A 72,089-nucleotide genomic window follows, 5' to 3' on the forward strand; every position below is an offset into this window, starting at 1 on the left:
TTCGCCACACAAATCGCTCCATAAAATTATATGAGCACACCCTTCCCAGCCATTCCTTCTATCCAAACAAAACACCCACTTGAGTTGGTTTTTGCCGAATAAATACCCATATTATACAGCCAAAGCTGTCGTTTATAGTAAATAATTCCAGTAGGTATCTTAGGCATTGGAAGCGTTTTTGTAGATCAAACGTGAGACATTCTATTTCCTTACATTGAGTAGCCAGAACAAAATCAGCCTTCATTTTATGCCGCGCTTGTTCCCTTTTTTCCTTGAACTAGAAGATTTGTGCTTTACGATGATGTATAAATATCACAGTTTTAGCCGATAAATCTAGTCGTAATTTTAACTTCAAACGATGTTGTTTCGAAAAAAATGGCCGGTAAGGACACCTTACGACCGGCCATTTTTTTAGTTTTGTTTATACATAATTTGCATTAAAATAGTATACATATAAAATATCGAAATACATTTCGTAATAAGCATAATAATACATTTTTTAAAGAGAAATATACTAAATTCACTGAAGATTCCATGATAATGTCAATGTGTTCCTCAGGTTTTTTGATGTGGACTGTTTGGTATCCACGGACGTTACATGAAACGTGATAAATAAGGTTCGCTATACACGGCAAAATATATTTGCATTATTTTTGTTTTGCTAGTGGTGGTATAATATTTTGCTTGAGACGATACTAATATTGAATATAAAATTGCACTTTTGGGTTTTGTACTAATATTCTTCATTTATTTTTCGCTTGGTTTCCGTTGGATATGTATAAATGTTCTAATGTTTTTTTTTTGAGACATTAATTATATGTTTGTTCGTGTTGATTAATTTCCGCTAAATGTAAAAAAATGCACTTATGGATTTGACTACCTTTCTTTTTTACTGTTGCCCTTGCACGTGCAAGGTAGCATATATTTTAATGCTTTGTCGCCAAATTTTATTTTATTATTTGAATAATACTAATGTTTTGAATTATTCATACATGAATTACAGATCACCAAATGAAAGCTTTTGTGTTGAGTGAAACGGGAGAACCAGAGGACGTGGGGGAAACAAGGGACGTGGGGTCGGTCAGGCCATGGCAGTCGCGGTGACCGTGGCAGTCGTGGAGGTGGTGAGACACGCGGGAACCGTGGCGGGCCTGGCAGCCGGGGTGGCTGCAGGGGCGCGGACACGATAGTTTGCCCTCTCAAACAGGGAGGCAAGTAAATTTTGCATGGATTTATTACGTATATAAATGTCTTTTATTTTTAATGCTGTAGCATTTTTTCTAACAGTGAGCTAGACGTCGTCCGCGCCCAGCGCCAAATAACGCAGAGGCGCGCTGCAGCCCTGTCTGTAGAGGTTAGGCAGGAGCTTCTGTCTCGGAAGCGCGAAGCCGAAACCTCGCGATGATTGCGGCGGCCGATAGACGCGCCCGGTACGTTTGTTTATTACATATTTACAACTTAACATTGCATCAAGCCTTGGTAACGTTTTTTTTTTAGATTACCTTCTCCGGAGCGCGAGGCATGTATCTTTGAAGAGCCGCAACCGCAACCGGAGCCGCAGCCACAACCGGAACTGCAAACCAGTTGAGTCATAATTCTAGGTAATGATTGATCCGAAAGTTAATTCTTATTTTTTGTTATCCGTTTTGTTGTATTGAAGTGAAATTATTTGTTTTAGAGAATATTCAATTGGTGCCCCCCCGGCCGGTCGAAATCCGTAAGTAAATGCTTTACAAGATCTATAAATAATCTTTTTTTATTTATTACTTATTGCTGTTACAGAGGAGCTAGAAGCTGGCGGACAAGGAGGAGCTGGATCCAGTGTATCGGTACGCCAGATTTGGATACCGCCCCCAATTCTCCTAGTTCTCTAGATCCAGGCCGTCTTAATACAGAGGCTAATGCCTTGATGGCAAAAACTCCCCAGAAAAAGGGCTTTGTCGGTTATATGTATACGGATGAAGAGTAAGAGAAGCGTCCCCTTAATGTTTTTTTTTATTTTCCCCGACACACACACACAGTTGTTGTTTTTTATGAATTATGAATCTACATTACCAATAACATACAGATACATTTGCACACTATACATATACACCAAAATGTATAAAACTAAAAAAAAAGGTCAGGATTCTTTGTTTTTATTCTTTGCAGTCATTTTTATTCATGTTTTGGTTACTTTGAGACATACACTATATAATTTAGTAGAATTTTATTTCTGGAAACAATATGGCTGCGAACGGAGAAGGAATTTCTGTTGCGTCTTCCACAAGTACACAACGTAATTCGATTGGTACGCATATTGGTATTTATTCAACTAGAAGTCATGTTGCGCCGACCCCAAATGACTTGGGAACAGGGCAGGAAGATGATATGATTCAACTAGAAGTCAAATTTTAAAGACCGCAAAATAGTAACGGTATATGTTTGTTTTAGGGGTTAACGACAAAGAATTTGATGAAATAATTGACGAGTGGATGAAACTCAATGACGACCTAAGCGACTGCGACATGGACATAGAAAACGAGGAACACATCATACCACAGATTACCTCACGCAATGCTTCGGCCGAGCCTGCAGTTCTCGCCGACATAACTCCTCGCGAGACCCAAGTACTTGACGTAGAAGACAGACAAAATGACCTGGCAATTAGGGAGCTTGTATCGACTGACTGTTACAACTTTAAATGGACAAGAGACCGACAGATTTTTACAGGACGACGTGAGACTATTACTGGAAGTCCAGGACCTACATTTAAAATGATAGACATAGACTTTGTTGACAGAATTTGCACAGAGAATAACCAGGTACGCTGACCAAAAAATTAAAATTTTAAAAGACCAAAATAAGTTCCTACCGACAATACGACTTTACAGATGGACACCGACTGACAGGAACGAAATGATCAGTTTCTTTGCCATTTTACAGGGGCCCCTGCCGGAAGAGGAGTCCTATTTTTGTTTTAATGGTTTCGGCACTATGCCTTATTTTTCTAATATTATGTAGTATAATAGGTTTGTATTAATTAAATCTCTGATACATTTCGTTGACAATGAGACTATAACTGACCCTACGACAAATTTTCCAGCATGTATAATCCTTCCCAAGATATTGTCACAGACGAATCCCTTCTGAAGTGGCATGGGAGATGGGAGGCTTCGCTCAGAAGATTTTGTCGAAGGCTGCACAAGTCGGAGTGGTGACATACGAGTTGTGTGAGTCTTCCTCGGGGTATCTTTGGAAGTTCTTTGTATATGCTGGAAAAGACAAGACCAAGACTGCGACCGCAACTACGACTGACGACATTGATGATACAGACGACAGACCTGCGGAGACGGAAACGACTGAACAACTTTTACCTGGCAGTAGCAATGCACGTCCCAGCAACGCTACTGCCAAAATTGTGTATGACTTCGTAGAGCCGTTACTTCACCGTGGACATACGTTAATAATGGTAATTTTTTATAATAGACCATTATAGCGCGATGTCTAAAACGGCAAGGCACAGATACGAGCTACGAGACGTTAAGACCGAATCGGGAATTCGTTCCCGATTCACTGAAGACAGTATCAAAGACGGATCTTCGACAAGGTGAAGTAATGGCACGCTACTGTGCCGATTTGTCGATTATTATATAGCGAGATTCTAACCTAGTTAGCATGATCTCGACTTACCGTAACCTACAAATCGGTAAAAAACAAAAACATAACCGACTGACTTATAAGCCAAGTGTAGTCCTGATTTACAACAAATCCATGGGAGGTGTGGACCGGAAAGACCAGTTCTTATCTGCTCAGCCCTTGGAGCGAACAAAAAACAAAATATGGTACAAAAAACTGTTCTGCCGCTTGTTTAAAGGTAGGACCGCACTTAAGCGACACTCCGCGGCAGTGGAGCGATGCGACACGTAACGACACTATAGGTATACCGCACTTGAACTGCAGTGCTGCGACAGTTTGCAGCAAATTTTGTCTGTCACTCGCTTGGCAATCTAAAGAAGATGGATGAAACTGATTTGAATGTTATTTTGAGTAAGGCGGACGAAAGTGACTTGGATATTGTAATAGTATCTTTGCTTTATGAAGAAGAAGAAAGAATGGAAAAACAGCAAACAAAAAAGAATAGATGGGTTCATGACACTCCGTATTCACGATATGAAGAAGGGGAATATCATACACTTTTGCCGCGGCTTAAAAATGATCAGAAAAGGTTTCACACATACTTTAGAATGTCTCAAAATAGATTTGATGACTTGTTACAAATTATGAAGCCCCTTATAGAAAAACAGGATACATTTTTCCGAAAAGCGATAAATGTGGAAGAAAGACTCATGGTTACAATCAGGTATGTTTTATTTATTTCTTATTTATATTTATTTCTTAGTAGGTATTAGGTAACTAATTATTCATTAATTATTGTTCCTCATACTCGCTGATAACGTTTTCCGAAATCAGATAGCCATCAGGTGTTAATATGAATCTGTTTTGTGAATTGTCCAAAACAATTTGGGATTCGTTGTTGGCAACAATAACAAAAGTTTACTGACTTAAAACATCAGTAGGCTGAACATGAAAATCTTGTGTTTTTGGTTTTAATACAGAAAATAGTTGCTTTGGCTTCGATGAGGATGGAGTTGGAGAATTCTGTAGTGTTTTAGCCTCAGATGAAGTTATTTTATTTAACCCTGAAACTAAACTAGACGGAGGTTCTACAAGTTCTTTACTGAAATCATCAGATGGATATTTTCTTGCTACTGTTTTTGTTTGGTGCATGAATGATGTCGAGTTTCTTGTTAGGTGTTCATATTCTAAATCTGATACAATCTGTCAGCATTTTCAAAGTTATCTTTTGCTGTCCTCTCATGCAAATATGGTATTAAAAACTCCATTTGACGATCGAACTTCCATTTTTTATTTTTTGTGGCACCAGCTCCACTCTTTGATTTTCGATTTTTAATATTTCGATGATAACTGTCTCTCAAAGATTTCCATTTTTCTTTGCACACAATATCTGAAAATGAAAATGTAACATTTTTGTAATTATTTCAGGTTCCTTGCTACTGGAGATTCGTTCAAGACCATCGCAGAATCTTTTCGTTTGGGTTATACAACCGTGCAAGAAATTGTACATACTACTTGTGTAGCTTTGTGGGAAGGGTTGTCCAAAATAGTCATGCCCATTCCAGATGAACAGAAATGGATGGACATTGCAAAAGAATTTTACGAAAAATGGAACTATCCTAACTGTATTGGTGCACTAGATGGGAAGCACATAGAAATTTTCGCGCCACCGAATAGTGGCTCACTATTTTTTAATTACAAGAAGTTCTTTTCAATTGTACTACTTGCTCCAGTGGACGCAAATTACAAATTTATATACATATGTGAATGTTGGTGATCTGGGTAAAAATAGTGATGCAGGGATATATTCGCGATCAAAACTAGCATTATCATTAGAATCCAATACTTTGAATATACCAGGCCCTAAAGAATTACCTGGATCGCCAAATAAACTACCTCACGTGATAGTTGGGGATGAAGCTTTCCCACTAAAAATTATTTAATGAGACCTTACCCTGGGACATAGTTAAATGATCAATCAAAACAAGTATACAATTACAGACATAGTAGAGCACGAAGAGTTTCAGAAAACGCATTCGGCATATTATGCCAAAAAATCAGAATTTATTATCGCAATATCTGTCTTAGTGCGGAACACGTAGACTACGTAATTCTTGCTACTACTGTGTTACAAAATTTTCTTAGACACGACAACGTGTCGTTTGATAATGAAGACACTGAAGAGACACAATTACGAGGCCTTCCTCGTATTGGGGGTAACTTCGTATATAACGCTATGCACGTACGGGATAGATTTAAATATTATTTCAATTCTCCTCAAGGTAGTTTGGCCTGGAAAAATGAAACTGTAAACAGGGGATGTCGTCAACGATAATACGTTCAGATACCTACCTACCTATAAAGAATAATAATGCATAGTCACAACGTGTGTCTACTTCATTTTATTTGTGTGTATTAGCCGAATGTGTCTACTTTCTTTACATGCACGCAAATATAAATTCTAATAAGCATATTTAATTCTAAATAAATTCAAATAATACAAGGTTTCTAGCGTTTTTATTCTAAGCCTACCCACATAGAATTAAGAAATCACATTGGCTTTCCCATACTAAAAAGTTGATGAAAATAAATACAATCTTGTACCAACTCAGAAAGATGTATGAAATTTACTTCCTCGATACTCCCATTTCCTCGCCAATTTCCCTCCAAATGTTGTTTTTCCTAAGAGAATTCATATAATGTTCATTTTGAGGATCATATATCTCAGGATACTGACTGACTAACATAATTAATTTCTCTTCGTCGAAAGCCATTTCAAACACGAACCGTTACCGTTACCGTTATGCTACGGCCGCACTCATCGCGATAACCCGAATATTCACGTTATCGCGATATGTGTAGCCAAGTATTCGCGAACCCTTCGGCACTTCGGGCGAAGCTTCGGGCTTATCGCTTCGCTGTCGGTAAACTCTCGCAGATCAAAGGGTTTTATTGCGATGAACTTCGCGGTGCGCGGCCACACTTCAGTCGGCCCGTACGCATCGGCCAAGCGGACGTGTTTTCAACGCTAGTATTTTCTCTATAGTTTTCACTACAGTGCTGAACGAACATGGATTGGAGCAACGAAAAAATTTTAGAATTCATTGCGAATTATGAGACTGAGCCGATATTGTGGAACCCATTAGAAACTGGCCATAAAAGAAAAGATCTCTGCTATGACGCTTGGTTGAGGATTAAAAACAACTTAAGCTGGGCATGTACGGTGGAAGATTTGAAGAAAAAACGCGACTCCCTCATGGCATACTATAGGCAACACCTAAACAAGAAAAAAAAATCTTTCAAATCTGCTGGAATGGAGCTGGGAGAGACGAAGTTTACCAAGTTAACTGGTTTGCTTTTGATGCCCTTAACAGCTTTCTGCAGCCTATCTATGATTGTAAACAAACGATCCATACACAGGTAGGAAATAACAACTACTTTATGCATGCTTAGATTATTTATTATTAAGTTTAAAGACATAAATACCTCACCTCGCTATTTTTCAAATTACCAAGTTAACATTAAAACAGTGAATTAATTATAACACGGAATAAAAAAAAAAACATTTTCAACGGTTGGCGAGAACTTGAGCAAATTTGTCCCGTATATTTGTTGGTGTAGAAGCATTTTTTCTGGCTATAGCTGTAAAAGAGCGCAAGGCACCGTCAACTGGCTGTTCTTTCCTCCAAGCGCCGGGGATTACCTCATTATTGTCAATCCTATCGAAGAAGTCTGGTGGAGCATAAAAATTATTGGATGTTTCGCTATTCTTTAGGAAGTTATGTAGTAATATGCATGTCATCACAATGTTAGAGGCATGATCCGGTTGTAGTGGTATTGGTTTTCTTAATACTCTAAAAATAGCAGACATTACCCCAAATACATTTTCCACTACAATTCTAGCTTGTGATAATTTCTTATTAAAATTTCTTTTTAAACTTCCTTCTGGGTGTTCACCTGGAAAGGGTTTCATTATATTTGTATGAAGTGGGAATGCATTATCGGCTACAAATACATATGGTATTGCATCGTCGCAACCAGGTAGTGGTGAAGGAGGTGGTAATTTAAGATCATTTCTGTTTAATTTTCGGAATAATACACTATTTTGAAATACCCCTCCATCACTAATTCGTCCCTGACATCCAACGTCTGCAAATATGAATTTGTATTTTTTATCAACTAAAGCTAACAGTACAATGCTGTATGTATGTTTGTAGTTGTAAAATTCACTCCCGCTGTGATGCGGTGCCAATATGACTACATGTTTCCCATCCATTGCTGCTACACAATGTGGAAACACACTATGGAAATCGGCTTCTTTTTCCAACCACTCTTGTTCATTTGTAGGCATCTGAAACAAATGATTATATTATTTTTTGGTTCAACAGGTTACTGAAGGTGAGGAACAGGCTTCAGCTTCTACAACTTCTGCAGCAGCTGAAGAAAATACAAATGGGGCCAGCAGTGATGTAAATATTCAACAAACAAAAAGAGCACGATATGATTTATCTTCTGAAATAAAGACTGCCAGGCAACAAATGAACGAAGCATTTAAATATATAAAAAATACTGAAAATGATGAATATGAATTGTTTGGAAAGTTAATAGCAAGTAAAATAAGGAAAATTCAGAATCCTCATGCAAAGGAAATTTTGATGAATGATATTCATAACATTGTTTTCAAAGCATGCATGGTAGATAGACTTAATGAACCGACTGCAGGATTACCTCAATCATTCCTACAAACGAATAATTTACCACATCAGACATCCGAGTCACCTTACAGCCAACAACACCAATCGCCACAGTCCCCATACAGCCAACAACACCAATCGCCACAGTCCTCATACAGCCAGCAACATCAATCGCCCCAGTCTCCATACATCCAGCAACACCAATCGCCACAGTCCCCATACAGCCAACAACACCAATCGCCCCAGTCCCCATACAGCCAACAACACCAATCGCCCCAGTCCCCATACAGCCAACAACACCAATCGCCCCAGTCCCCATACACTCAGCAGCACCAATCATCTTCATCCGTTCAGAACACCGGAGTACTGCCACCGAGAAAAGCTGCACAAATTATAATTTCCGAAACAGGGGAAATAATGTTAGCTGATTCTTAAATTATTTATAAAATCACTCACTTAGATATAAAATAACTTTAATTGAAATAAAACTGAAATATGATCGAACCTAAGGAGTTTTATTTACGTACCTTAACTTGGTCCTCTAAAACCTTTAGGATAGCGTTGCACGTCTCGTGCACTATTTCGGAAATAATTTGGTGAGACATTTTGAATAGAAAATGCAGGCTTCGAAAGCTGTCTCCTGTTGCTAAATACCGAAGTGTTACCGCTAAGCGGACTTTTGCTGGAATTGCTTCTCTAAAATTTGTATTTTTTTTTATGATTATTGGTGCCACTTTCTGTAGCAATATTTCAAAATCGGTTGTAGACATGCGTAGGAAGTTGAAAAATTGGGCTGGCTCAGCAGTAAGATCAGAAAAAAATTTGCGTATGAAGTCTCTGTGAACAAATTAAAAAAAAATGTTATGATTTCTTTCTATGCAATTACGTATGCATTGACTAACACTTTTTACTCACGGAGTTCTTGATTTGTGAATATTTATCACCCACTTTCTTCTTTTTCTTGCTTTAGATTTGTTTTTTATTTGATATAGATGTAAAAAATAATTATTTGCTGCCATAAAATACAGAGCAACCGCGGCGTCCATGTTGTTTTTGCGTTTGTACATCGCGATAACATTTGAGCGATAAACTTCGTCTATTATATGTGGCCACCAAGATTCGCCGTAGCCCGAAGACGAAGTTTATCGCCCGAATGTTATCGCGATGAGTGCGGCCGTAGCATTACAGCCTTTTTATCGTCCGACTGCTGGGCACAGGCCTCCTCTCACTCGGAGAAGGATTGAGCATTAATCACCACGCTTGCTCAATGCGGGTTGGTGATTTCAGACTATATAGTCCAGGTTTCCTCAAGATGTTTTCCTTCACCTTTTTATCAGCCATTGGTGTCTAAGATATACTTAGAAAGTACATACAAACTTAGAAAAGTTGCATTGGTACTTGCCTGACCTGGAATCGAACCTACGCCCTCATACTCGAGAGGTTGGTTCTTTACCCACTAGGTTAACTGATTGCAGACCCCCAAGACTCAACACCGTCATGGAAACTTTACCGATTAATAATGCTTCTGGATCTACGAGAGGTAGACCAAAACAGTCACGCGGACGCCGCTTATATCAAAGAGGCAGAGTCGCCACTATGCGACAAGAAAAAGGCGCAGTGACAATGTTCAATCTTCAGGAGGAAATCAAAAAGAAGATGTTTGTTGGCACGTCTGAGGACGATGCCTTAGCCCGTCTTAGTGAGCAACAGACGTTGAAAGCCATCACTCTGTCAATCACCACACGTGGTATAGGATTGGGAGTTTGTCATCTTACCTTCATATCAATATCTTACCATGAAAATATTAGAGTCCCATCCTGCTATTCAATGTACAGGGTATTCCTTGGCCTATTTGAAGCTAAGCTTGAGGCCATCAAATCTGATCTTCCTGTTGTTCCACGTTTAGTGGACCATATAAAACAACCTGGTGTCACCAGTGATATGTTACGAGCAGCACAATCTATCACCATCGTACCAGAAACTATCCGTCGCATTATTAATGCTGTTGGATACGTAAAATTTGAAGAGAAGATTTACGTTCCTGCTGTCGCAAGCGATCCCATTTCAAACACGACTTCTCGTTTAAACCAAAACTTTATTTTATTTTCAGGTTCAAGTAGTGAAAAATATAAAATTGAGTAAAAAGGAACATAATTTATATAAAAAATTAATAAAAATGCGAGTAAAACTCTCAAAATGCCTAAATAGAGCGCAGAAGCAATCAATGCAGTTAAAAGCAGCCAAAAACTTGATGAACAGTAGCAACTTTATAACTACTGTAAACAATGAAAATATTTTGTAGTGCTGCTAAAATTTTGACAATGTTGCAATTCAGAGAACATAAAAAAAAAACAAAAAGGCTTTGATTTTTGATCGAAGAAAAAATATTAACTTTGGCAATGTTGAAACAAAGTCCCAAAGGCTATCGCTTTCTGCGAAGAATGTTAGTTTTGCCTTCTCAGCAAATAGTGACAATTTTTTTAAATCAAGCCAATATAAAACCTGTCATTAATACAAATATATTTGGCCAGTTAAAAGAAAGGGCAAAAAAAATTAAGCCAGCAGACAAACTCTGCGTATTAATGTTTGACAAAATGTCTTTAAAACCCAATATTTCATATAATGAAAGAAAAGACTTAGTGATAGGTTTTGTCAATAATAGTCTTGAGACAAAACCCGACTTTGCAGACCATGCACAAGTCTTCATGATCAGGGGTCTAATAAGAAAATATAAGCAACCTGTTGCATATACTTTTTCAGAAGCGGCCACTAAAGGTCCAGAGTTGGCTGTGCAAATTAAAACCATTATTGAACATTTGCAGGAAACTGGTTTTAGTGTTGTGGCTGCAGTATGTGACCAAGGCACTAATAATAGACATGCCCTAAATCTTCTCCTTAATGAAACCAGGGGACATATGCTGAGAAGTGGACAAGAAGTCAGAGAAGATGCAAAAATAAGATTAATTAATGACAAGAAAATTGTCCCACTATATCAGTGTTTCCCAAAGTGGGCGATAACGCCCCCTTGTGGGCGCTGCAGGTCAGGTCAAGGTGCAGGGTCAAGGGGGGCGGTAAGAGACCCAGAAAGAAAATGGGGGCGTTGTGTCGAGACCTGGGGGGTGATTTGTAATTTTATTTAGCTAGGAGGCCTCTTAGACAACGACTGCATGAACATCAACTAATTGTGGTCGATTGTTCAACGATTCTTGATAGCATTCTCATCGTCATATTTGTGTGAACGTGGATTTAGTGCTGTGACAACCTTGCTTATTAAAAAGAGAAATCATTTGTTTGTTACCAAACGTGGTGACTTGCAACTGTTCTTGAGTAAATTGAAACCTGATATCAAGAAACTTATTAAACAGCATCAGATTCATCCTTCACATTAGTTTTTATATAAGGATCGATTATTTTAGTTTTATTTTGAATAAAATAATACCATGTTTTAATACTATAAAGTTGCGTTTCAATAATCATTCTTATTGGCAGGTAGAGCCCGTAATAGCTAACTTGAGACCTAAGCGCCCGCCGTTGTATGTTACCTACTGCGCTTAGGTTTCAAGTTGCGGGTTATAGTAATAGTGTTTCGTTTAGAATTTTCCGTTAATATAGATATATAGGTCACAATAATTAATTAATTTTATTTGAAGTTTTGATAGTGGTTTTTAAATAGGTGAAAAAATGGGGGCGCTAAAAAAATATTTATTCTCAAAGTGGGCAGTAGACAAAATAAGTTTGGGAACCACTGCACTATATGATCCCCCACATTTGTTAAAAGGTATTAGAAATAATCTTTTGGAGAAGAATTTAAGGTATACAAGTGAAAACAAAGAAAAAACAGCTAAGTGGGATCACATTAAATTATTACACAAAGAAAATCCTGCTTATAAAGGAATAAGATTAGTGCCTAAACTCAAACTCAAACTCAAAATCGTTTATTCAAATTAGGCTGATAAATCAGCACTTTTCGAACGTCAAAAACAAAAGACAGCCCCCAAAACGCCCGCCCTTCACCACTTCCTATGTGTTTTTGCTGGGAAGAAGAAGTGGCGCAACAAACTCCCCAGCAACACATGTCTGTCTGCAAGGTTTGAAGAACCAGAATGTATACAAGTCAAATAAAAATATCATTATCACATGATAACCATTATATAAAATTAAGAAAGGAAAAAACAATACAAACTTAACATAAGTTTAACACAAGTAGGCTAGCACACAGATTTACACCTGAACCCTCTTATTATAAAAACTGCCGCAAGTAGTGGTTTAAACCCGACTGAAGACGTCTTGGTTTGTTACGGTACTTACGATAGTCTTTACATCCTTATTACAAAACGTAGACTAAGAGAAGACTTTAGTACTTCGATTTGTCTATGGTTCAAATAATATCCACAGATTATAAGCAACAAATATTTAAATCATTCTTTCAATCGTTCCGAATTCTATGCACCGTTCCTAAGAGAAGACTGTTTAGTACTTCGATTTGTCTGTGTGTGTGTGTGGTTCAAATAATATCCACAGATTATAAGCAACAAATATTTAAATCATTCGCTCAATCGTTCCGAATTCTATGCGCCGTTCCTTTTTACATTATTTTAATAAGTCTATTTTGATGAAAAATAAATAACTATGATAATAAAAAAAATATCTCTGCAGTTGAAAATATTACTTTTTATTATTTAAAGGTAATTTTATATTTCTAGTATCTTTTAACGATATACATGATCCAATTATTCTCTTTTAAACAACTATCGAGTTTGCGCGTATAACGGAACGTCAGCGCGCGTATCCGAGTTGTTTTGTTTTTAGGTTAGAAATAATTTGGATTATTTTCATCCCGATTTAAATGATTAAATAAGACATTGTGCATCTAATTAGAACCTCTTCAAAATTAAGTGCACAATAACTTACCTACACACAGAATATCGTGTGCATTAAATTACCAAAAGAAAATGAAACATTTGAAACAACATAAAAGTAGAAAATTATATTTTATTCCGATGTCTATTTATACAGTCAAATGCACTGATACATGTTGGACACTGTTCTTCATCACACAATCTTGTTCCCTTTCTCATCTAGGCATTTTTGTACATTTTAGCAAGCTTCCAGTCTTTTACAAACATTGCATATTACTGGCAGAGATACGGCGTGCAAAACGCCAAAATAGTCTTGAATCTGTAAATAAACAATAGACTGTATGATAATCTGATATATTTTCGGAGTTTCATCAAAATCTATGTGGTAGTTTATGTGTGGAACATAAACAAACATCCATAATAAAAACTTTGACTCGTATACAATTAATTAGGATGTTTTGGCAAACTACTTGCACTGTAAAGGCTACTTACTGTATGGCGAGCCCAGTTGAGCATCATAGGATCATCCTGGATTATCATCATGCATTCAATTGACTATTATTTCGAAAAACGTAAATCGATATTTATATCGAAAATTGTCGTCAGGTAATTTGAAGAGATTTTGTCGATGACGCATTCTGTTGGGTCCCCGGACACTCTCAATAGTATTCTAACACATCCAAGTATTCCAAATCACACATATTTATATCCACTTTCGTTTTTTTCATCACAAAACAAATAACCTCAAAAGTAAATAATGTCGGAATTTGACGTTTGTCGACTAAGTACTGCAGTTAAACTAGGGGGCTCGATGGTTTATCTTTTGTACTACAGATAGTAATAGGACTTGCGATAAACTGCGTTTTGTAATAACGTTTTTTCAAGGTCGTACTTAAAGGTGGATTAAAGGTAGTACAAAAGCCGATACTTATTTGATACCGCGTTTTATAATAAGAGGGATAAAGACTAAGTACTCAAGCATTACTTACAGTCTATTAAGTGTATCTAAAGCCTCCTGTTAATAAAATAAGAATGTATTTTTAATATAAGCATAAAATCGGCGTGCCCACCCACATGCGCAGATGGATATGTTGTAGCTGTACAACACAAACAAGGTGTATACCTGCCAGGACTACAGTCTTATTATTTTTTCCAAAATAAGCTAATAGAAAACCATACTATTATTAATAGTGTCAATAGCCACCAACACGACCTGGTACCGCCAGCAGCACCCGTTCACGAGTATAACGCGAGGATCAGCCATCGCCCCCTTCGCACATTTTTGAGGGAAGGGGACAACCCGACCCCCAACGCTACCGCTGGCCATACCGTCTAAGGGAGCATGACGAGCTTGCAGCTATTCAACAAAAGTAGAACATGTAAGAAGTACTGCAGTACTAGCAAGCCATAAAGGCTCCAGCAGACCGGATGCGTATGCGTAACCACGCGCGTAGTCACGCGCGTAGTTACGGCGTAACCATGAGTTGTAATGTATGGAAATGTATGAGACAGGCCACACCGCTTGCGTAACGACGCGCGTGTCTACGTTACGCAAGCGGTGTGGCCTGTCTCATACATTTCCATACATTACAACTCATGGTTACGCCGTAACTACGCGCGTGACTACGCGCGTGGTTACGCATACGCATCCGGTCTGCTCGAGCCTTAAAGCAACAACGCTAAGCAAAATGTAACAAAAGTTCCCAAAGTAAATAATAAAAGAAAAAAACAGAATTAATGTCTGAATTAATGTCAATCAATGTAAAAAAATAATAATAATAAGTTAATAATTTAGTTACAGTGATAACAAGAATGAGCTGCCTTGCGTTCAACTTAGCGACCAACTATTCCTATCATTTAAATAATCATTAATGCTATAATAAGCCTTCTTTGAAAGAATTAACTTTACTTGTAATTTAAATGCATGAAACGGTAATTGTAGTAAAGTGAGAGGTAGTTTATTGTAAAAGCGGATACCGAGCCCCAAAAATGATCCATGAACCTTATGAAGTCTGTGAGTGGGTACACACAGTTTGTGCTTGTTTCTAGTGTTAATACTGTGAACATCGCTTTTTTTGGTGTACAAATGAATATTTTGCCTAATGTAAAGTATATTGGCATAGATAAATTGTGATGCCACAGTAAGAATGCCTATTTCTTTAAAGAGCTCTCTTAGCGAATGTCTACTACCTAACCGGTATATAGCACGAACAGCTCGTTTTTGTAATATAAATATGTTTTGAATATCAGCAGCTTTGCCCCACAGAAGAATACCGTAGGACATAACGCTGTGAAAGTAGCTAAAATAGACTACTCGAGCTGTTTCTACGTCAGTGATTTGTCTTACTTTTCTGACGGCGTACGCAGCTGAGCTAAGCCTTCCCGCGAGGCCAGCTATATGCGAGCCCCACTGAAGTCTGCTATCGACTGATATACCAAGAAATACTGTGAATTCGACAGTTTCTAGAACCTCGTTACTTAATATAATATTCGGGCCTAGGTTTTTCACGTTCGGTAGAGTAAATTTAAGGCATTTTGTTTTCTTCGCATTTAATACCAAGTTGTTAGTACTAAACCAGTGTGTAACCAACGAAAGTGCACTGTTTACGTCGTTAAATTGATCCCTATTTCTGTCGACTTTAAAAATAAGTGAAGTGTCATCTGCAAACAGTACAACGTCACAGATATTATAATAAGTTGTCTGATAGCCACGTTGATCCAACAAAAACAAAAATGAAAGTGAAATTCGCCAGCCAAGTATTCAGTAGAACTGTTTCTTCAACAATGGGATACCTTGCAGGTAAGGATGAGGAAGTTTTTGTGTTAAACAAAAAAAAAATGCCTATATTTAGCTAGATTGTATCATAATGATATTATATATTAATTAGTAATAATTAAATGATAATTTTCTGTGTTTTTCGCCACCATTGAATTTAAATAATTAAATCTAAATCATTGTATGAATTACAATCCACTGATTGTAGCTAATCAGTAATTTGAAATGACATCATAATATACCGTTGCACATTCAAGCGTGTATTCAAAAGTATAAAGGAATATGTATTTATAATTTTTATACACATAAAGTGTACACATATACTATAAATCTAATATTGAATAATTATTGTTTTACAGATAACGGAATCCTTCCAGCAGAATGCAACGAAACTGCAGATATCCTGCTATTTTTTGACAACCTATTTGATTCCGTCAATGGCAGTTTAAAAAAAAACAGGTTTACAAAACCTCTTTTAGGACCTGTAACACCAACCTCAAAACACCATGAGTTTTGAGCAGAATGCAAAAAAGTGCTAAAATCAATGAAAGTTATCACGGAAAAAAATAAAATTGCCTCTGTACCTAGCATTAATAATTGGGTATGGACACTGGAAGGTATAGAAATCTGTTTTTTAAACAAATATAAACAAATTCAAAAGAACGTATGTAAAAATCTACAGCTCTCTATGTAAGCGCTTTATATGAAAACTAGCTAATGACCAAACGTTCGCGTAGCGGAAACTTGAATTTCTCCGAAGTTTATGCATGCACTGATTTCATTCATACATAAATAATTATACACAAATACACACAAATTTTTGGACACATCTCTTTTCTTCTAAAGTCTATTGATTAAAAAAAGTTCCGCCAGGACAACGTTTGCCCAGCGGAATCTGTTTTTGGTGAATTTCTCCACAATGGCTGCGTACACAAATTTTTATTTACCATACACAATCATAGAAAGTCTTACACTAATTATCTGCATAATTAAAATCTTTAAATTCAACAACATTCCGCTGCGCGAACGCACACGACGAAGAGTCAATAGCCGCGTACCCACCTAGCGCACAGGCTCGCGCGGCAGCCTCGCGAGCCAAATGCCTCGGCTGGTGTGGACGTGCCTCGGCCTGCCTCGGGCGCGCGTTTGCTCGACCGAGCACGGCTCGGCCCCGAGCCATCTGTTGTCGGTAAACTTGACGCGCTCAAAGGTGCCTCAGTGAGCGCTGTGCGTTAGGTGGGGACGGATGTGTTTTGGCTCGCGCGCGAAGCTGCTTCAAGTTTTGTCTCTTGCCGTGTTTGTCTTCTGTTATTTTGATATCATGGGCAGTCAGGAGGAGTCCATTCGCTTAATACAACTGTACAGCACGTACAATGCGCTTTGGGACCCCAAAGATCCAAAATATTTAAACAAAAATCAGCGGGAAGACAGTTGGCGGCAAATATCTGCTCAAATTAATATGCCTGTCAAGGAAGTGAAAAACAAAATGGTGTCCTTGTGTGGTTCTTATCGTCGAGAGAAAAGCAGGGAGAAAAAAAGTCGTATAACAGGTTCAGGTATGCATTTTTATACTTAAAAATATGAACTTACAAATTATTTGATAAAATAATTACTTGTTATATACTACTAGCTTTTGCCCGCGACTTCGTTCGCGTGGAATAGTGACTGAATTGATTGAAATAAAATTTATTCCGGACATACAGCGCCATCTATTGGTCAAGAATCGGCACTCTTGACCAATAGATGTATGTCCGGAATAAATTTTATTTTATTTTTGTAATAAAAACTATCCTATGTCCTTTCTCAAGTTCCAAACTATGTCTGTACCAAATTTCACACAAATCGGTTCAGTTGTTTAGGCGTGAAGCAAAGACAGACAGACAGAGTTACTTTCGCATTTATAATATTAGTTTGGAAGTTTGGATTTAAATTTAAGGAAATGTATTTATACAATTAAAATATTTTAAATTTTGGAAATATAAATTTTATTTTTGTTCTGATTCAGGCGCTGCAGATGTTTATAATTCAAAGTGGTTTGGATATCCTTATTTCCATTTTCTTAAGGATAAATAAAACTGGTGACACTCGGGAAACGATGCCGAATGTAAGAATTTTTAACTATGCATAATGATTTTAAAATGGTATAGAACCATTAGTTATAAAATGTTCTGCCAAGTGCAACCGTATTTCTTTTGCGTTATTAGAACTACGCCTTGGACACGCTGCAATTGGTGCGAATGTAACTTCATTTATTTCATTTCTCCATTGGCCAGGAATCATTGCGCCATCAAGTTCTCTGTCAAACAATTCCGGTGAAATAAGATTAGTTGAAGTATTTTTTTGGATGTAGTTGTACAAATATACAGCTGCTAAGACTACCTTTGTTGCTTTATTTGGCTCTAGTAAGATAGGTTTTCTAAAAACGCGAAATATGGCACTTAATATTCCAAATGCATTCTCAACGACACGCCGAGCTCGGCTAAGGCGATAATTAAATATTCTTTCTTTAGAACCATTTTCTGGGTTCCCGCTCAGCCTTATCCAGGATCCGTCTACAATGGAAGCAGACTTTGTTCCCGACTGTTTCTGACGCTTGTCGGCCATTATTTCTTCGGAGCATATTTTGGAGTTTCCTGTGAGTATATTGTACGTGTTTCTGTTCCTCTCGGAATTCGTGTAGATTCATGCGTTTCATACAGGGTTGTTGTCTACAGGTCTGGTTTTTTAGGAGGGCCTTAATCTCAAGCTACTCTTGTGCACGTGGTCACCGCGTGGGTGATTGGTGTCGCCGTGGTCTTGCGACTGTTCGTCGGCCAGGTACGGTCCGACGGGTGAGCTGTGACAGCGTGGCTGACCCACAGTGGCGGCTACCGCCTCCACGCTCCTCGTTACATGAAGACGTCAGGTACCTTGTGTTCTGCGTGAGTGCTGTGTGATTATCTGTCCTGTACGACATACCCCGGAGGACACGATTTCCGTGTGGAGATAGACGGACCCCGTATATCACCGATGCCAAGGGGAGCTATTTGAGAGACTGAGGGAGAGACTTTCAGACTAGGGAGTTGTATGCAGAGAGAGAGTACTTTGTGAGCCTTGTCTAACAAGAGCTTTGTATTAATTTTATTATCTGGCTGCGTGTGTGCAGCATAGTAATTACTTTATTTAACGATTGAGCTACCAGTCACCAGTGTTCACCTCTCGAACTTGCAAAGCGGCCCTGAGGCCTTGTTTAGAGTCAATATACTCATGTTCAAAGGTATAGGATTTTGACAGAGGTTGCCACTTCAGATCACTGTGGAACCCGAGACATAGTGGTCTGGGGCGGTCAGCCCTGTACGGTGTGTGCAATTATTATTGTGTGTCTATTACAGCATTGTATTATAATAACGTAACTTTTGTCTGTAAAATACATGGAATTGAAATAGAATTGTGTTCTTTCATTGGTTTGCTATACCATTTAATTTTTACTGTAGAACGGTGGGAGTAAAAACCCCGTGCCGGGTTACAGTACCATAAATATTGCTACCGCGATGGTTATTTCTGTACATAAAAATATCAACTTGTTTTATAAATCTTCCCCGTGTCTGTATTGTGGGGGATTTGTATCTGCCGATTGTTGTTGTAATCTGTCATTGTAATCGAATTCTTCCAATTTGAATTCCAATCTGTTATATGTACATATATGCTTGTCTGTCGAAATCGCTTAACTGTATTTTTTTAAATTGATACCATACTTCGTATATTATATTGTTTACCGGTATTGTTTCTTGCAAATATGGTTGTACTGATACTTTAAATATATCTTTTGTGTCAATTTTGTAGTTTGTTCTTCAAATCCACGGTGCCCACTGTTTGTCGTCCTCGTAATAATACACTGTTGCGTACCTAATGATTTTTATATTTTTCTTGTATTTTAGCTACACTTTTTATTCCTAATTTAGCTGTTCCTTTTTTCCGACCCAGAAAAGATCAATGTGATTTATGTTTACAATACAAGAACTCGACGCCTGTACAAAAAGTATTGCTCAAAGAATAGTACGATGCTCATTTAGAAGAAAAGACATTGAGCCGCCAAGAAAAGTACGAAGATCGCTGCGAAATAGACGACAGAAATAAAGTTCTAGTCGTTGCCGATTTAAAAAGGACGAAAAAGTGATGGCCGTATCCCTGTATAAACAGGGACCCAGAGCATATCGCTGGCTAAGAAAGTTTTTTGTACTGCCTTCTCCACTAACACTTACCAGGATGATCTCACGTGCTTCATTGCACCCAGGAACAAATTAAAATGTATTCTAAGAATTAGAAAAAAAAATGAAAGAATCTGAAAAATTATGTATTTTGCTTTTTGACGAAGATGCTCTAATCCCACATGTCGATTATAATAAAAGAACAGATCATGTGAGTGGTTTTGTAAATAATGGCACTACCGTCAATGGAAAAATTGCAGACCATGTCCTAGTATTTACGGTGAGAGGCGTACAAAAAAATTATAAACAGCCTGTGTCATAAACATTTGAGGTAGATGGAGCAGAAGTAATACCTCTTTATGATCCTCCTCACCTTATTAAGAGAATTAGCAATAATTTATTAACAAAAAATTTGGTGTATCAAATGGATGGCCTAGAAAAGACAGCCAAATGGGATCATGTCCAAGACCTTTATAAGGAAAAAATCCTTCTTACAAGGGGATAAGGCTGATGCCTAAATTGACCGATAGGCACATATTAAAAGAAAAACCTTTTTTTTCCCTTTTGGAAAAGGCAGTGGCTGATAATGGGATTCAAGCGCATAGAATTTACAATATGGACGAGTCTGGACTCAACACAGTTCAAAAGCCACCAAAAGTGTTTGCATCCAAAGGGAAAAAACAAGTCGGTGCTGTTACTGCTCGGCTGTTACTAGTAGTCGGTGAACATTTCACAGTTGTCTTTTCTTGATATTCTCGTATTGTGTTTTGTTTTGTCTATGGTTTGTTTTGTATTCATTATTACTATTAACTTTTACTACTTTTCTGTTATTTTACTAATTATATATATATATATATATTTATTAATTTACTGGATTCGTGCCGAAACGGCGTCTTGATTGTATAGTCCCGAGGCAAGTCATGTGGTGGGTCAGCGCTGAAAACCAGCGCTGTTGTCTCGTGCCTGCGTGTGCGAGACACAGCATTATGCTGAGCGTTGCCCCTTTTCACGCATAAGTGACGCAGCTGCAGCGCTTTTCTTTTTTGTTTCACTGTTTGTTTTGTCCATTGTTTTATTTGTTTGTATTTGTGTGTGTTTGTTTTCTGCGTCATTTGTGTGTTAAATAAATGGTTTTTCTTTCTTTCTTTTCTTTCAGTTGTTGCTTGTGCTAATGCTATCGGAAATTACGTTCCACCAGTACTAATTATCCCAAGAAAAAACTATAAGGCCGAATACTTTGACGGTATTCCACCAGGCAGTTCACACTAATGAAGACGAAGAAAACGATGATCCAGCTTGCATTTACTGTAATGAGTTATTTAGTCAGTCTAGGCCAAAAGAACATTGGGTGAAGTGTCAACTTTGCTCTAATTGATGTCACACACTATGCGAAGGCATACCTGCAAGAAAGAAAAAAATTATCTGCGAACTTTGTTCTTAAAATTAATATTGTTAAAGATGACATACCAGTTAAGTCTAAGATGACATAGTATGTCATTTTATACTATTAATATGTCATCTTACACGCATCGACCTATAAAATAATAATAATAAATAAAATATTTATTTATTAGCGAAAAATTACAGATTACAGATTACCTATGTTCGATTTATGTTTTTTTAATAATTTTATGTTACGTTAATTGTTCCAATATTGTTTTAATTTCGTTGATTGTGAAACATTTATTAATACGCGCAAAATTCTGATCTCACATGACTTTATTTTATTTTAAAAAATTGTGTTAAATTAAAAGTATGTCATCTTAAGCACAATTCCCCAACATCTTTACAAAAAAACATTAGACATTGTAAAAGCTCGAAATAAAATATTAGAGACCACATTAAAAGCCAGTTTCTCAAATTGTACGAATCATTCAGAAAATCGATTGTTGAAACGAGTGGTTTACAATTCGAAAAATAAACAATATACTTCTAAAGTGCTAGGGTTAAAAGTGACAGCCAGATCGAAACCAAAGAAGGCGAGAAAAAATGAGATACCAGAAATAAAAGCTTTCTTCGTAAGAGACGATATTAGTAGAATAATATCAGGTAAAAAAGAATGCAGAGTAAAAAATAAAAACAAGCAACAAATTAGGTAGGTACCTTATTGATGGCATTCCAAATCTCCATAAGAAATACCGTGCAGAGGGAGGGCGTTATGGCATTACTACGTTTTACAAACATAAGCGTTTCTTTGTTTTATCTACTCACATCCAATCTAGGTCCACTTGTCTATGCGAAATACATGAGAATATCAAATTTCAATATGAGAGTTTATGGAGGCATCGATTAATAAACGATGATTTTGACAAATTATTGCAAAAATTAGTCCGTGATACAAAAAATCTTGATTTTATGTATAACCAATGTGAAAAATGCAAAAACAAAATACCAACATTTGCAGCAGATCAAGACATACATGTGACGGTTAATTGGAATCGGTGGGATCTTTCACCAACAAAAGGAATACCAAAAGGCGGTTACTAATATGAAATCAACGGAAACTGTTTGTGGTTTCTCTGAAAATTATCAGAGTAATGCATGATTTATTACAAAAATAAATCACAATCTTTTTGCACAATATCCGAGAATCTCTCTCACCAAGCTCCAGCAATATGCGCCCACTTGACTCCTATTTTACACTAGCTGTTGCCCGCAACTTCGTCTGCGTGGGCAAGTTTCATACAAACTTTCATCCCCTATTTTATCTCCTTGGGGGTAGAATTGATCAAAATCCTTTCTTAGCGGATGCCTACGTCATAACATCTACCTGCATGCCAAATTTCAGCCCGATCCGTCCAGTGGTTTCAGCTGTGCGTTGATAGATCACTATGTCAGTCAGTCAGTCACCTTTGAGTTTTATATATTTAGATACAGTTAAAGAGATGAACACAGACATAGATGTTATCCATTACTATTAAGACGGTCCAACCTCTCAGTATGGCCAGAAAAACAATATCTTTTTACATTCTACACCAAGCAACTTAATCTCTGTTACTCAACAATGGTCATTTTTCGAAGCTGGTCATGGCAAGAGCGTAGCAGATGGAATCGGTGGCAACATAAAACGGATGTTGAAAGTATGTCATGGCGTCGCCATAAAAAATGCTAGAAATACATACGAGGCAATTAAACAATCTGAAACAAGTATACAAGTTCATCTTATTGATGAAGCAGACAGACAGACAGACAGACACTTCATTCTAGATGACCAAACTGGAGAGTTGGGAGAAATTGACGAGGAAACCAGGGAAACAGTAGAAAACCACGATGAGTTCGATATTAATGAAATATGTGACAATAAAAGAAACAGGGGCTATTATAAGCAGCAAAGAGTTAAAGGAAAGCCTTAACATGGGAAGAATTAAGTGGATAGTGACAATTCAAAAAAATTGCTCACATTTATTCCGAAAAACCAGAGAGCAATGAAAACTAAAACTTGTACCCATAGCGCTACTGAAGCAAAGTCAAATAGGACTTTTTTGTGTGGAGCTTTAAGTGAAGAACAAAGAGAAGCAACTTTGCGAAAGTATAATTTTGTTAATCCTCTGTAATGCTAAACGATTATTTTAGATAAAATTATTACTTTTGTTACCACCTATGTCAGTTAAATATATTGACGGTAGCAGTGACTAAATAGTATGTTTTGTGTCGTATTTACTTGGTTTGTTTTAATCATAATTGGTTATGTATTTAATACAATAAATTAAATCCAAATGTGTTCCTTAATGAATCTGTGAACATTTTTCACTTGTAAAAAATGGTGCTCGCAAGACAAATCTGACATGTGCATCAAAATGGCAAAAAAAATATTGAAGATGAACAGTACATGTTATCATTTTCACTTGTATGTCAGTTCATACGTAATATTTTTTGCCACCATGCTGCATTTTTAATGTATTCATAAGTCCATCAATCATTAAAAAAAAAACAGTTTATTGAACAGTTTAAGGAGCCACCAATTAAACTACTTCTCTTATCCAGACACATCCAGATGAAATGTCTCTTAAAAATTTCCGGATAATCTAAGTGGAAACGTTTATGTACATGGTACTGTTAGGGGCAATGTAGGCAACGAATCTCTTGCCAGGGGAGGACCACATAGTTGACGGCACCTGCTCTTTGTTGCTGCAAAATGTTGGTGGTAAACCGGTAATAATCGCGAAGGATACTCTAATCACTAGAGCACGCTATATTGAATCTGAAATATCTATTTATGGAGTATCTAGGGATTAAAGTAATTCTGAAATCGCAACTATTAAATATGGCTAACAATTAACTGATTTTCAAGTCCAACAATTTACCGAATTGTTGGCCAAGTGATGCGATCATATTGAATTCCATTTTGGAATATTGGGAATACCCGTCCTAAATTATATGCTATATCCAAAGTAGCTCTAGCAGTTCGTGCTACACAATACAAGTTAGCTAGGAAATATTCGTCATGGAAAGACTGTGGTAGCGCCATCTATATTTTTTCTAACGGACTACGTCCACGCATCAATAATAAATTTGATTGCGTTTGACTACAATCAAACGAGCGATGCTACCCCCACCCCCCAACTCCCCGCTCCTGTTCAGTTCGCACGTTTGGAGAGTGTAACGTGCTCGCGCTCCGTGGCTCCATTGCTAAACCGCTGGAAGTAAATGCATCGCCGAGAGGAAGTATTCGTGCTGCTCCCGTGTCGCATCCTCGACCCTACTGTAGGATAGCGAACTATTGTGATAATCCGCCCGCGGGTGAGAACGTGACAATTGTGTTGTGTGATCGGGAAGACGGCCGTCAGCCACCCTTGTGACAGTGGCTGAAAAGACAGTCAGTCCCTAACTTCATCCACTCTACCCACGTGGTTTTGAAAAACTTCTGGCTATTCTATTGTTCGAAGGTCTCGGTCATATATGTATCTACATGTTTCTTTTAGTCAGCATCTGCTATTAAACACTTGTATCGAGTATAAAATCGAGTTCAAACATGGCTAGGCAATCAGCTGAATCCAGAAAAATAGGGTTGGTAATTGACAAGAAAAAGACTTACAAAAAAGGTTGTAGTGCCAAACGGGGCTGTAAAAAAGTCGGGTTGCTGAGTTCTCTATCGTGTACCAATTGTCAAGGTCAGTCTTGCTCAAATGTCCAATTAAGTACAATGGAGGAGGATTCCTGTGATTTTAAGGAAATGACTTAACCACATTTGAACAATTCAAGAACATCCAGCAAGAGGAAGAGGCAGAAGAAGGAATTACTTAATAAATTAGTCATTACAAATAATATATAATATTCCTTAAATTGTCAGTTACAAAAAAGACCAAAGTAAGTTGCAAAGGGGATTACAGGAAACTATTTCAAAAATGTAAAATTTTACTTATTTTTTACTTATTTCTACTCCTTCTATTCTGTGTGGTGTATTCTATAATCTGCTAACTGTCTATCTTCCGTGTGTGAACTATTGCCTGTGCTTACGCAATTACATGTGCTACACTACTGGATTTGGGACTTTTTCTTCACACCCCTAGCACACGACGACCAACGGAGCAGGTAGTACCATACTACTCAACCACCCACAGACGAAATGTCAAAACCAGAGCAAGTGTCGTCAGAATAAGTTCTAGTCCTATAAAGTAGAAGAATTTATAACAACCATATCTTCAAGAAAATTGAAAAAATATCGGATGATGATGCATTAGAGGGTCTGTCTTTAGTGTTAACTGATAAAGCAGCAACGTGGTGGATTGAAATAAAATCTGAAATTAACAAAAGGAGTCAAGCGATCGATGCAATACGGTGTGCTTTTGCGCCGAGAAAACAACCGCACGAAATGTACCTGGAAGTTTTTGCAAATAAACAGGGTAATGAAAACATAGACGATTTTGTTTGCGGAAACCGAGCATTGTTAGCTCAATTTCCAGTGAAGCGACAAAAAGAGGAGGAACACTTGGAGGAACACAGGATACATGGTGTATGGGTTGTTGAAAATATCGTACAAGAAGGAGATAGCTCGCAGTGACATCAAAACATTTGCTGATCTACTGGAACGCGGTCGCCATCTTGAAAGCCTTGCAAAAGAAGGTGAGGAAACCATAAAATTTACCACGGAGCGTAAGCCTATAAGGAGATGTGCCTACTGCCTAAGAAAGGCCTGTTTTTTAAGAATGTCGCAAAAGGTGGGCAGAAAATAAAACAACAAGCACAGATATCAAACCTCAAAACCAGTTAGCTTGTTATGGCTGTGGGACGCCAGGTGTGGTAAGGAGTAACTGTGTGACCTGTAAAAATAATGAAACGCCGCCAAAACCTGTTGCATACTGTATTATTTCTGTTTTATTAAGAATTTCTTAACTATTTTTTCGGCTTGGGGTGCATTCATTCAGTTATGCGTGTGGTAGATTCGTACTGTACGAATATCATTTTTAAGAAGGAAACCAGGTACCTGGAAGTTCGTTTTTCCCAATACAGAAGATAATGGAACTTTAAACTTGTTTGATTTGGTTTGTATAATTAATCAATCCAAATCGACATTCTTCGCGAACAGCTAAGATATTTAGTTTTTCTAAACATTTAGTATAATGTATGTGGGAATGTATCCGAATACCTGATTGATTGAGTGAAAGTGTTTTAGATGTGTATCCGAATGATGAGAGTGAGATGATGAACGAGAGAGCATGAAAGGGAACGAACGAGAGAGTATTTTGCGAGCATTATGCTTTACGACGACACGATTGAAGACGATGTTAATTAAGATTAAGGCTGCGTTTCCACCAGAGATGTGCGATGGAAATGTGTCGTGCGAGGATGTCTAGCTGTGCTGTGAAAATGTGTGGGTGTTTCCACCAAAGCTGTGCGATGATAATGTGCCTACGAGGATGTGTAGCGGAGCTGTGAAAATGCGCATTAATGTGTGGCGCGAGGATGCGTTGCGAAGCTGTGAAATGTGTCGACGGGGGTGCGGTGTAGTGGGAGCGGAGTAACGCGAACGCCTGCCTGCCGCTCACCGCGCTGCGCTCACGTCTCACTTTGCTGTCGTAAGCGCTTGTAGTCGTACGCATGTCGTACGGTTGCGTGGCATAATGGACGAAAAATTAATTGATGCCGTTCAAAAGTTTCCGTGTTTGTGGAACACTTCTTTGTCATTTTACAAATGTAATGAAACTAAGGACGCTGCGTGGGAGGAAATAGTCAAAGAAATACAATATAAAGATGGTAAGTAATAATCATGTATTAAAATCAGGTATATTAAAATACAAGTTACAATATTTGGGTATTTATTGTGTGCGATGAATTCGTGACGAAATACGAGTATCTTGCCATGACACTTTTCCTTGATTATTGAAATAAGAGCAGTATTTCTCTCTTACATCATAACTATCACTTGACACGACGACGGAAATGCTAGGAACCGATACAAGAGTACTTGTATTTGTGTTATCAATGCAATCCAAATAATTACTTTGTCTTTCAATTAAAAAATTATGCATTACACATGTGGCTTTTACGATTTTGTCAACCGTTTCCACTCTGCATTCAAAGTCTTTACGATACACATACCACTTTCGTGCCAATACACCGAATGTAGCTTCTACAATGCGACGTGCCCTGGAAAGTCTATAGTTAAATATACGTTTCTGTTGGTCTAACTGGTCCCGCGGATATGGGCGCATGAAATTTTCCATCAAAGGAAAAGCCTCATCTCCAATGAATACAAATGGTACTGGTTCACCTCCTTCATATAATGGTTCAGGTTCTGGAAGATTCAATCTTTTTCTTTCAAATATTTTCCAAAACACTATCATCAAATATTCCAGCATCACTAAATCTTCCCATGGATCCCACATCAACCATTATAATCTTTCTCCTAGCGTCAGCTAAGCACATAAGCACTATAGAAAATCTTTGTTTGTAATTAAAAAAAGAGGACCCAGTGTTTGCAGGACACATTATATAAACATGTTTACCGTCTAGAGCCCCCAAACAATTTTTAAACTGCCATAGCTCTTGAAAATCCTTTGCTATTCGCTTCCAGTCGTCTTTGGTAGGTTTTGGAATAACAAGAGGTTGTAAAACAAGCCAAAGAGCATTACAAACTTCTGCCACAATTCTCGACACACTTGCTACTCCAATCCTAAAATTTTCTGCCAATCGTGTGAACGACGAGCCCGTGGATAAATACCTGCAAAAAAAGGAATGTTTATAATAATAGTAAGAAAAATAATTAACAAATAAAAAAGTACTCTTTACCTGTTACTGATTTTTTGCGATCTGTAAGACAACATGCTTGGTATAAAAATGTTATATTCCTAATCATAATTTTCTATTATTTCAGTGAAAAGCGCTAAGTATCGTTGGAAACAACTACGGGATAGCCATCGGGACGCGCTAAAGAGGCAGAAATCTAAAAAGCGGACAGGCTACAACCAAAACACGTGAATGGAAATACCAAAAATTGATGGAATTTCTTTTACCGTACATGGCCAACAGAGATAGAGAGTCAAGTTATAAAGAGGATATTTCGTCACCAAATAATGAAAATGACTCTTCGCAAAGCACTCAATATTCATTAAACCAAGATGACTCTTCGCAGAGCACTGAACATACACCAAATCAAGCTGACAATCCCAACAATCTTTACGAAATAGCCTCAACTTCAGGCATTTCAACAGATTCGGTCACCCCGTCATCATCAAAGAAGAAAAAAGGCGATGAATTATCAATTTTAATACAAAAACATATGAAAAATCAAGAAGATTTTCGAAAAGAAAGGCAAGAATTAAGAGAACTTTTAAAACCAACGGACTGCGATGATACTGATCATTTTTTTCTTTCAATGGCGAAAACATTTAAAAAATTACCAGATTACATGCAAGTTCCTTTAAAAAGGAAACTTTTTAATATGATTAGCGAAGCCGAAGAATCTTACGTGCTGTCGTGGTATAATCAAAATATTGGTTATTCTTCAAGCTCTGATAGCAGTATAGCAGTAGGTAGTAATATAGCAGGCCAGATGGATTTGCCGCCTCAGCTGGATCCTGAACAACTTGGTTATTCTTCAAGCTCTGGTAGAAATACAAATAAAACAGTGGGCCAGATGGATTCATCTTTCCAACTGGAAGCTGTACAACCAGCATCTCCGGGAACACAACATTCAGACCTACAAACGCCAAATACTTCAAACAAAGTAGGAACAGAGCCTAATTTGCCATGAAAAGAGGAACTTGTTGTCTACTTATTTTGCAGATTATGATTACTTTTCAATTAATATGTTTAATAAAGACAAAATTGATTCAAACTATTTTACTTACTTTAAACATACCGCCAATTTTTCCTTGGTGCTGATGCATTCTCTGTAGTGAGTGTCTTCTTTCTTGATAATGTTCTCAATCAAATTGTGTAACTCATAAAAGTTACTTCTAGATACTCGATAAGAATTTTCGAATATTTCATCATCAGCCGTATGAAAAAAGGTAAAGAATTCTCCATGTAATCGATGATATTTAATATGGTTACGTATCCAAAACCTGTGTGTTCTTGTATTGCTCAAAATTATAGAACTAATAAACTCCGTATCTTCTGCTTCCATTTCTTCATCACAAATTGTTAAATATAAAAGTATTTTCTTTTTCCAATTATCCATATTATTATCTATTTTGCGCACTTCTACTTCCAACAAACTCCGTCTATGGACTGGCTGGTACAGTATGCGCAAACCTCGCAACACATCTTTCTCAACACACATTCCTCGCACACTTCCCTCGTACACATCCCTCGCACACATCCCGCGCTTGTTTTGTATGCGCAAAAATCTAGCTCCGCTGAGCCGTTTCCACCAGAGCTGTGCTGACCGAGGCAAGGTAAATGAAGCGATCCTATTGGTTCTTTACAAACACATCCCTCGCTATGCATCCTCGCACATCTCTGGTGGAAACGCAGCCTAATTCCTCTACAATGGACTCATCTGGCACTTCATCATCAGCATCACATACCGCTACGTCTTCTCATGCCATTACACCATCACCAGATGCCAATGTTGGATTCGAAACTATCACTGAATTGTAATTAAAATAAACAATTGAATTTTAAATTTGTCAAATTATTTTTATTTACCTTTACATAATCACTTAAGGCTTCAATAATAGCGTCACAAACTTCTGGAACTATTCTTGAGATACTCTGCTTCGATACTCGAAATAAATATTGCAAGCTGCTATAAGAATCTTCGGTTGCTAAAAATCTTAAAGTTATTAAAACTCGTTCCTTCACAGTGATTGCTCCTCTGTATTTTGTATCGCACTTTTTGATTTTATCAGACAACAATGAGCACAAATTTTCGAACTCTCGTACGGACATTCGTGTAAAATTATGTACAGTCTGATCATATACTAAATCTCCAAGTAATCTATTTCCATATTGGTGGCGACGCTCATAAATTTTTCTAATCCAGAAGCGTCTAGGTTTTTTCTTGATACGTGACTGTTTTCGTTTCTTTAAACAATAAGCAGCTAGGAAAATAGCTGCAGCTGAAAATACACGACTGTCCATTACGAATACTCTCGGACTTATGATGGCTCAGCCTGCCTCGCGAGGCGGCCTCGTGTAAATTGAACAAAACTACTGAGGCTGCCGAGGGAGCCATCGCTCGCGATCCGGACACCGAGGCTGCCGCGCGAGCCTGTGCGCTAGGTGGGTACGCGGCTATTAAATAAATACAAGAATTGAATTTTCAATTTTTTGAATTTGAAACATAAAAAAGCATGTATAGGGTCGAATTGAGTAACCTCCTTGCTTTTAGACAAAAGTAGTATTTTTATTGACTATTCACCGTCGATATTCATTTCACAGTATTATTAATGTTTTCTTTACTACGTACCAACTGGATATTAGGCGTAATGATAAACCCCACCAATAGCAAAGTCATATATATCGTTGGATAGGTCTTTTTAACTGGAACAACATTTACTATGAACATACATGGGGGTGATTCGGATACCCCATAGCATAGAGCTTCTAAATTTTTCTTTTGGACGCCTATAGATGGGCCACCCTGTATAAAGGAAAGTTGCATTTTATCTAGGGAACACGCGGACGATGTCGCGGCCTACAGCTAGTTATTTATATAAGATGCAATGGTAAGAATTTTTAATTTTCAGGACGGAAATATTATAGAAGAAACTCTACCTCCTACCTAACCTACCTCTACCGATGCAAACAAGACTTGACTACACAAAATTACCCAGCAGTGCCTCAAACTTATAATGCTTGGTAGCTTCGTACGAAAATAGAGGACTCGAACTTATTGCTCAAATGCCCAGTTTTAAATCTGTCAAATCATCGTTGTATAGATATAGAAATAAGGTAGCAGGAGTTGAAAAAATCCAAAGCGACAAAATAGAAGAGGTGCAAATTCCCGGATGAAGATTTCTTAATGGCAGATAATTATTACTACGATAATAAACGAATCATTATCTTTTGTTCGAAAAGAGCAAGAGAGTTATTACTTAGAGTTCAGGATTTATTATAGCGATAGAACCTTTAAAATTTGTCCAAGACCGTTTGATCAACTATACACCATACATGGTGATATTGGAAATACTGAGAACAGTACAAAGATCGTGACACTTGTGTAAGCTCTAATGAGTGATAGACAACAATCGTCCTACGTGGCTTTATTTTCTTTAATTAAATCCCAAGTACCTGGATGGAATCCCACAAAATACAAAACTGATTATGAAAAACCAGCTATGACAGCCATCGCTAAAGTTTTTCCATCTGTAATAGTGAGCGGATGTAACTATCATTTTAACAATGCTATTTAGCGTAAAGGGCGCGAGCTCGAAATCACGAAATCGAGCAATCCAGCAAAAATCCGGGATTTTGTAAGCGTGTTGACATTATGTTAGTTAGAATAATTATATATAATTTTTTTTATGTGATTCTATGTAGCATAATAAATAAAAAACCAAAAATCTATGGTAATTACATTTTATTTCTTTGGAAGGAAGAAGGAACCGTAGCAAAGGGGACTAATGGGAATAATAGTAAAAAACTTGTACCAAAAATATAAAAGTAATGGAGGCCGTTATGGCTTTACCAAGTTTTACAAAAACAAACCCTTTTATGTTTTGTCGCCGCATCTTAATTCGCGTAATACGTGTCTCTGTGTAAAGCACAGCAATATCGAATTTTTATAGTACTTTGCTGAAAAATAAAGTGCTCCTGTTTGATATAAAGGATTTATTAAAAAATTAACAATGTATGCACAATTAATGCAAAGATTGTAAAAGTAAGACACCTAGTGTTGAGGATGTTGACAATGACAGGGAAGTCAGCTGGTTTCGTTGGGAAATCCAGAAACATACAAATACGAAGAAAGATGGCAAAGAAAGCAAAGACATGGTAACAAAAAGAACAGCAAAAGTAATGAAGACAGGAAACATAACGGAGTTAAAAAGTATATTTTCGAAAGATTTACTGGCATTCAAAACTCATTATTTCAATATGAACCACCAACAAACCCAATTTCAAAAAATTATTTCACAGTTGAGTGACAACGAGGTTGTTATTGTTGCGGACTTTTCCGAAAACTACTATGTCTTTATAGTCTTCTCATTTTTCTTTCAAAACCTACTTCAAAAATTCACTGGATATTGCAGACAGGTGCATTAGAACTGTAGTAGAGAAGAAAAATGCGTCAACTGGTGTTCTAGAAGGAGAGAAGAGAGACATGCATGGAAAACACATTAACAGCATTCCTCGCATCGAAAGCAAACTACCAAATCGCACTATTTGCGAAAGCAAACTACCAAAGAATTTATAGTTGGTGAGAAAACATTGACTGATATTTATTCAGACTACAAAGAAGAATGTATAAAACAAGGTTTACCTTATATTCAGCTACATACATACCGAAAAGTTTTCAATAATGACTTTAACATTGGCTTCTCTGTGCCCAAGAAAAGCTCAGTAATCTTTATAGGTACCACAATAGTTTATTTGTTAGAAATGTGTTTTGCTTAAAAAGTTACATCAAGATTGTTTAACTTTATTTAAATATCTAAACAATACTAGTATAATCTGATGTAGTTATGTATTTAAATCTGTACAATACACCACACTAATCCAGAAAAACAGGTGATGACTGCAAGAAAAAATGGAAAATGATACGCGATTCCTATACAAGATATAGAAAAAAAAAATAAGGCGGGTACTGGGTCAGCCGCAGCAAAAAACGCAAAAGACAAAAGGTACCAACAGTTGTCGTTCCTAGACAATATTCCCGAACACACATCGGGGGGTACGAATATAATAGCCTCACCTCCGAATGTAACTGATAATGAAGATAGTGTTGATTTAGATAACCTAGAAAGAGAATCACAAAATGCTTAAAGAACTTTTAGAAGAAGTTGGTGGGCAAAGTTCTTATATAATACTGGACGAATCCACTGACGTGACAACAGTAAAGTACATGGCATATTGCATCCGATACTACAACACAAAACTAGAAAAAATTGTTGTTGATTTTTAGGCTTTCAAGAAATATTCGAAGCAACAGCTGATGCCCTGTGTACATCCTTTATGAGCTTTTTATCTGAAATGGGCTTAAATATTCAGAAACTTATCGCAATAGGAACTGATAGAGCTAGTAATCTTTGTGACAAAAATCACTCCCTTTTCACTCTTTTCACGTGGCTTAATGCTGATTTCAGTCCTGAGTATTTTGATGATAGATATATTGCGTTCCGACATGATAGGGACTCCATACTAGCAAATGCGGAGAGGGGTGTTGGAGTTGCGATTGCTATACGCCGAGAATTAAATCCTACCTTGCGAGAAGGATGGAATGCAACTGTCTCACCAGATCATTTGTGGATTAGTGTTCCACTCGCCTCTAAAGGGGAACCGGCAGGCTCCTGCATTCTTAGGGTGCTTACATAAAGAAACAGGTTGCCGGTACAGACAAACCTGTACGGGTCTGTACCGATCACTGCAGGTATAATATTTCAATACAATCTTATTGACTCACTTATAAAGAAACAGGTTACCTGTTTACCTGTTTCTTTGGAATATTATACCTGCACTGATCAGTACCGACCCGTACAGGTTTGTCTGTACCGGCAACCTGTTTCTTTATGTAAGCACCCTTACACATATACTGTGCTTATATTCCACATAGTAGTCGTCATGAGTCTGACTTGGGCCTTATCACGGAAAGCGTGAACGACTTGATCGAACTCTATTCGGACGACATGTTCTTAATCACGGGTGATTTTAATGTATCCCATGCAATTTGATGTTACGATGCCGCTAATTCTATGGTGATTCGTTCTGAGTCTGGCAATGAGTAGTTATTTTAATTAGATTTCCCATTCATTGGTGCTACGCCAGATGGGCTCATTGGAATTGACATTCTGGTAGAAGTCAAATGTCCTTTTTCAGCATCAAAAATTGGCATGAAAAAAGCTATAGAAGAAAATAAAGTACAAATATTAAAATTTAATAAGAAAACGCGCACTGCATCAATTAATAAAAAAAAGTAATTGGTTTTACCAAATACAGGGACAGTTGCATGTGGCAAGACGACGGCAATGTCTACTTGTAATTTGGGCCGGAGAAAAAGAGCCAGTCCACATCGAAATAATTGAAAGAGATGACGTATTTTGGAAATCTAAATTGGAGTCCAAATTAATACGATTTTACCACAAATGCCTACTTCCTGAAATCGTGAACCCCAGACATACGCGTGGTATGAGCATAAAAAATCTGACACTTGAAGAGAACAAACCATCCGAAAATAAGGAAAATGAGGAATCTCTAACGCAAGACAATCCTGATTTGCTATCAGGTCCTAGTTTCCAACTCGGAGGGGAGTGCCATGAGGATTGTGGCTTTGACCTTCTTAGAGGAGACTCGCGCCCGGCATTGAGGAATGTATCGGTCGATGAAACTGAACCTGGACCTAGCACACGACCACAACATTTTTATGAATTTTAATTTCTATGCTGGTACCTATATACTGGCTGCTGGTGCAAAGTTCAAGCAGTTCACGATAGCTTGCATAGAGTATTGTTTGATTTAGACTATTTTAGTGTGAAAACAGCGTTTAATGTAATTCAGTGTATTTATAAATGAGTCGCCGTAGTAAGATAATCGACTTAGCATTAGCTAAAAGTGAAATAACAGAAACCAATGCAGGTAAGACATAGTATTTATTTTGTTCTGCAGGCATATATTTTTCAATAAGAGTAGGATAATCCTTTTCTCAAAAACCATAGAAACCTACCTAAACCTAGTACCTAGAACCGTGTTGTTAAGTCACAGAACGCAAAATAATAAACTAGGAAAGAATTTCTCTTGGTTAATTTACCTAAACTTTTGATGGTGATAACAGTTATCAAAGGTAATTAGCGACATTCAAGCTTTTTGTTCTAAGTATTATTTTGAATGCCTAATTGGTCTAGTGGTCGCTAACGCGGCTGTCAGTTCTGTGTTAGATTCCCAGGTCTTACAATGTGTTATTGGTCTTTTCCCATTAGGAATTGCTCGATTGGGTTGATGGCAATAGGCTCGCATGTTATTGTTTTAAACACATATTTGCCAGCTGTATTATTTCATTTTGACGCTTTTGTTTTCAGGAAATAACGATGATAATAATATGCCGATTGAAGAGAGAATGCCAGCAGCTTTTATATAGTCGGGTAAGTAATTTACTTTTTTGCAAAAACCAACGGGAATCATTCGATTCATTTGAGAAAGCCGGTAAAGTACCGAAGATTACAAAGATAGCCGTAAAAGGATATCAAAAAGAAAAAAACAAGACGATGAACAACGCGATGGAGAAGTAATTTTACAAGGAAGGGACAATTTCAAAGTGAATACTTTTTTGCCAATATGCGACCAATTGTTGGGCGAGTTAAGGAGGCTTAAAACATCCTATGACGCTGTGACCGCCAAATTTGTATTTTTATCCAATTTGGGTACACTTTCTGAAGCGGAAATTAAATCAAACGCATTATCACTCCAAAAGTTGTTGACGGACGCCCGCGTCGCTCGCGTGCCGCTACTTAAGGTTCCTAGTATTAAATAGTATATATTGTGTGTCGTGTGTGCGCATTATACGTTTATTTACCACCAATCGTTTTTTCAATCAAACTCGGAACGAAGCCCAACTATACGTATCTCTGTAGGGTTATCCTACAGATCTCGCGGATGATTTAATGGACGAATGCATCTTACTAAAGAATTTTGTTTGAGATGGACCAAACATATTGAGTTTACTGCTAGTAAAGTCAAGAAAACTATCTACCTTTTTAAAGTACTAAGGCATTCTGCTGACTTAGAGACCATAAACATGGTATATTGCACTTTGCCAGTCCATCATAGGCCACTGTATTCTGGCTTGGGGTGGATCGACAAAAACTAAATTCCTCGCGGTGGAACGTGCGCAGAGTTCAAAATTACAGGAGAAAGATTGGAGAAAGAAAGACGCAAATGGCGTTATATTCAATGGTTAATAATTGTTGAGAAATCGATGTTCTCGTATCAAACATTCCGACAGATCCATTTGAGGTTACAAGAATATAAAAATTGTAATAGTTTATTGTTTGGTGCCATTATGCAATTGCCACCAGTAGGTAAAGGGCAATTGGTGTTTTGAGCAGCCTCTGTGGTTGAGTGCTGAGGTACATTTATGGCAACTGTTTTCATTTTGTGAGCTAACCATAAACATGCGACAAATATCGGATACTGACTTTGTTGATCTATTAAATAATTTATGTTTCGGAGAACTTACTACCGCGCAATTAGAAATTCTATGTGAAAAACGCCGTGTACCTCTGACAGGTGAATAAGCCGATGGCGCGGCTGTAAGGATATTCCCCACTGTGAGATTAGTTGAACAGTATAATACCCGAATTTTTCCAGTAAAACCTAAGATTTACCGACATGAGTTGATAAATGTAAGAATTTAATGAAGATACGATTTATTCGGACTTCTACCATTTCAATTCAATACATGCTAGGTTTTACCAATGTGGAGTGGTAAATGTTAAAAAACATAACGTGCTCAGCGCAACGACTCGTACTTGTAGGTAAATTTTGTTTTTCTTCACCTTGCACTTCCGGGAATTCGTGTGCGAAATGCGCTTCGTCGCTAAAGTCGTCAAAGTCATCACCGAGGTATTCACTGCTCGATTAATCGAGAAAAAACTACCTACTTACGAATATAATGGCCTATTAAGCTATAGAAACTTACGTGGCTAAAGTTAGGTAACCCAGTAAAATGGAGGAAAATTATAATATAGGATGTAGTAGGGCCGCTCCCCGAAAGTGATCGTCGGGTCACGGAATTTAGAAATTTTCCTATTTCTACGTAATTTTCTAATCTGCCCCACGCATTTTTTCAAAATCCGACTTGGTGACTCTAGGATAACGTCAACAAACCAGCAAGTTCATGGCAAACGTGCACTTGATGGAGTGGGTGGTTGCATCAAAAGAACATGCGATAAGCACGTTGTAAGAAGCCATGATAAGGCTAGTTTGGATGCGATGATGTTAAGCTTGGAAAATAATTGTAAGGGAATTGAAATTTATAAGATCAATGAATCACTAGTTCCTGAAATTAAATAAATAATAGACAATAGCACTACACGACCTTTCAAAGGTATGTTTGGAATTCGTCAGTTATTATGCAGAGTCAAAAGTCAAAAAGGAATTATTGAAAAAACTAATTATATACCATACATGCGTAAATGGATGACGCCGACATCCGACGCCGGGCAATTCAACCAATTAGGCGGCCAAAAATACAATTCATAAAATTTGTCTCAGGTAAAAAAAAAAACGACTACCTGCGACTGGTCAATAACCGTAGGTTTATTCATTAAAGGAATGGAAGGAATCGAAGGAAATAAAAACAAGAACTACTAAGGATTGTCGAAATAAGAGAAGAGATGTTTCGTATTACTATCATTTTCAAGTCAAACATGAAAAAATTGATGTTTGCAAAACTTTATTTTTAACGACACTTGGTTACAACCCACAAAATAACAGACATGTTCACGCGGCACTCAGTAAGGTAATTGATAATCAAAAAGATAAACGAGGATCATACAAACGCCAAAATGTCATAGACAGAGACATAATCAAGGATCATATACAAAGTTTGAATCCAACAATTTCACATTACCTCGCGAACATGCCCCTAATAAACTTTATCTGCCGAGTGACATCAATGTAACAATGATACATCAATGCTTCATTGAAAAATATCCCAATATGTCGGTATTGTTTGAAACATATCGAAAGGTTGTAAAAGAAATGAATATTTCCTTTGCTCATCTCGGGCATGAAGAATGTGAGCAATGTGCTCTCTTTAAATAACATACTGGGTGTTCTCAGGAAAACTGTGACCTCTGTATCCAAAACAGTAAACATAAGTCACGATACACAGAATCCAGAGAGGAATATCAACGAGACAAAGAGCAAGGTCTTACTGACAAAGACTGCATATACTTTTCTGTAGATCTACAGAAAGTACTCATGTTGCCACGAATGGACCAATTTAAAACAGCGATATTTTGTCCTCGTGTTATTACATTTAACGAAAGCTTTGTTCCACTTGGAGGTAATAATGGTACAAATGTTCCAATGCATAAAATACTAATACATGGCACAACTGTCATGGAAAATGCACTATTGCACCTCTTGGTTTATTGTCAGAAGAAGCAGCAGAGGCGCGTAACAAGCATATTCGACTGTACCGACAAAATTACGCTAGAAAATTTTCTAGAGAGCAATGCAATTTTGATGTAATGAACAGATTATTGCTCAGCTCAGATCCCTTGATATCTAGCATCAGACCAAAACCTAAAAAGAGGTCTACGCCACATAGTGAAGAAGCAATACAAATGCTTATGCCTGCTGAGGCCCACACGGTTGAAGAAAATTCCTCGGATGAGGAAACGGCCGCAGAAGAGACTGATAATGAAATACATTAAAATGCGAATGGATGAAAAATCTGGAAGAGACGGCTCTTAATTGAAAAATAAAAACTTCTATTTTTTTTTTCAATAAACCGTTATTTTAATTTTCTCATCAACAATTGTGTTTTACTTGAATATGTGTTCACCAAAAGCTTTTATAATTGATATAAAATAATAATAAAAAGTAAAAACATGTGACACAAACATTTTAATACCTATGTATTACTGCGCGGCAACATGGACCATCTCCACAACAATAATTTTAAAATCTTTATGGAATTTGGCGCTAATAAATTGTAAAAAAGCTGTTAAATATTTCTAAAATTGGGACCAAAGCTTGCCAAGATTTCGTGCACTGACGGTTGCGATTTTAATATTTTTTAAAATCACGGCGAAATATTTCTATGTGATTGGCTTTAGTGACGCCGCTGACTAAAATGAAATATATAATACGTAAACCGGATTTATTCCATTCTAATACCAAAAACTAATACCACTGGTATTTGATTCAACTCTTATTTTTTTTTCTATTCCGAACGGATACCACTTTTTAAATAATTTAATGTACGAACGAATACCGACAACTTGAATTTGGTACAGTCAGCGCAGTAAAACCTAATCAAAGTAAATTTGTTTTTCAATATTTTTATGTAATCGTAATATAATGCTTAAAACTTTCCAAATTCACTTCACTCCAATATTTTTACAAAGGTTAGCATAGGTAAGTAAGAGTAGTTTTAGTGAATCATCTTGCTATTTTTTTTACCTGCGAGAAAGGGTGAGTTTGCTCTATTGTTCCCAAATTCGAAACAACCAATCAGAGTCAAGTGTGACTGGAATGTTGTGCTTTGACTCGGAGAGAAATTTTATCTACATAAATTCCTCAGTACATTTCCGTGCGGTGGCGGTGGCGTATTGGTATCAGAGTGACAGTGATTTTTATTTATTAAGTGAGTATATTAATTTGTTCTTTTGTATAATTTACTTCTCTTTATTAAAATTAGTGTTATTTTAAATACCTATTATTTGATTTTTTTATCATAATCCAATCAAATGTAAAAGTTACATACAATATATAATTTTTTTTTAGATATACGAAACGATAGAACGGTAGAACGATAATCAGCCCTCAACATCTTCGGGAAAAACAGGAAGCTTGACTTTCATAACAAGAAATGGTGGCTTGGTTTTAATGAGAGCTGGTTACCAGTACACAAAAAAAGGGAAAATAAAAATGGATGGACCCATTGGAGATGTGTGAATGTTAAAGAGTGCAGTGGATCTTTGCAGATAAAGGTATGTTACCAACTTCTTACATAGAGTTTAACTGGCTTATTTATAATGGATTAGTGGAGCTTTATAAGGCCTTTGTAGGAAGCTTGTTAAAATCGTATTTTAGAGGTAAAAACACTCTTTATTTCTCCATTAAAGTTAATTTGATTTAAAGAAGCCATTACCCTTCTTTAAACGTTCGTTAACAATAAAATGGCCGACATCAATTCTATTCTATTTCTTTAAATGGCAATTAGTACCGATGCCGCTGTCGACAATTCTGTCATTGTCAAAAGTGAATTAGAATAGCAAGAGTAAAAAAAAACAGTGTTTAAAAATGCATAAACAAATTTTCTGTGACCAGAGGCAAACAACGTTAAAATCGACTAAAATCGCATATTTTTCTACAAAATGGCAACATTGTGTACGATAGTGACGTTTAGTTATGGGAGCTCTAAGAAACGATTATGAATTAGAATTTTTATCGAACGTTCGGTAGGCTTAAGGTGAATGCTCCAGGGTAGAACGATAATTTAAATTTTGCGGGCCACCCTGGAGCATCAACCTTAAAACATGTTTTAACTAATGAAGGTTTATACCTTCGGTAAGCGTTATATTATGAATAAGACAGTTAGTGTTCCATCTTTCAATATGTATTTTTATCCGAAAACTATTTTGCTAAAGCTATTTTGTTGTCCTCACAGGATGGCAATATTTCCAATGAGAAAAATCATAGCTGCGAGCCCGATGAATTAAAAAACGTAATGGCAAAAAAGCTGGATGATTTAAGAGATAAAGTGATGAAGTCTGATTTCGCCCCAATACCAAACATATATAACAAATTCAAATCACAATTCTGCGCTACTGAATCAGATTTGGTGAGAAATATCCCATCGTTTGCAAACATCAAATCAAAATTGTATTATGCAAGAAACAACGCAGCTGGTGTAAAAAAAATTAATGGTAAATCAATTGATGAAGTAGAAGTTCCATTACAATTTAGAGATTTTTTGTTTTACGATTATAAAGATGAGTCTTCCAATACCCGAATAATAATCTTGGTCAGTCCAAATCAACTAGAGAAAATTCCGAGCATTAAATTTTTTGAAAGCGACGGAACATTCGATTGCACCCCTGAGCCTTTTGTGCAGTTATATACTATCCACGGAGATCTGGGAAGGGACGAAGATCACACTCGTATAGTTCCTCTTATTTATGTTTTACTTAACAAAAAAACAGAAGAAACATACAAAAAATTATTTGAAATTTTGAAACAAAACATTCCTGGGTGGGAACCCGTAATTTTTTTTACAGATTTTGAACTAGCCGCAATGAACGCCATTACAATTGTTTTTCCGTCAGTTGTGATTAAAGGATGCTACTTTCATTATTCCAAAAATGTATGGAAAAAAGCAAAACAGTTGGATCTGACAAAAGATGCTATCACCCAAAGACATGTAAGACTTTCAGCTTTACTGCCTTTACTTCCTCGTAAATTCATATCAGAAGGATGGTGCTACATAATGGAAGACTGTCCTGATACTGACGCCATTCAAACATTTAATGACTACATGGTGTCACAATGGCTAGAGAACGAGTTTTGTAGACATTTGGTGCGTTCATGGTGAACGCCATTGAACCACAAATGCCGTAGAATCTTGGCATAAGAAATTAAACTCGGCTGTGCCAAAGAATGCTAATTTATATCAGCTTCTGAACGTGCTGAAAGAGGACGCAGATTTACAAACAGTGGTTGTTACTCAATATAAATCAAACGCACCCCCCGCAAAACGATGTGCACAGACAACTATTATGAAAAATTCGTGGATCACATACGTAACTGACCAACTCCTCAAAAACAAAATCTCCGTAGGTCACTGCTTAGAAAAATTAAGGGTTTAGCTACTAATTGTTGAAATATAAGAAATTATTTACACGTCATTTAGCTGATTATACTAATAGTTGATTTTCTGTGATATTTTATAATTCTTAGATTATAAGTGAATTATTCATATATGACATTTTTGCAAAAAAAAACTGCAACTCTATTTTGCTGTAGATATAAAATTTGCACGCCCCTACCATTTCTTTACCAACTAAAGGCCCGATCCGCGATCGAGACCAGTCGAGCGATTAGTCGACCTTAGAGGATGCGGATGAGTCGAGATTATCACACATTACAAAGAATTCGTTTGGTGGAAGGTTTGCATTTTTAGAATGAATGCAAGATCTTTATCAACCCACGCCTCCCGCGCACTATGTGGCGGCTAGCATTGTAACGGCTAGGTGTAGGGACGTTTGGGAATCGTATGGCGCATTGTCATCACATCTAGCAAGCATTCACACCATTTCCGTGTACTCGACATTTGAATATCGATATGCCATTCTGTAAAGATAATTACGTTCGCACTACCGAAGACTGACGGCAGCTCGTAAATAGGTCAAGTTCAAACGCTCCCCCGCCGTTGCCCGAGCCCCGCTCCCCTACGCTGTCTTGTACTACAGATTACCTAACTAGCGCTTTCTTTTGCTTCGCATAGACTTCGTAAATTTTAGAGCGTACCATTGAAATAATTTAATTTTTGTGTGAAAATTTGATGACACTAAAATCTGAGAATTATTAAAAGTCCTAGAACAAAAGCACAGATTATATAATAGTTACTACGTAACAGATAAATCACTCCATACAAAAAAGTCCATACCTACTGTTATAAGCACCTACAAGTTCCCAAACTACCTACAAATTCATAGCTGCGTTAGAAAATGAACCTTAAAAGCTCCAGCGCTCGATTGTTATTTCAATGCGATAGCGCACAGTTCAGTGACCGCGACCGTGCCGACAGCGAGCGTAGGGTTGCCTCTTACAATTAAATAGGGAAACAAAGTTACGCTTATTTGTAACTGACTTCCCAAATCAATGGAGGTGCCCAACTACTTTTCGAGCACAGAACACGCAAGTATTCTATACTTACCTATTACCCCTGGCACAACACCGCTGACCGCACACATACCTAATTACCCAAAATTGGTTTCTGCACAGCGATATATGCAATGTTCCAAGACACCATTTAGTTGGACGAAAACTATACCTACTTATACTCGAAATGTTTTTAGCTACAAAACTCGGTAATCATTGCAGATATAACTAAGTATAAGGTATAAGTATCTATAATTTAAGTATCTAAAGTAAGTCGCTTATTTTTAAAATGACAAAGACGATACGTATTTTTACTTTTAAAAATAGAAACCTATGTATATTCATACTTAGGTATAAAATATGTCTAAATGCCTATACATATACAATAGGAAACCTTTATATTTTCCTACAATAGTCACATATACACCTACACAAATCAAAATAGTTCTTCAGTGTATTAGATACTAAATTTTAAAAACCAAATAACATCTCTACATCTCTAGGTAAACGGAAAAACGAAAGCTTTATATTTTTTCTTTTAATTGATCTGCAAAAAAGCACAGCACATAACTGGCCAGAGGTCGTCATGTTCACAAATAAAAATAATAAACATAAACGCGCGTCGCGAGCGGCTGTCGAAAGCCCTGTGCCGCGTGGGGCTACCGGTAACCCAGCGAGCGGTAGGCATTTATCGCGCGCAAGTACGTCGAGTGACAGAGGCCTGACAAAAGTTTTAGTTTATGATATTAGTAATTTGGTGCTGAGAGGTTGTTAGTGTTTTACCAATAACCCTGTATATACATACAAAGCATTTGTACTGACTGTACCTTATATCTTTGAACTTGTTTTGGTATTAGTTTAAACAATGGTATCGGTTCGGAATAGAAAAAAATATGAGTTTAAACAAATACCAGTGGTATTAGAATGGAATAAATCGTAAACCGTACCGAGTCACAATGCATCTAAAGTAGTTTCGTTTCGGACTTAGCGAATCTAACTTTGGCCGTGTTTTTTGTTATAATTCTCCATTAATTCTACAAGATGGGATATAACCAAATCAAAGAGGAAGTCATACTGGCACAAACCGCTTTTGGAGGCAACAACAATGCAATCGAGCAGATGAAAATCCACGCAAGTACAACAAATATAATTTTGACTATAAAATTAAAAAAAGAGAAAGAAAGGGCAAAATAAATTCAAAAAAAGAGGAAAAAACAAGTAGTAGATATAAATAAAAAATCACCACGTGAAATTAGAACACAAAGAAAAAAATGGCGAGCAGCATCGAAAAAATATAGGTCAAAAAAGAAACAGGAAATTAAATTACAAACTATACCACAAGCGATTTTCGTTGAAGCCCAAGACATCAATGCTGATAATGAAGAACATATCCAAAAACCTGATCCCCTACACAGGCCGGAATCGAAAAGTATCCTATTGCGAAAAATTCGATACATCGAGCAGAAGAAACGAAAAATTCTTTCAATTTATATTATTCACCTAAAAAACAAAAATGATGCCCTTAGAACGAAAAACACCGCACTTGAAAAAAAAAATTGAACTACTGACAAATTAAAAGATGTATTAATACAAAAAGAAGATCGGAGAACTAACACGGCTTTGGTGAGACTGATCAAAAAATTTTATAACGAAAGAATAAATTTATAAAGCTTCTATTATTCAACCGAAAAACTAACAAGAGCTACTCTCACAAGTATGTTGTAATGTACGAAAAGAAGAATGCTTATCACGAAAATGTCATGTATGCAAAAACAAAGCTGTTATAGCTTCTAACGAGTTCTCAAATGATCAGTTATTGGTCTATAATCAATGGGTTCGCTGCAAAAATACTGTGCGACCAAAAAAGGGCACAGCCAAAGTTAATATAATAACCACAAAAAAACGATTTCTTGGATCTCCACTTGAATTGCTTGACACCCTTAATTAACAGTTACCAAAATTTTTTGAACACCGCTATAAAATTCAAACGCTATATATCAACATGAAGAATTTAAAAGAAACTTTAACAGTATCAGAAGCTATTATACACATTGACTTCTCAGAAAACTATAGTCTTAAATTCAGAACCGAAGCAAAGAACCAATCCCGAGTGACGGCTATGACGCGATGCGCTGCGGGCCAATCACCGTTTTAGCCCGCTCCCGCGCCTCACGCAAAAAAGGGACCCAATAAATTACTTCTGCGCAGATGTGGGTCAGAGCTCAAGATTCGTGCCGATAACTATATTGTTTAGTGATAATCAAAGTGATATAATGGTTTTTAATACTGATAGCGTTAAGAAATTGAAACATATTGACATTAGATATCTCTATATTAAGGAATTAATTAAGAAAGGCAAGTTAGTTTTGAAATATGTTAAGGCAGAAGATCAGATAGCCGACATTTTTACAAAAGCCTTAAATAAGAATTTATTATTTCGATTCATGAATAAGGGTCATTACGTCGTGTTCAATCATAACTGTCTTAAAATAATATTGAGTTTGCGGTAACAGCAGATTTTGATTTTGATTTTAGCGCGCTGGCAGCTAGCCGTAGTCTATATTCGAGGCGACACCGTGCTGCAGCTGTGCTGTTGCGGTGCCGCTATAATGTGCCATTACCTTAAGTGTGGTTTATAAGAGGCTTACGTTATGTTTATGTTTTTATGTTATGTAATGTAATGCAATGTTATATGTAGGTATTACCTTGAAGGGGGGTGTTGAAAAGAAGTTAGACACAATGTAATACCTTCTCTTAGGTCTATGACCGCTGTTATCTATAATAGAAGAAGTGTGTCTTTTGTTAAGCATCAGCAACATAGTATTCTGAAGTCAGATAATAAACTCCACATATATTTATATTCTGTTTCACTGTTTTATCCCTTTAGAAACAAATTAAAAAACTTGCATATAAATTATAAAAAAATAATTATGAAAGTTTACCTTGCGGCTCAAACTCTCAGTAGGAGTGTAGCAGATGCGATTAAGTTTTGTGATAAAATTTTAAATCTCCCTGAGTTTAGTGGTTCCGCAGCTACGGTCAGGTTCATAAGAGCCGTGGATAGAATCTTTGATTTGTCGAGGTTTTAAAAGTCCTTTACCAATAAATAATGAAAATAGGTGGAGGACAAAAGTTCTTGACGAAATTAGTTATCTGAGTCAAATCAAACTGACGGATAACACTTTGGCAGTTAAATCACGCCGCTTACGGCACCCACTAAAAAACCCGCCTTAGCGGGTTTTTTAGGATTCTACAATTCAGTAATTTCTGTCATGAATATATTTATATTTATGTGAAGTCAGACAGACCTGAATTAAAGTATCTTCTGACATATAAGATGAGCCAGGATCATCTAGAATTGTTTTTTTGTGCCATTGGGGGTTGGTGCCCAAACCCAACAGCTGCACAATTTGTCAATGCTTATAAACAGTTATTAATCCATCACGAAATAAAAACCTCCACCGGCAATGTTCAGGACAATAATTTATCCATACTAACTACTTCTAGTGCAAAGCGTGCTAAAATAAATAAATTTAATATTGATGAATTTACGAATGCTGAAAATATGCGTACTACGAAGAAATACCGCCTTGACGACGATGACCCATCCTCGTTACAAACCGAGTTAGGTGAATTTTTACATGTCGGAGACGGTCAATAGTACGGACACTAAACGAGACGCAAGCGCGCCCTCTGGTGGTGTTTCCGGTGAAACAACATTTTGGCGCGCTGGGCAGAGTCGTGGTGGTCAGCGTGGCGTCCGTGGAGCTCAGTCTTCATTGAGTGTTCGTGGAGTCATCGTTGGGTCGTCATGAAACTGCCCTACGTCACGTCTAGTGTACCTAGTGTTATTGCCTTTGTAAACCGTTGTTGTAGTACCGTTGTAGATCCATATTGAAAAGTGTAAAGGTTATTGTAACTTAGAATATGGTTCTTCTAACCCAGACAGACATGTGTTGCTGGGGAGTTTGTTCCACCACTTCTTCTCCCAAACCAAAACACATAGGAAGAGAAGAAAGGAAGTGGTGAAGGGCGGGCGTTTTGGGGGCTGTCTTTTGTTCTGACTAATTTGAATAAACGTTTTTGAGTTTTTTTGGGTTATCTCTTTGCTCGATTACCCTAGCTGATGTCGGACAATAGTGCCATCCTGATGTAGCTCCGACATCATCCGACAACATATATTTTGGGCAATACCCGACTCTAATATTAATGAGACTTCCAAACAATGCATTGGCTATATTGCAGGTTTTGTAATACGATCGATACGAAAAAAAAATAAATGTGATGAATGTTTAATGGCCTGTGAATGCAACAACCACAAGATGCAGTGTCAAATAGGATAAATGGGGTAGCACTTATTATCCAGAAGCAGAAAGGTTTAAGTGTTCCCTCTGTGAGTGTAGTAAATGTTTGCTTTATGGTGGAATCATTATTCCGACAAGCATGTAAACATAATAATAATAAACCACCTATAGAGTCGAATTTTCCTGCAGTACTAACAGCAAAAGTAATAAGGAACCTCATAACCAGTGGTCGGAATAGGTAGAGCTATTTGGGGTGAATGACCGCAAACATTGATATTAACATGGACATGCCTCTGAAATCCCGGGATTTTGAAATTGTCGATTGATTTAAGTGAGTTAATATGGGTAAGTGGGCAGTTATGAGCAGGTAGTAGGTGAGCACCCAAACAGTATATACTTACTTATAAACACACACAGGGATCCTGGAACGTTGTTAGAGGTAGCTTCGTGAAATATGAATTAATTAAGTAAAACTGTTAGAAACGATACTAAATATACTTTACTGCACAAGGAAATATTAAATGCCTACACAATACAGAATAGAAAAAGATAATATCGCTGCCACCGGCTGGAGGTACGCGACGGCTGAGGGGGAGCGCGAGGGGAGTGCTAGCGCCGGGTTTACGCGGGCAGCGGGAGGGGCGCGGGATCGGCGGGCACGAGCGCTCGCCTGCGCCGCTGCGAGCGAGACGGCGCTCTCATTTTACCACGGCGGTGACGCCGCATTTTGTTATTTCGTATTTATTGTAATTAATGTAATACACAATTGTCAAATCAGTCTACGAGTTTTCCTGACCAGCTCCTGCTACACTAAGTTATCGATACATCAAGAACAAACCAATTTATCTCTTTTATTATTATATGTTTATGCTCCATGTTGCCAACCCGTCGTAAGCGCTGTTTTCGTCGCTTATTTTTTGTCTCTTTCTATCTTAAAACGTCTAAAGTATTAGCTGTCTCACTTATACAAATACAGGTACAGCGGGCTTCACTCACTCTTTTGTTTCGGCTTGTAGAGTGCGCACGTGTGATTTATTGTGTTCCTTATTTTATTTGACGTTGGCTTGTTAACTGGTTTCTGGAATCTTACTAACACGAATACTTTGGCTTGGATTTACGAATTTTGATTTGTTTTTTGCGGACTGGATACATTTGAAACTGTTTATTTGATTTACCTACCACATTTGGGTAAGTGTTTTTTATTTTTATAATATCTACAAAGGACATTTAGTGAAAAAGTAAAGTAATTGTCCTCTGCTAAATACATATTTTTTCAGGCTTCCGAAGTTCCAAAGGAAGCTTTATAGTTTTGCCTTGTCCGTCTGTTTGTCACAGCCAATTTTGATATACAAAAGTTTGAAGTGGAATTTTTCGTTAGTGACCTGAGTAGCAGGGAACTTGTTTACGTAAATTGTGCTCTTCCGCTACCCTACACCTTGTAGGTGATCCGACACGCACCTGACCGCTTTTTTCTAATATAATCTTGTGTTAAAAGCTAAGTCAATTACAATACAAGGTGGACTAAGTCCTCCCTCGCACACCCTTCAAGTACCGCGTTTTCCCACAATAACCATTTTCATTGGCTATTGACTGCTCTTACCTAAATATTTTCGGACATGAGCTTGACAGTGTTCTATCTGATTGTCTTAATCGGCTAACAAAATGCATTTGAATTATGTATCTCATACTTACTGTGCAATTGTGCAACTGTGTGTGGAACAATTTTTCGTGAATTTTTCACACCGTTTTTATTTCGACTATTTATTGGAAAGATTTTAACTGTTTACTATTGTTTTAGGGCGATAAACAAGAAAAGCCAAAAATGCCAAATATCAAGGAAGAAACAGTACAAAAGTGGATATCCGAATATCCAGAGCTGTTATACGACCACGCTAGTCGTTCAATATATTGCTCGAAGTGCGAGAGCCATATAACGGCGAAAAATGTAACATCAATAGACATGTCGAAGGAGCCGTGCACAAGGGAACGTTTAAACGGCCTCCGGAGGAATTTTATTCCGACCTGATCAAGTTTCTGGTTCTGTGCAATATTCCCTGGTCGCAGATGAAAAATCCAGCATTCAAGGAGTTTTTTCAGAAATATATCTGTACTGTTTGTTGTTGTACTTGTACTAGTCGTAAAGTACCCGATGAGTCGCTGTTACGAAAAGTATATTTAGATAAAGTTTTTACTAACAAAATCAAAACAATTTATGAAAAAAATCAAACTGAAAAATTGTGGATATCATTAGACGAGACAACAGATTTTTTAGGTAGAAATATTGTACATTTTTTGATAAAACCATTGCATGAGAATATCTCAAATCGGCCATATTTAATTGCCTGCAAGATGTTAGAGGTGGTTAATGGACAAACCATTGCCAACTTTGTAATACAGTGTCTTGAAAATCTATGGCAAAACTCGTTTGAAGAAAAAGTTGATAATATTTTAATACTATGTACTGATAGTGTAGCATATATGATATCTGCAGGGCAAAAATTGAAATGCTATTTACCACAATTAAAACATGTAACATGTTTTGCTCACGCACTTCATCGTGTTTCTGAGCAAATTCGAATGGAATATAATGATGTGGATATTTTGATATCAAATGTAAAAAATATTTCTAAAAGCGCCAAGCCGTGTTCGCATTTTAAAAGAAAATACCCTGACTTACCACTACCTCCACAACCAATTATTACAAGGTGGGGTACTTGGTTGGAGGCAGCATCATACTACGCAAAACATTTTGATGCAATAAAAGATGTTTTGTCTCATTTATGCAGCTCTGATGCAATAGCTATCCGAAACGCGAAAACATATTACAAAAAGAAAACATACAAAACGAGTTACAATATATAGATGAATATTTTTCAGTTATACCGTTTGCTTTAAAAGAATTACAAAAGCACCACTTGACGCTAAGTGATTCATTTTTAATATTAGATACAGTCAGAACTTGTATAAATGAGTGTGCATCAGAAAATATTAAAAATAAAATTGAAAAAGTTATAGAAAGAAATCCGGATATAGATATATTACGAGAATGGAGTGAAAAAATTGTAAGAAATGAAACAGATGACCAAATTTTATTGAAATGCAAATTTGCTCCAATGACCTCAACAGATGTCGAACGTTCATTTTCCATATATAAATGGATTATGGATGTAAAAAGAAATACATTAAAAATGGATAATATAGAAAAACTGATGGTCATTTATTTCAATTCCGTAGATGGTGATGGGTTTTCAGCGAAGACTGGTAGACGATGAAACATCATCGTCTACCGGTTTAGAATAATTTAATAAAAGATTAAATTAATAAAAAAATAGTTAATTATTTTCATCACGCGCAGTAGCGTGAAGTCTTTCATTTACGAGCATGTCAAGAGCTTCTAGGAATAGAAAGTGTATCGTAAAGTTTTGTTACTAATCGTTAAAGATTAACATAAGGAAACGGCTTCACGTCACTGCGAGTCGTGAAAATACCTACTCTCTATCAATGTTTTCAATACGACGGCGTTATTAATGCTGAAAATGTCATAATTACATTTTTACGAATGATATAGTACAAAGTTCTTTATGCATATTTTTGTAATTTATTTGCTACTTACTACTTTAGTTAAGTATATTTATATATCGTTGTAGACAGACCAACCAGTAATGTCAACTGTTTTGAAAATTAAATAATATATCTAACTCGATCATCGCATTTTATTTATATTCCATGTCTCCTATTTACTATAGTAAACTAATAAAAGTGGATTATCCATTTAAATATAATGTTCTAATTAAGCACTGACAAAAGAAAGTACTTAGTTGTTTTTTTTTTTAATTTCGATAATTCCCGGAATTTTTGGAAATATTTGGCATATCTATGTTATGTCCGCATGTAGCAAATAACAAAAATACTTCTACTTATTCCTATAAAAACTACTTGAACAATGTTTTTTTAATTCCAAGAATTCCCGGGATTCCGGGAAATATTTGGCATATCCATGTTATGTCCTCATGTCGCAAGTAGCCAAAATAGCTCTACCTATTCCGACCACTGCTCATAACAAAAACAAATGATCTGTTTCCTGAGCTAAAAGAACATTTTAGAGATAGCTATGTCTCAGACAATTTTCACAGTCATCTAAATATTCTTTTGAAAGAAAAAATAAAATATGTAGACATCAGTTTATTCGTAGAAACAAAAAAAAATATTCTTTAAATAACTGGAGAGAAGGTTAGACATTTTTTGACTCAGCAAATAATATGGGCTCGACAGTAAGTTTTGATTTAATAAAATGTGTGATTTGAGAATGCTTTTTTATTTGCCTGTCCCCCTCCCCTGCGGTAATTAAGTTGTTATAAGTTCATTACCGTAATGACAGACCTAATAAAAAGTAATTGTGTCTTGTACCACATGACGACATGCGGTGTCCGACTAGTATTAAGATGATCCCTTCTTATAAAGAGTGCACAATAAGATAATTAGAGCTACATAATTTTACTATTTTACAGAATTTTATTATTTATTGGTCCGCTTTCGATTCTCGTCCCAAATATGTAAAAAAACTATGACCTCAATTTTTCATCTAATTGTTCGATAAAATTCATGAACACAGGAGCGCAAAGCGAACTCGGAAATAGTACAATGCCTACATAATCACGCTCCAAACACGTGCCGCTCCCATCGCTAAGGAAGCGAGCGCGCAAGCCCCGCCCCTTTTTCCTTTCTGATGTCGCCGACTAGTGCCGAAGATACCATCGGCTCGTGCACACCCTGCCCCTGCTCTGCTGACCGCCACTCTATGCGAATACTCAAAGTGCATTTCCTAGTGTTAGGTAGTGTGTGTAGTGTAATAATGTCGTCCCAGTATTCAAATGAAGAATATTGGGATATGGTTCGTGCCTACGCGCTATCAAATGATCGTGTGCGAGCTGCCATTAATTTGTACAGAGAAACGTACCCCAAAAGACAGATACCATCATACAGTTTGATGCTAGGTGTCAACCAGCGTCTACGAACGTATGGTCAGTTTACCGAAGCATGCTCAAGGACGAGGAGCAGCACCATACCCTGTAGAAATATAACATGCCATTCGTGTATGATGGACCCATTATTGATGTTAGCTATTTATTTTTTTGTATATTAGATTGTCAATTTATATTGTCAAATTAGCAAATAGGTCTCTTTTCGCCTGAGACACATATTTAACCTAGTTCAAGCAATTATAATGTTAGCACTTAATTTTGATAAAAATGAATAAATGATTTGATTACACTTCTTTCGTACAAACCTAAACCTTCGAAAATGGTTTACATGCATGTTTTCATCTTGTGATGAGGAGGCCTCAATCAACCCGGAAACAAAAAAGCCACGTTTGATTGAATTCTATAATAAAACAAAAGGTGGAGTAGACACGTTTGACCAAATGTGCTCAGTAATGTCATGCAGCAGAAAAATCAACTGATGGCCAATATGCGTCTTCTATGGAATGATAAATATAGCATGTATCAACAGTTACATAATTTTCTGCCACAATTTACAGGGTCAAAAACTTAATAATAGTACTTAATAAGTAATTCAGCAATATGCGGGGAACATAAAGTTGATTTTTGTTCTAAATGTGCTCTAAAAATTAAGTTTTTTTTTTTTTAATATTTTTCTTAATAGTTTTTTTTACGCCAAAGAAGAAAAGGCTGTTTTTTGTTGTTTTTTTTTATTTTATTTTTATAAATATGTTGTCTCCATCAGTGTTGCCAATTTAGTGGGTTTTCCACTAAAACTGGTGGTTTAATGCCCATTTTCACCAACAATCTCTTAATCTAAGTGCCACTTAGAATAAGGGCTCTCCCAATTTTGACATAAATAACTATGGATAAGGGATACCTAAACTTTGGTGAAAACGAAATTCTTATTAAGTGTTCCGTAAATGCTCTTAGGGGATCCCTTAATTTAGGTATTTGTTGGTGAAAATGGGCATAAGTCCCCTATTTGGTGGCGAAATGTTAGTTTTAGTGGCTAGTGGATTTTCCTAGTGGTTTAGTAAAATTTAATTTTAATTACAAAAAATGAGACCAGTCAGCCACTTAAACGTTCCATATATTTTCTTTAATTATTTGTTCTTCGTGCTTTTTGTCAAGGATATTTACTTTTATTGTGTAGGTAATACTGATCCACTAGAATGATGCTGTTTATTTATACGCAGGGATTCCCCGTACAATATTTTTCAGTCAACTCGTTCTAACTATGAAGTGCAGTTCAATCTGCTCAAAGTGTTCTGTGCTATCACATCGCATTTATTTTTTGGTTCGTAATTATGCCGAAACCACAACATACGCAAAAATTTCGGGATTCTTGGCTTCGAGACCCGCATTTTAAAGATTGGCTACAAGTTATTGAAAGTACTGCGGGTCAAGTAGCGAAATGTAAGTTTTGTGGTACAACTTTAAGAAGTCACTATGGAGATTTGAAGGCTCACGGAATGTCAAAAAAGCATCTACAAAACAAAAAGGTAAACGACTACTATATAATTATTATTTGTGATTTGAAAAACAAATACTTGAAATGAGAGAAAAGGGATTACCAAGGGAAGATGAGGAAATTATGCGGCATCGGTGCCTAACATTTATAGTAAGTCTGGTCGAAGAAATAAAAAATAGATTGCAAGAAACCTTGACACTGATGAAAAAAAAATCCCGAATAAGTGTAGAACAAGCACTTAATCACAATAAAGAATCATTAGTTGAAATAATGGCTCAGTTTAATAAAAACGCAGAATATATGGCGAGAGTCGATGATCAGTGGCATCAAATTCATTTATTGAAATGAAATGAAACCAAAAACACAAAAAATTTTTAGAATGAAGTGTTGCATTTCAAAGATGCTCAAGGAGAATCGAGGTTTGAGGAATGGGCATTGAACAATTTTTTCGACCCTCATTTTTTATTTAAAATTTCAATAATATAGAGCATTCTCACTAAAATAATTTGTATAATTTTTAATTTTATGGAGTCGTTCTATTTTTATTAATTATTTAAAATTAGGAGTAACTTTTTTACGGTTACGTCATCATTTGTCTGTATAATTTACATGTCTTTGGCCTTTTACTTAAAATTATTTCTTTGACGTTAGAGAAATGTCAATAGGTTGCCAATCTGTTCATTAGTGCCATAGTCGCGCGCAAAAGGGCAATGCAAATGGATGAGTTTGAAAGAGAAGGACTAAAACTTCTCAAGGAGCCGGAAAATCGCCATATGTCCTTTTTCAGAGGTATATTGCCATCTATTCAAGAATTTTCCGACCGAGAAACTCTCCGTTTCCAAAGTAAAGTTATACAAATTATAGATGAAATGCGGTATGGACAAACATCATCATCATATATGAGTGGCTCATCAACGTCTCACCAACCATCATATGGGTATCAAACAGCAAATTTTCAAGTACATATATTTCTGATTATAATAATTCAATTACATCTCCAGGAACATCTCAAGCAAGTGAAGAAACTGAATACGATTTTTCTAATTTGTAATTACTGGATGATCTCTCTTAAATAATGTCTAAACCCGCTCTGAGAGCGTGGGCACACGATGCGTTGCGGCGGCGGTGCGGCGCCGGAGCGGTGTCGCTGCGTCGTCTTACATAGAAATATCTACGGCATGTCACACGATGCGCTCCGGCGCCGCACCGTACTTGCAACCACCAAGACGAGGCGGGGAGGGGTGAATGCGTTGCGACGTCGGAGCGGCACCGCTCAGTTGTTTTGCGTCACGAGGAAGGACAACAGACTGTCCAACGCTACGGCGCCGCAGCGACATAACAACGTTACGGCGCCGCACCGCATCGTGTGCCCCCGCTCTCACATTATATTAGAATTCGAACAAATCCTTCGCCTGCTCGCCAACTACTCATGTCTACTTGGCTCCAATGAAATAGTATTAACACAACCGGTTTAACGTAGGGATGATGATTACTTCACTAAATGATTTGTTTTTTTGTATTGTTTTAAATTACTATATACACTAAAGCATCTTTAATTTTTAGGTCATCTCGGGATTCGTACATCAATACCGCTGTGGGCTACGTGAAAGTCAGTCGAACAGGCAGTGATTGCATAGTCAGTGCTAAAGTAGTGCCTGAACACAGAATAAGCAAGAAATTGTATACCGTCAATTGTAAAATTGATGAACAGGATAATAATATTATTAATGCAACATGTGAAGATTGCCCAGCATCAGCAGGTATTTTTATAATTAACTTTTAAATTTGATATGTAAGTACCTTTTGTTCATACTTGGATGACGTTTTCCATGATTTTTTTGTTTTTTACAGGTGGTTGTAAGCATTCCCTTTTGCTATTGTTTTGGTTAGCAAAAAACACTTCTTAACAAGTGCAAGCGCAAGACCAGTTACTAGTAAAGATATTTTTCCAAAGGTTAAGATCCCAAAACTTATGCGGTTAAGACACTACTGTCTTAACTGAATTTCAAGAACAATGTCTTAGAAGGAATTTGAGCAACTCCCTTATTATGAAGTTCTGTGGTGGTTTTAGAACCAACTCCAAAAATATATTTGACATTTTGTTGGCATTTGTTGATGACGAAACCATACATGATTATAGTAAGTTTAGTAAGTATTTAAAAAGATTTTTTTTAACAACATTGTTATTGCATCATATAAAGCCTTATAGATAAACAATATAGTGTCACCTTAATCGGTAGGGGCTAAATGTGAGAGTGACGACAGTCATTGCCTACATAGTTTAAAAGATATTATAACTCATAATATTCCCAAGCCCCTACCTAAACTTATAGAAATTGATTTTAATCATTTACATATCGAGTTAAAAATTTAGATTTAATATTATCTCGTGAAATTGAAGTATTGTTGCGGCTGGGTAATTAATTTAATAAGTTTTTTTTTTTTCGAAAAATTGCATTGAATGTAAAAAAGCGTTAGAAGCGGATAGTGAAGAAACATATTTATCCTATTTAAAGTTCATTACTTTAAAAAGAAATACGAGTAAATATATTCTTCACTATCCCAGTAAATGTTTGCTGGAATGTATGATATAGAATTGAAATAGTAAATTATATGGAATTGGTGACCACCACACTTGTTTCTCTCGATTTTATTCAATGTGACCAATACAAAGTTAAATTAACGGAATTCCTTTAAAAAAAAATCATACATTTAGTCATTTTCAATTGGTGCAAAGATGTCAGTAATTTGTATTGTGTGACAAAACCATAGTTTATGATCAAAATGACCCAATTAAAGAATTGTACTGTTACAGCCTTTTTATCGTCCCACTGCTCTCATACGGAGAAGGATTGAGACACAATTTACGATGTTGTAAAAAAGCAAGCTACATGTTATTGGTTTTCAGAAGATCAAAACAATCAACTAGTTGCATCAACATTCGTTTCATGCTTGATTGACTATTAAGAAAAAAAATGTCTCACTTCTGAAAGAAAACCAGTTGTCATATTTTCTGATGGATGTACAGCACAAAACCGTAACAATGTTATGGCAAATGCACTGCTCAATTTCAAAGTATGCTTCAAGGAGTCTTTATTTATCAGAAATACCTCGAAGTCGGTATATAATACCTGGTATGTCTTAATTATTATTTGTAAGTTTTACATAAAAATGGGAGTTCTTGAATACCGATGAATCGCTGCATTTTCCATATGTGCTGACGTGTATTCATATAAACATGGGCGCGAGGTCCAGCCGCGCGAAATGGATACCATTTTGGAACGCGCTCCATTGTGTTCGTTGGAGCGCCCGAACGCGGAGCGGTCCGTTCCGTCGGCTGTTGGTTTTTTACCACGCATCAGTCGCGGCGCGCGCGCCAATTGAGACGGACACGTTGTACTTTTTTGTGTTTGTGCGCTCCCATTATAGATAACCAAAGTTGCCGTAAGTTAATACAACTGTATGGTACAAAAGAACTGCTGTGGAATAGCAAAAGTTCTTCATATCACAACAAATCGCTGAGAGAAGATGCTTGGAGAGAAATTAGTAGTGAAATGGGAGTCCCTGTGCCGGAGTTAAAGAAAAAAATTACTGTGCTCCTATCATCGTACAGAAGAGAAAAATGGAGAATATCTAAAAGTCAAATCACTCGCTCTGGTAATTATTTTACATATTTTTTATTACCTCTGTTAATAAACTCAAAAAGACAGTTTTATATAAAAATAAACATGTATTTGCATGGTGATTTTACGGAGAAATTAACTAAACTAGGACTAAATAAACTTGTGTAAACGTGTTTTCTATCCATGGCAGCTATAGCATGAGGAAAATCCCATTTATCTTGAAAGTCTACAGCAATTCAATTTCCAACCATTCTTTCTCGGATGTGGGGATCTGTAAAATTACAAATAATTATAAAATACAATGTAAAATAAATGCACGTTCATGTTCATATTGCAGGACTCTACATTGCAAAATGAAGAACACGTTATGATAACTTTTTTTTTATTTCCAGGTAAGTCACTCCAAAAAAGAATGGATAAATATAAGGACTCATTTCATTCCTCAGGGAGCTACGACGTGTCAAAGGCGCAAAAAGTGGTGCTGCAGCGAAACGTAAATCTCCCTATGTATACTTTCAAAACCTGATGTTCCTTAAAGATACGGTAGAACCGAATACAACAGAATCAAACTTAAATGATACGGAAAACAGTCCTTCCCACCCCCGAATCAGTATCTCAAGGACAACCAAGATCGAAGAAGAAAAAGGAAGACAATCATTTGGAAAAAGAAGACCTTGTTTCGGTTTTAAAAGAAAGCATTAATTCAAGAACTCAACGTGAATCATTTCTCGAAAACGAAGACAGATTATTTATGCTTTCCTTAAAAGGATTTCAAAAAAATACCCGAATCCGCGAAGCTGACAACTAAGATGGAAATAATTAATCTAATCCACCGAGCACAAAATATAAGATATGATCCAAGCCACTATGAACCTATTGCCCACTATGACAAGGCATAACCAACCTACTTACCCTCGAAGCAGTTATACCAGCCATCAAGAATAACAAAAGGGATAATTACAAAAAATTTGGATAATGAACCACTTGCCACAATGAGCTGCCGCCCTTCTCTGTTACGTCCCAGTGAAGCTTTAGATTCACAAAGAGCAGAAAACTATCCAATCACCCGAATCAAACTACTACTTATAACTATTTAAAAGGGGTGAATTTTCCTAAATAAAGTCAGTGTATACTCAAAGTCCGTTCGTTTCATTTCACTCCGCTCTATCCGCACATCACAAAGCATGGATAAGAAACCCATTCACATTCAACTTAGACTCCGAAACTAATTTGACAGATTCAAATGTCGAATCGTTAATTGAACTGTCATGTGACACAGCACTCAAGGACATATTCGAGCGAAAACCATTGATAGATTTTTGGTTATTTTGTCGTCAGGAATACCCAATTGTAGCTAAGCAATACAATTTTTAACACACATCACACACATTTATAGGTTGTGACAACCTATAAAGTTAAAAGTTGTAGAAATTGTGAAGCAGGGTTTTCAACACTAGTGTACCTCAAAAATAAATATAGAAACCGATTTGAAGGCGAATCAGACCTCAGGATAAAACTGTCATCGTTTCCGGCGAACTTGGATGCCTTGGTCAAAAATAAACAGCTTCATACTTCTCACTAATGATTGTAATACATACATGTTACCATGTTACCAAGTAGAATAATGTATAATACAATAGTTGTAAATAACGTAGTTTTTAAAATAGTGTTAAGTAAGTTCTTAGCTATCGTATTAGGATAAGTCCTGTGATGATAGTTTTAAGGTGGTTTAATAAATAAATAAAAACATAAGTACTTCGATTAGCAATATATGTGTTTTATTTTGCCTAATGGCGCATCCACACATGCCCGGCGGCACGGCCGGCGGCCTTGCCGCCGGCATTTGCCGCATCTCAGCCGCGGCACGCGCGGCGCGGCAACCAAAAGACACATAAGCGATAAAAACTGCTATGATTTTAATGTACCTAAAGCCATGTTTAGTAAAATTTCGTCTCAAGGATGGTATAAATAATAATTTGTCAAAATTAATAGAAATAAAAATCTACCGAAAACTACCGATTTTTTTTTTGGCAACCCTACCGAATTTATAATTCTTGGTTTTGCAACCAGTGTTGCCAATTTAGCAAATTTTATGCTAGATTTGGCATATTTTTATGTTTTTTAGCATTTTTATAAGTTATTTAGCAAATACAATATTTTTTGGCATATAAAATAATTATGAATAACAAGTTTACTTTCCTTTTTTAAGTCCAAATACTTCAAAAATATATACCTATATAAAATATACTGTAATTATCATTTGTTTTTTATTGTTGATGTACTTCTTTATAGTTGGATAGGGCATCACTGTCTGATGGTGTGTTCGGGTTAGCCGCCCCAGCGCCCCGGGCGCACTGCCATCTGACCGCGAAAATTCAAAATACAAATTTGCCTTATATGCTAAAGGAAGGCGAGATCACAATATGTAATTGTTTACATTTTGGTACACTATTTACATGGCTTGTTATTTATGATATCCCTGATATAAATGATTATTTATCTGCAAAATTCCTAAGAGTCACCGAAAATTCTCTCAGTTTATCTAGAAATTATTGATATATTTTGAAAGCGTCTGAAAAAGTCTGTAAATCTCTGAAATTTTCATGTTCCAAAAATTTGAGAAATCCAGAAAATTTCAGAGTTTTTCCGAAAAATACAGAATTTTACAGAAAAATATTCCCACTAGAGATGGCTAACGAAATGATGGCATTATTTGAATTTATATTTTCATCTTCATCTGATAGTTCAGATGATGATTTAAATGAGCTATTGTTGTCAAATGAACTAAGGAAAACTCCAAAAATAAAAAATTATATTGAAGATGTTGTTTATAAAATTTCATTTATTGTAAACTCGCCTTACTTCAAATTTTGAGGCGAATTTTTGTTTTGAATTTTCGCGGTCAGATGGCGGTGCGCCCCGGGGCGCTGGGGCGGCTAACCCGAACACACCATGATATTTGATGATGGTGCCAACTTAACGGCAAGGGTAACCTTTACGTCAAACGCTCTCAAGCGTGTTTTGGGGATTCCCCAACAAATCTAATTCAATATACCATAGACAAAGAGCATTTACGAAAGAAGCGAGATAGATTGTAAGTACTATACCGCGATTACCGCGTATTCACGTATTTACTGTCACTGTAAATGAAAGAAAGTTTAAAAGTTTTACGTGCATTATTAATTAATTGCTTGATAGTCCTTAATATGCCGCCTAAATACAGTCAGCATTACCGGTCTGAGTGGGAGCAAATGCTGGATTTCAAGGATTGGTTACAGCCTGTCAAAGATGATACGACGAAGGCCTATTGTAAGTACTGCAAGTGCGAGATGATTGCAAAAGTCCATTGTTTAAAGTTACATATTTTGTCAATAAAGCATAAGAAAGCTATAGAACCAGTAAAAAGTCAAAGAACAATTAATTTTCCCGAAGTTAAAAAAGATCTAAGTACAGAGAGCAGAATCTTCACTAGCGATGTTTGTGTGCGCGCATTGTTCGATTATGGCTGTCTATCATTTATCAAAGTTATGTAAACACCGATTCGGTGATAGCAAAAGTGGAGACTTTCGAGTCCATCGTACAAAATGTACAAATATTATAAAAAATGTTTTGGCGCCTCATTTTATTGAAGAAATTGTGTCAGATGTGCGAGACCAAGAGTATAGTCTCTTGCTCGATGAGTCCACGGATATTTCTGTAAGCAAAATGTTGGGAGTATCGATCAGATATTTCAGCCGATCTTTAAAAACAATAATATCCACATTTTTGGGGTTGGTCGAGATTGAAGATGGCACTGCAAACAGCATAGTCAACGGTATTAAAGGATTATTGTTAGTTTTGAATATTGAAATAAAAAAAATGATCGGTATTGGCACAGATAATGCTACGGTGATGACAGGCACTAACAACGGAGTACATGCCCTATTAAAAAATGAAACTGGTAATGATAATTTGGTATTAGTTCGCTGCGTGTGCCATTCATTACAGTTGGCTTGAGAAGTTGGCAGAAGAAACTCTACCACGGAATGTTGAATTTCTAATAAGAGAAACCTACAATTGGTTTAGTCATTCTTCGAACCGTCGACTATATTACAAAAATATCTACCAAACAATTAACTGTGGCTCCGAACCATTGTTAATTCCACAGATGTGCAACACCCGATGGATATCAATTGAACCAGCAGTCAACCGTATTCTGGAGCAATGGGTGGAATTAAAACTCCTGTTTGAAGTTGCTAGGCGCGATAACCACTGCTATATGGCAGAAACACTATACTCCATGTATAATGATCCTGTAAATCATTTGTATTTATTGTATTTAAAACCTATTTTGGAGGAAGTCCAAACTGTGAACAAGCTATTTGAAAGCAACAATATTGACCCAACAAAACTTTACAAAGATTTGTGTGCCTTAGTTCAATCTACAAGTCGGCGTATTTTGAACCCAACTGCGAGAGTCGATATTTTTACACAAATATAGAATATATAGAAAGTTATTTGGATCCGAAACCGTACATGGGATATGCTTTTGAAACAAAATTACGGGAATACAACCTTCAACCTGAAGTGGAAAATAATTTACGTCAACGTTGCCTGAATTTCACACTGAAACTTGTTTCAGAGCTGCGTTCTAGATTACCAATTAATTTTAATATACTTGAGAAAGTATCTTTATTTTCAGTAGAAGAAACTTTAAAAGCAGTCAAGCCTTCTCTAATCGATATTGCCCAAGAATTCCGAGTGGATGCAGCTACAATGGATAGGCTCATGTCTCAATGGAGAAACATAGTGCACATTAAATGGGAACGCACATCTTCCACTGTAGAATTCTGGAATGAAGTAATTGATTACAAAGATGCAGCTGGTAATAACCCCTTTGCAGATTTATCTCAGTTAGCAATATCATTATTATCACTACCTCATTCCAACGCAGAAATTGAACGCGTTTTCAGCCAAATGAATATAGTCAAAACTAAACTTCGCAACCGTTTGTCGATAAAAACTTTAAATGCCATTCTATACGTCAGATTCGGCCTAAAGAGGGCAGGGAAATGCTGCTATTCTTACACAGTTCCGGATAACGTACTGCGCTCTATAGGTACCAAGGAGAGTTATAGTCTTGAGAATAAGGCTTCCACGTCTACATGCACATCAGCTGCCGAGCCTGCCGATGAAGACGAAGATATTAACATTTTATTTAGTAACATAGTCGATTAAAACGTAGAATAAATCAAAATTTTGTTGATTAATAAACATTTAAAATTAAATAACGTTGTATTTGACATTGACAAATGTTAGCTTATTTTCTGGCAATATATATTATATAAAGCAATTAGCATAATTTTGGCAAAATTTTAACATCAGTTTAGCAAGTTTTAGATTCACAACACACACACTGTTTGCAACGCTGGCAGTTTGCTTGCGGCTTCGATACGGAGTGGTAGTACTGTCGTATAATTTCATAGAAGTAAATAACGAAATGACAGAATTTAACTGGGATGATAGTGCAGTACTTTTATTAATAGAAGAGTATCAAGAAAATGAACCATTGTGGAACCCAAGGCATATGGATTTCAAGAATCGCAACAAAAGAAATGATGCTATTAGGGATATTGCTTCTGTGTTCAACATAACATCATCAGAAATTGAGAGAAAACTGAAGAATTTATCCAGCCATTATTTTCGAGTAAACGCAAATATGAAGAATCTAAAAGGAGTGGATCTGGACGGAAAATGTTCAATTGCCGAAATGGTTTGCTTATAAGGCGTTATCATTTCTTAGTGACAAGAATTCACCGGTCACAGCCACGCACCTATTGTAAGTACCCATCAAATTTTTATAATCAAGTAGACTAGTTGGTCGCCCATTGATCGAAATTCGACCATAATTAATTTAAAATACATATTTCATTAAGTAATATTTTCGTAAATAGGGGTACAAAGATTTTTCCTTATTAGATTACGTATTAATATTAGATACCTACTACCTACAACCCGGTAACAATATATAATACCACGGAAGCGGACGAGTATACTCTCGTATTTGAACCTTATCAGTCGGCAAAACGCTCACCGAAAGCGAAGTATTCGGGAATAAGCGCTCATCAAGAGTGTAGGTATAGGCGTCATCAATGGTGACTGTATACATGTAATGTTTATAAGCTTGGTTTTTAGGGTTCCGTACCCAAATTTCGAACGAATATTTCTTCGGTTTATGTCATCCTTTCTAAAATCTTCAAGTATCAGGGACACATTAGGCCTATTTCGTAGACTTGGTCTGACCCAATATATTCGTTTGATTTTGCGGTTCTTTTTACGAATAATAACATACAACACTACACTTGCGATACACGCAACTATATCATAGTCCAACATCTTTCAATCCTATGTACACGACTAACTTCGACGAAAGTCACAAAACTACTGCGAACATTGCAACCGCATCTGCAGGCCGCCGGCAACCGCCGGTAAAGCCGGCGGCCTGCATTCAGCGGCAAGGCGGTCTGAAACCCGGCGGCATAAACCGGCGGGATGTGTGGATGCGCCATAATACCTATTTCAGTGGGTCCAAAATCTTAAGTGGGTCACGAAGGAGGAGTAGGTATGAAAACCGAGTCACAGTAGAACAAAGTTTGGGAAACGCTGGTCTAGACTTTTGCAACATTTTTAATTGATTATTTAGGAAGACATTGTATTCCATTTCAGTTACCAATTGTTATTTACTCTGACGTGTGCACTTACCAGAACCGTAGTTCTGTGCTGGCAAATGCACTGCTCTTTTTGAGCAAGAAACATAACGTAATGGTCACACTCAAACGGAGTGTGACTCGGTTCACAGTGCTATTGAGCGAAAGCTCAAAAATCGGGAAGTACATTTGCCCAGGGATTATGTCACGATTACTAAAGAGGTACTAAGCACTAACCCCTATGAAGCAATTAATGTAGATCATGACTTTGTTAAAGATTTTGCCCGACCTGAAAATATGCTTTATAAAAGTATTCCACAGGTTGTAGATATAAAGGCTAGTTCGCATTAGGCTAGTAGTTTAGTCGAGTGCCGAGTAATTTAGTAGCTAAATGTGTCTGAACACCAAAAATTTAGTCAAGTAGGTTGGTAAGTCATTTAGTCGAGCCAATCCATTTTGTTCTATTTCTATCGGGCGAGTAGCGTCCCCCACTACTCCTCCGTGCTCACTGGCTTATCGGCTAAACAAGTCTGAACCTGTTGGTTAGTTGAGTTCATTAGTGAGTGGCCGCGAAAATGACATTTCGCTGGAGCGAAGAAACCACTTTTAAATTTGTTTCCAAATATGTTGAACATGAATGTTTGTGGCATATCAAATCCCCGAATTATAAAAACAAACAAATGTATGTTCCACATTTTGCTGGATCCGCGCTGGATCCAGCTGGATTCAGGTCAATCCAGCAAGAATCCAGCTGGATTGCAATCTCAAGATACAAAAAACCAACCACAAAGTCTTTTATTAGCCTTTAATTGTACAATACAAGTACTTAGTATAGGTACATTCTCATCTCAGTAGTAGCGATCACTGTTCTGCAAATTGTGACACACAACTGTATTCAGAAAAAATATTTGGAGACAGATGAAGCAAAAATTATAAACGAAAACCAAGTTACAAATTCAGAATTTCAGACTGGAACAAGAATCTTTCGTTTCCAATAAGGAGTTGAAACACTTTGCCAATAGCAGTTATAGGATCCAGATATTAGAAAATAGACGAATAACCTTTGAAGAACTATTATTGATGCAAGTTAAAGCTGGAGCTCATGTAAAAGTCAAACGGCAAAAAATTGCTTCCGGAGCTGAAGTTATAACACATGATGATAAGCGTAAAATGGAAGAAAGAAATAAAAAAGAACCGCAGACAAAGACAAATACGACCATGGTAAAAAAATAACCTAAGACTAACTATCTAGGCAAAAAGGGACGAAAGAAAACACAAAGAAAAGTCCAATCCAACGAAACAGCATATGATATTGATAGTGACCACGCAGATACAACACCAAAGCCAGAAGTGTTGATTTATCGTCCGTCTCTCTAATAGGCTAGGAAAGTCCGTCTACACGTAGATTTTAAAAAAACCTCTTTTGTTAAGCGTTATTTGACATTAAAGGAACTCAAAAGTTTTTAGAAGTCTGCGTCAGGACCGCCGTCACAAATCACCGATCCTCTCGAAATACATATAGAGAGTTGCTACCTAATTGCTACCAGCTACCATTAGTTGCTACCAATTGCTACCCTCGTGGTTTTGAAGATATTCAGCATACTAAGGTGACAGCCATTCTGATATCAGGATGGCTGTCACTTTTCCCAGTGTGAAGAAACGGCGCAAAAGTATTGAGTTTTTTTTTTCACCCACAATCTCTTTATAAATATCGATAAAATATTATAGACGTCTCATCTCTAGTAACTGTTATTCTGACAAACCGACAAACCTGGCAGCTTTATTAAGGGTTTGCCACCATCGGGGTGCTTAAGTTAAGCCTTTCATACCACGCACAACGTTTATTTTTAAGTGTTGGGAGTTGCGACTACGGTTAGGTAAAAATACGGTTATCAATTGGCAACACTATTTTGAATACGGTAACACCACGGCAGCCATTTTTTACCACTTCAAACTCAAAACTTGTCGCACACATAACGTTAAAACACAGTGCTCAAGAACTTATAATCGATCGAGTGTAAAAATCGGATCCAGGTATGTACATTTTACAAATAATGTTATTTTAATGGTAAGGAAACGGATTGATTACCTTTTAAATTCCGTTATGTTTGAATTGTGGCTCATAAGTGTTGTTGGCAAAGCTACCAGACCATACTGTCAATATGTGAGGGCAACTTTGCCATGTTTTGGAGCCGCCTAGGGTTGACAAAAACAGAACATAAAAAATATATTTTATGAGACACTTTATAAACTTTATGTGCTAATAACTCATAATAATCATCAATTTAAACATGAGAATCTTAGTAGTTGTAGATACAAAAACATTTTCTTTTTTTTTAAGAGATGGGTCGCAGTACTTAATCGCCGAAAACTAGGATCAAGAACCTACAAAAATTACACCCAGGAAATGCTTGACCTAGCAGTAGATCTTGTAAAAAAAAGAACATAACGTAACATAATTCTTCTATGAAAATGAATGTAAGTTTATTTATGTTAACAATGTTATTTAATTACGATAAATATTCATACATAAGTACATACCTACTGACTGTTACATTTGTATCTGAAACATGATTGGCTTTGTTTATTTGTTATAGGAACATGGTGGTTATAATGGATGTTGATGATTATCATCTGAATGAAGATGACTACACGTTATGCATATCTGAATGCAAATGGCCATGGAGCATAACTCATTATATCAAGAGAAATAAATCTTTTATATGCAACATGAAGCCCAACGTGAATGCACCACCTCATTTTATCCTAATTACCGTAAAATGCTGCAACATTACCTCTCAAATCTAACTTTGCCTATTTAAAGAACTTACTAATATCTTTTGAAATATGTCATGTAGCAACATCTGATTATTGGTAGCTATTTAAATCTTTAACTGGCAACTCAAAAAACCATTCGCCATGTTTAATTTCATTGAAACCGCTTAACAGTGCTATGTCAAACACAGCGAGCGGTAGGTGGTTTGGAAATTGCCCGATTAACTTTTACAGTAAGTCCATAATTAATTTGTATTTTGCTAAAGTTTCGATGTTGATATGTTATTTGTGGGTTGTTCTATAGTTCTAAAAAGGTGTTGAGTGTTTATTGTTACGAATAAAATTGTTATAAATGTTTAGGCAAAGTTGTCACACTCATTATCGACTAGTGTGCATAACTTTGCCTGAAGTAGGGTTGTCACAACGTGGAATACGTAACTACCTATTTTGTTTATTGTTGAATTGTGAAGTTGTATTTTGTTCATAATTATTATTTACCTACTGTAACTTATAAATGCTTCAACTGATCTAAATTTCGTAAAATAATATATTAGCCATAATGTACAAAATTTCTGTGTTTTACCTACATAAAATGATAGTTTATTTTCTCTGAGTTAAGACATTTCAATTAACTGTTCATATATCAATTCTGATTTCATTCTTTTTAGATACAAAATGAGCAATAGAAGAAAGCCTGGGTCCAGGCGATACAAAGATTATGAAGATAATCTTCTTAATGTTGCCGTTGAGCTCGTAAAAAATAAAAACTTAACTAGTTACCAGGCAGAAAAGCAATTTGGGATCCCCCGGCGAACTATTGTTAATAAAGTAAAAATGCTTCACATGAAAAAAATTGGTTGCCCCATTCGATTAAGCGAAGAAGAAGAGAGTAAAATAGCAAATGCCCTAATACTTTGTGGAGAATATGGCTGTCCACTGACTCGTCTCGAGCTACGTATGATCGTACATAGATATTTAGTGAAGAATAACAAATCCTGGATTTTTGAGCACAAATTACCAGGTGAAAGGTGGGTTCGCGAGTTTTTGAGTCGCCATAAGGAAAGATTAACATTGAGATCGACGCAAAATATAAAGTCTTCACGTGCCGCGAAAACCTACAGTGAGTATGAAGAGTACTTTGAAAATCTAAAAAAAAGCCTTGCAAATATTGAGCCAAATAATATTGTAAACTACGATGAGACTAATTTATCAGATGACCCAGGGTCTCAGAAATGTATATTTAAAAGAGGTACCAAGTATCCTAACAAAATCCTTAATAATTCAAAAACTGCGATTTCTATTATGTTTGCTGCCACGGCATCAGGAGAAGTTTTCCCACCCTACGTAGTTTATCAATCCATACATTTGTGGACAAATTGGTGTGAAGGTGGGCCACCTGGTGCCAGATTCAATAAAACTAAATCTGGATGGTTTGATGCTGATTGTTTCGAGGACTGGTTCGATAACATTATTTTACCCTGGGCACAACAAAACCAAGAACCCAAGGTACTAATTGGAGATAATTTATCGTCACATTTGAACATAGACATTATAACTAAATGCCAGGAAAACAATATTAGATTTGTATTCTTACCTCCAAACTCTACCCATGACACTCAACCCTTAGATGTTTCTTTTTTTAGACGGTTAAAAAGGGCTTGGAAGAACATTCTTCTCGATTGGAAAGTCAGACATCCATCAGCAAATTCCCTTAACAAGCAAATATTCCCAGAATTACTCCGATCACTAATTGATACTATAAAAATAAATTCACAACAAACTATTAGAAACGGCTTCAGAGCAACAGGCATATATCCTTTACGTCCAGAAGCAGTATTAAGGAAACTTCCAGACTATAAAGAAAATCGGGAACCACAAACGACCTTCAATGAAACACTCATAGATTTTTTAAAGGAGTGTAGGTCACCATCCACCAGTAACACAACAAAACAGCGTAATAAAAAAATTTGTACAAAACCAGGAGAATCTGTGTCCACAGATGATTTCAGATTGAGTTCCAATAATTTACGAGTATCTAGAGGTAATAATAAGCCATCGAAAACCCACGAAAACGTCAATATTAACTCCGCTATTCGCCCTGGCACTAGCACCTCTGTAATCGACAATTTACATATTTCTCAAGACCGCTTTTTGTTCTATACAACGCCTGCTGATAAAAATAATATAGTTTCACGAAACCAGGTAAAAATACTTTCCAACGAAGTTATAAAACCATCAGATACGCAAAACGATCAGGATAACAGCAGCTCCTCAATATCTTCACCATACTCTTTACACGATGATTCTGACGATGGTCCGTTTGTGCCCTCTAATAGCGACACAGCCAGCTTCCATGGTAGCGATTTGGAAGAAATTACTTCACTGGACAATTTAATGGAAGAAAATGATAACCCATCTGATGATAACCCAGCAATTGGAGATTATGCTTTGGTTAAATTTTTGAGTGGCAAAAATGCCAAATATTACGTGGGTAAAATAATTGATTATAAAGATAATGAATTTATTGCAAAATATTTGAGGAAGAACTCAAAAGGATTTTTTTCTTGGCCCCTGGTTGATGACGTATCGACCATTACACGGCTCGACATTGAAAAAAAATTACCAAAACCTCTCGTTGGTCGCCGTGGTGAATTAAAATTTAACATTGACTGCAAAATTCCAATGTCAAATATTTATTAATTCGATGCTTGTAGTTTAATTAATCGAATTAATAAATATTTGACGGAACGGGACCAGATAATAAGTTTTAAACAAAATGCTAGGTATCTTTAAAAAGTTTAAAATAATACCAGTCGCTTTACTTGCACGAAGGGGTAGGTACCGCTAAGTTAAGCAATAATAATATTACCTACTGAAGCGGTACCTCTCCGTGCAAGTATAGCTACTGGTATTATTTTAAACTTATTAAATGATAGCTTTTTGCAATGGGGATTGTTTTATTTAATTTTTATTTTATCATTTTAAACTGAACATCAATACCAGTAAGATAAGGCTGATAAAACCAAATTAAGACGAATTTATAAGAAGTAAGTAACTAAGTAATAATCTATTAAGAACGCATAAAATATTATAATGACGAGTGTTCGATTCGGTGACAAATAATCTGCAAGAAATTGTATGTTTCACCTTTCTTGCAAAAATGCTGTTGACCAGTGTTAGGTATCACTTTAATTGCCTATTTTATTAAACTTTGAGGATTTTTTTTTGAGAATTCTTACTAAGAATTTAACTACATACTTATAGTTAATATTGATCTTTTATTTGCTGAATAATAAAGAATATAAAAGCTGTATGCGCGAAAATAACAAAGAACTACTAACTGGGTAGTCATTTGTTATTTTCGTCGTTACCTATTGATTTTTGACAATTATTTTATGAGACTAAGTCTGAAAACGGAATAATTTTAAGTTAATTTTTTGTGATTTTTTAAGAAAGATTTATCTACATAAAATGATTATTTTAATGCACCGTGTTTATTTTGTGACAACCCTATGCCATTTCAAATAATGTATGAAACTACGAGCAAAGTTGAATACAACATTGCCTAGCCTTGTATCCAGCAGTTTAGGTAAAACGTGACTGTTTTGAGATTCTCGTCCTAAAGTAGTACTAATAAAGTCAAAGTTACTGTGCAAGAATTATGTATTTACGTCGTTTGGACTGTCAAAATTCCAGTAGGCAATGTTACAGTTATTTGGCCCAACTTTGCCTATTGATTAAATGTATGATTATTAAAAACTAAAATAAAATGAAAAACGTAGTAAGTACGCTTTTGGAGCCCATTAAACTAAGCTTTATCCCCATCGACGCAAAGTTTAGATTAAGTCGTAATTCTTCAAAATACTTACATATTACGACAAAACTAGGGCAAAGTTGCAGCATTTTACGGTACTAACAGTGTTAAGTCGTGTCGTTCGAAGTTGTAATATTTCTTTTTCAAGAAATTTACAACGAGCAACCAAGACCAACACTAATGACAACTGATCCTTTTGAACTTTTCTCTTTTGTCTGGGACCAAAATATTATGGAATTAATTGTACGCGAAACCAACGAGTACGCATGGCAGACAATTGCGCAACTTAGTGAAGTAGGGATAAAACCAGAATCACGATTGAACGACTCGGTAGAAGTAACCGTGGAGGAGCTACAATTTTTTCTCTATTTTAATTTACATAGGCTTGTGTCAGAGAGGACGAATAGACGAATATTGGACTACGGATACGTTAGAAATGCCTCAATTTCGCAAAAATCACCGAAAATCTCGAAATACATATAGAGAGTTGCTACCAGGGTTGCCAATCTGTGGGGAATTCCCCAAACTGCGGGGAATCTCAAGTTGGTTGGGGATTTATTGGGGATTGGCATTATGTGGGGAAAATGCGGGGATTTTGACATCATATTCTCATCAATTTTTATTCCTTTTATTATCCATAACAACATTTTTTTGAATCACTAAGTATGGCTCAAGTGTTTATAGCTGACGGTCTCATGACGAAAAATCAAAATACTTCAAATCAAAAATCTAAATAATTGCACATCTCTATGTATGGCACATCCCTAGTTTGTCAGTTGTCTGTCTTGTCTTGTTTATGATCAGGGGATTCCCTTTTTCTCCTTTATTAAATGTTTTGTTTTGTGACTGATATGTGGACATTGTCTTCGTTCGTTGTTGGTCGTAGTTAATTAGTAGATCCAAGTTTAAAAAGTTGTGTGTTTTTCAAATATGGGTAAATGGTTATATCAAGGTCAAAACAAAAATAAAGAAGACAATCCTAAGGAAAGGGAAATAAACCTTATAGGTACAATATTGTTTTTGCTGCGCTCAAACTTTGTTATTTGTCCGGTTAATTTACCTAGTTGTTTTTTTTAGCTTAAGCGTAAAAGAGAATCTGAGCGCGAGTTATCGGAGGCGTCAACT

General features: G+C 36.6%; 1 protein-coding gene, 5 long non-coding RNA genes and 1 other non-coding gene across 8 annotated transcripts; 4 read left to right on the top strand and 3 right to left on the bottom strand.

Moving 5' to 3' along the window:
- Positions 1 to 543: 543 nt before the first annotated feature.
- On the top strand, positions 544 to 6,750 carry LOC110373544 (uncharacterized). The gene is made up of 2 exons (XR_010277630.1): positions 544 to 4,342; positions 5,047 to 6,750. It is a non-coding gene; the product is annotated as an uncharacterized LOC110373544 (transcript).
- A 235-nt stretch (positions 6,751 to 6,985) lies between these two features.
- On the bottom strand, positions 6,986 to 11,299 carry LOC126053976 (uncharacterized). The gene is made up of 3 exons (XR_010277633.1): positions 9,228 to 11,299; positions 8,840 to 9,149; positions 6,986 to 7,969 (listed from the first exon to the last, which is right to left on the bottom strand). It is a non-coding gene; the product is annotated as an uncharacterized LOC126053976 (long non-coding RNA).
- A 1,987-nt stretch (positions 11,300 to 13,286) lies between these two features.
- LOC135118535 (uncharacterized) lies at positions 13,287 to 14,577 on the bottom strand. Its single transcript, XR_010277652.1, has 2 exons — positions 13,664 to 14,577; positions 13,287 to 13,490 (listed from the first exon to the last, which is right to left on the bottom strand). It is a non-coding gene; the product is annotated as an uncharacterized LOC135118535 (long non-coding RNA).
- Positions 14,578 to 14,879: 302 nt separating this feature from the next.
- LOC135118519 (uncharacterized) lies at positions 14,880 to 16,996 on the top strand. The gene is made up of 2 exons (XR_010277634.1): positions 14,880 to 15,971; positions 16,307 to 16,996. It is a non-coding gene; the product is annotated as an uncharacterized LOC135118519 (long non-coding RNA).
- A 1,327-nt stretch (positions 16,997 to 18,323) lies between these two features.
- Positions 18,324 to 19,374, top strand: LOC135118520 (uncharacterized). Its single transcript, XR_010277635.1, has 2 exons — positions 18,324 to 18,582; positions 18,662 to 19,374. It is a non-coding gene; the product is annotated as an uncharacterized LOC135118520 (long non-coding RNA).
- A 7,813-nt stretch (positions 19,375 to 27,187) lies between these two features.
- Positions 27,188 to 29,751, top strand: LOC135118518 (uncharacterized). The gene is made up of 2 exons (XR_010277632.1): positions 27,188 to 27,328; positions 28,449 to 29,751. It is a non-coding gene; the product is annotated as an uncharacterized LOC135118518 (long non-coding RNA).
- On the bottom strand, positions 27,321 to 30,070 carry LOC135116592 (uncharacterized). Of its 2 annotated transcripts, XM_064040828.1 has the most exons (3): positions 29,425 to 30,070; positions 28,081 to 28,295; positions 27,321 to 27,869 (listed from the first exon to the last, which is right to left on the bottom strand). In XM_064040828.1, the coding sequence occupies exons 1-3, from the start codon at positions 29,895 to 29,897 to the stop codon at positions 27,391 to 27,393; spliced, it is 1,167 nt and encodes a 388-aa protein (XP_063896898.1). In that variant the 5' UTR covers positions 29,898 to 30,070; the 3' UTR covers positions 27,321 to 27,390. The 2 variants fall into 2 exon arrangements, 1 of the variants encoding a protein (XP_063896898.1); XR_010277629.1 differs by lacking the exons at positions 27,321 to 27,869; positions 29,425 to 30,070 and adding an exon at positions 28,364 to 28,501 and having other exon boundaries at positions 27,917 to 28,295.
- Between the last annotated feature and the right edge of the window lie 42,019 nt (positions 30,071 to 72,089).

This window comes from Helicoverpa armigera, chromosome 23 (genome assembly GCF_030705265.1).
Source record: "Helicoverpa armigera isolate CAAS_96S chromosome 23, ASM3070526v1, whole genome shotgun sequence".
NCBI lineage: Eukaryota > Metazoa > Arthropoda > Insecta > Lepidoptera > Noctuidae > Helicoverpa > Helicoverpa armigera.

Coding starts and splice junctions, on each gene's coding strand:
- LOC135116592 (XM_064040828.1), bottom strand. CDS start 29,897: ATGTGTGCGAGGGATGTGTACGAGGGAAGTGTGCGAGGAATGTGTGTT. Junction 28,296..29,424: donor AAATTGGCGGTATGTTTAAA/GTAAGTAAAATA, acceptor CTTTTTTTGCAG/GTATTTATCCACGGGCTCGT. Junction 27,870..28,080: donor TTGTTTGGGGGCTCTAGACG/GTAAACATGTTT, acceptor TGAATCTTCCAG/AACCTGAACCATTATATGAA.